The sequence below is a fragment of the Schistocerca nitens genome, chromosome 6 (assembly GCF_023898315.1).
Source record: "Schistocerca nitens isolate TAMUIC-IGC-003100 chromosome 6, iqSchNite1.1, whole genome shotgun sequence".
In the NCBI taxonomy this organism is placed as follows: Eukaryota; Metazoa; Arthropoda; class Insecta; order Orthoptera; family Acrididae; genus Schistocerca; species Schistocerca nitens.
This window is the reverse complement of record NC_064619.1, coordinates 31294586-31366674: the sequence shown is the minus strand read 5'-3', so window position 1 is coordinate 31366674 and position 72089 is coordinate 31294586.

Sequence of the window (72089 nt, the reverse complement as noted above, 5' to 3'; positions counted from 1 at the left end):
GAGCGCGATGCTGCTTAATAATATACCTTGTCCTGAATCTCGACCATTGCGGTGCCGACGCCCGCCGACTGCTCTGCGCTACCACTAGCTTGCAACTATATTCGGCTACTCCTGTCGACAGACTGACTGCTCGCTACTGCGAGTGGGGCGCAACTGCACCAACTACATGCTCTCTGGTCAGAGATTCTACAATGCCTCGCCATCGCCGCCGCACAACGTACGTGTTTCATAACCCTCCACTGGGGGGGCAAAAATTTGGCAGCGATGGTGAGTCATTTGGACTTGCCAATCGCGGCAAAATTTTTCTGTAATTAATTAACTTTTACATTTTACAAACAAAAAAAATTCAGATGTAGTACATGAATTAAATGTTGTGCACATGCACATAGTACAAAACACTTCAGACAAGACAAAATATAAGTACAAAACATATTAGTAAATCAGAAAAATGTATATACAAATTATTTGACAGATAACAAAGTGCACACGCACTGTAAGATTCTGTAGCATTTTTTTTTTGAACAAAATCATGTTGATAAAGGACATGAGTGCACATGCACTGCAGTGGAGAATATATCAGCAAAAGACGAAATGTATATACAATGAGTAACAAATGACATAAATCATAAAAAGTATACAGAATGAACACAAATCATATCGAAAATTGAGAAGAGTGCACAGGCACTGGAGTTCAGTAGAAAACATATTCACATAAGTGCACATGCACTGAAAACTTTTGAACTGTTTTATAACAAATAAACGCAAGGGTAGAAAAATCATCAAATCACAAAAAGTATATACAATATAGATGACAAGAGTGCACACATACTGCACTTCAGAACAAATCGAAAAATGTCTTTAGTATTTTCACAATAAATAAGCAATGGCAGAAAATCATGTCGACAAGTGACACAAGTGTACTCGCACTGGAGTTCAACAAATCGAGAAAAATGTATAGGCCATTAACATAAATGATGTTAGTTAAAATGATTTTCACTGTTAGGATAGGAAAGGAAAGGATTGCATCATGGTTGTAGCACTTTAGTTTGCACACAGCTGCACTGAAAGTCCATATCTTTCCACAGAATCACAACACTGAGTGATACAATCTGCAGTTCCGTTCCCAGAAGTATTTATCAGCGTATCAAGACACTGAAACGTCGTAGTAATATTCCATGCTATCATTTGGCAGTATACCAGGTACACCAAACAGTGGGACCATAATAACGTCTTCATCGCTTACGGTGGTGGACAGCATGTCGTGTCAACACCACGCTCTTAAGAGGCACACCAACGTAGAATTAGTGCAAAAACCAAATATAGTGCTCCATGATAATGAGGATGGACAAGACAAATGGATGTTACAATATTTTCAGGTAGTTAGGTCAGAAGGTGAAGGACATTAACTAACACACAAGTCTTGAGTAGTGATTACATAAGTAGTTTGCGGCATCCATAGCCTAGTTATTGAACATTTCTGTACCAAGCATTTTAGTATTACAGAATAATGTTCATAAAATTAAATTATTGCCATCATGGGTAGTCGTATTACAATAAACAGCGGCAATCTTTGTTCAGTTACACAATTACAATCATAGCATTAATAATCATGGGCATAATAAGTAGTCTCATTACAATAGACAGTGGCAATTTTTAGCCAGTTACACAATTACAATCATAGCATTAATAATCATGGGCATTATAAGTAATCTCATTACAATAGACAGTGGTAATTCTTAGCCAGTTACACAATTACAATCATAGCATTAATAATCATGGGCATAATAAGTAGTCTCATTACAATAGACAGTGGCAATTTTTAGCCAGTTACACAATTACAGTCATAGCATTAATAATCATGGGCATAATAAGTAGTCTCATTACAATAGACAGTGGCAATTACTAGCCAGTTATAAAATTACAATCATAGCATTAATAATCATGGGCATCATAAGTAATCTCATTACAATAGACAGTGGCAATTATTAGCCAGTTATAAAATTACAATCATAGCATTAATAATCATGGGCATAATAAGTAGTCTCATTACAATGAACAGTGGCAGTTATTAGCCAGTTACAAAGCATTATTATTCAGATAATTAAGAAGTCATTATTAAAGTGACATACTATTCAGAGCTGATCAGTATTATTCAGAATTATCATAAACTAGTGACATTATATGAGACTGGTAATACATTTTTTTTGTGCTAGCAATGCATTGCTTTGGGTAATTATAAGGGAAAGCAAGAAGAAATAAGAGAAAAAATTGATTCTAGGTTGTTCCTATAAATGAAAAATGTGTAACGTCATTCGTCATGAGTCAGCTGTAGCAAGGTTGTGACACAAGGTAGTATATGTGATCACATGTGTAAATGATAGACACAAATGGGAAAAAAAATAAAATGCAAGTACTAGAACAGGTATAGTAAGTAACAAGTTTAGTAAATATCATGAAAAGATTCTCCTGGAAAAAATACAAAATGGATTATTGAGCTGAAAGAAGAAACGCAGACTATGCTGAAAAGTAGTGAACTTCGAATTAACAGGTAGTGAAATGTGTATAAAAAATGTGTTCCATAGCTGTCCTTTCCAAAACCTTCAGTCATCCTACTATGCAATATAACACCTGCTGTCAAAGCAAACTGCAACAAATACTTAAATAACTACATAGCATAAATACATAACTTCAACATTATCCTCATCTGTAAAGAAAAAAACTTCATTATCCATATTATAATAACTTCATTATCATCAGCACCTGTAAAGAAAAAACTTCATTATTCATAGTAGCATATTCTTCATCATTACTCTTCATCAGCATTAATTATCATCTGCAAAAATCACTTCATTATTCATCACACAACTATTCCTTATCTCTAGCATATTTCATCACTTAAAACTAAGATGTGTAGTTCTGTCTGACAGCTTGCATCAATCGCTTCGTATTCTGAAAGAAAAAATTAGTTAAGACTACTATTCTGCGATGTGTGTAGTATATTCTTGTTAATGCTTGTTAATTCTCATCCATTTACTCGTCCTCATAAGGTTTTGTATCTTCTGTCATCTATTCCGTAGGTGAAATTCCCATTTCTGTTTAATTTATTTCCTTTACGCATCATTTCTTTCTGAAATTGATGAACAAAGATTAATGTCTTGCATTTAAACCATATACCCATTAGATAATGGCTGGTTAATGGTGACACAATTAAGCATACAGCATAACATGACAGAAAAACGTAATATGTCAAAAGCATAGACAGTGTTCAAAGGCAAAAAGTGTACAGAGAATATCATAATGCAGCAGCAAAAAAAGAAAAATGTAAAACAGTCACGATGTTGAGATATCATAGGGCAAAATGTCAAAGTCAACTGGTGTGTGTTATACCTTAACTCGTTCACAGTGCATACAAACAAAACTTGAAAACAATCGTACACACAAAAAAATGAAAAATGTCCACAGTCTGATGTGTAACGACAAGAAAAGCGACCTGTTAACCTTACCTTGCCGGGCACTTGCCAAGAAAAAATACGATAATCATCATCAGTAATTAGTCATATAATTATAATTGCATAAGTGGTCATAAAAAAGTGTAAGTTCATCTGGAAAATATGCACGGTCTGACGTGTAACGACAAGAAGAGCGACCTGCTAACCTTACCTTGCCGGGCACTTGCCAAGAAAAAATACGATAATCATCAATAATTGTTCACATAAGTATCTGGAAAATGTATTACAGTGTGATAAATCATAAAGTATGTTCATTCAATAAACGGTTTAACATTGGAGATATGGTGATTGCCTTTCGATTTTCTGGTTCTCAAAGTTTCGACGTGTACAACATTGGGGTGAGGAATACTGCGAATCCGATATGGACCTGCGTACAGAAGTTCAAATTTACTGCACTTACCTTTTAATTTGCTGGACAAATAGTGTGTACGTACTAATATCTTCTGTCCAACGTGAAAGTCTCGGCGTCTACAAACCTGTTTTTGCTGTCTTCTCCGGCGCTCTGCGGCACGTTTGATGTTGTTCAGCGCAATGTCAATTATTTCGTGGTGTCGTAATCGACGGGATGTAGGAAATGTTACTAATTCTTTAATTTTGTTTAGTGGTTCAACATTTTTCAGTATTACAGACGGAGATAGCATAGTGGATTCATTTGGAATGGAATTAATTACATCTTGGAATGAGTGTATGTGTGTATCCCAATTAACATGTCTTTTGTGGCAGTATATTCTACACAGTTTACCAATTTCTTTCATTAATCGTTCACAAGGGTTCGAAGAAGCGTGGTACTTGGATATATAAATCGGAGAAATGTTTCTAGCTCGTAACATGCGTGTCCATATAGCAGAACGAAATTGTGATCCATTGTCAGAAATTACTTTCATCACATGCCCTACATGAAATAGAAAATGTTTTACAAATGCTTTCGAAACAGTTTTGGCAGTAGCTTTACGTAACGGAGTGAAAGTAACAAATTTTGAAGTGAGTTCAACAGCGACAAAGATGTAGCAAAAACCTCTATTAATTCTCGGAATTGGACCAAAAATGTCTACTGCGGCCATATGTCTTGATTTAACAGGTACAATGGGATATAATGGAGGAATGTGTGAAGTGGTGTCAGATTTAGCTTTCTGGCAAATTTTGCATGACGCTAAAACTCGTCGTATACGTTTTTCCATATTTGTAAAATAACAGTTCTGTCTCAGTATAAGAAAACATTTTCTGGCTCCGTAATGTGCATAACTTAAATGAGTGTACCAGATTAATTTGTTAATCAGTTCGTCAGGAATGCATGATAACCAATTGTTGCTGTCTGGATGAGAGCGGCGAAACAGAATGTCATTGCGTACAGTGTAGTGGTTCCTAACCGTAACATTATTATTATCTTGCCAAAGGTGTTTAATTTCTTTCCACACATTGTCTTTGCTTTGCTCTCGTGCTATGTCTTGTAATGACGATGAAATAAAATTTTCAAATGCAACTTGTTGAATGTACATGACGCTGAAATTTGCTTTGCAGAAGTTGGTTGCTACGTCTTGCTGATTGTTGCTGAGAGAACGGGATAATGCGTCTGCTATTACATTTTGTGTGCCGGGAATGTGAACAATCGTAAAATTAAATTCCTGCAAATAAAGTTTCCATCTACTTAACCTGTCGTGAGTGAATTTAGCTGAAAGTAAGAATTGAATAGCTCTGTGATCTGTGTAAATGGTCGTGTGTCTTCCATAAAGAAAATGCCTAAATCTCGTAAAAGCCCATACAACACATAATGTTTCTAGTTCAGTAACGGAATAATTTCGTTCAGCAGGTGACAAAATGCGGCTTGCAAATTCGATGTTTTTAATTACTGTTGAGCCATCTTCTTCAATTTCCTGAAAAATGTGTACGCCTAAAGCTGTGTTAGAACTGTCGGTGGCAATAGAAAAATTTCGAGTAAGATCTGGGTGCGATAAAAGTGGAGCATTCAACAAAGCATGTTTCAGGTTCACGAATTCAGAATGTGCTTGCTTATCCCATGACCAAATAGTATTTTTACCTGTTAATTGGCATAATCTAGGTGTGTCTAAAGCAGAGTGATGAATAAATTTGCGAAAAAAGTTAATTAAGCCCAAAAAACTGCGTAATTGTTTCTTCGTTGTAGGAACAGTAATGTCACGTAAAGCTTGAAGTTTTTCTGGATCAGGCGCGATGCCTTCTGCTGAAATTACGTGTCCTAGAAATTTTATAGAAGTTTTGCCAAAATGCGATTTACTGAGATTAATTGTAAGTCCTTGTGCATGAAAGGTTTGCAACAGTAGTTCTAAAATCAGATTGTGTTCAGTCCAGTTAGCTTCCGCGATAAGAATGTCATCTACGTACGTCGTGATTCTGTCTTTAAGTTCTGTCGGAAGTATTGTGTTCAAACCGCGAATAAAAGCTGTAGAAGAAATAGTTAAGCCGAATGGTAATTTGCAAAATTGATAACAGTCACCAAAACAGAGAAAAGCTGTATATTTTCTGCAATTTGGATGAAGTTGAATTTGCCAAAATCCCGATTTCAAATCTAACGTAGAATAAATAGCAGTACCATGAAATTTCTGTAGTAGTTCTTCTAATCTCTGTGGTCGATCTGTTTCATTAATAATAATGTCATTAATGTGACGTGAATCAAGTACAAGGCGAAGTGAGCCATCTTTTTTCTTAACAATATGTAGCGGGTTTATGTACGGACTAACTGCTGGTTCAATAATTCCTTGATCGAGCATATCCTGCAATTCTTTTTTAACTTGTTCTCTATGAATATACGGAATAGGATAATGCTTTGCTTTAAATGTGTCGTGTTGTTTGACTTGAAATTCATACATAAAGCCGGACATAGTACCAGGAATGTTGTCGAAAACTGGAGCTTGCTGCAAAAGAATTTTGTGTAATTGCGTTCGGTCATCGTCTGTATTTGCACTGCTCTGTTTAACTTTATCGTAAATCATCTGCATTACGTCGTACTCAGCTTCGTTTGGAGTATTATAGTTATGTACGTACGTATCCGTGAACAATGCGGGCTTACAGTCTATGTTACGTGTTGCGGAAATGACCTCTGTGCAGTTAATTGTTTGTTCTTCTGCAGATAGTGAATGCTGAAATTCTAAAGCTAATTGCACATTTTCATCTTTTAACATTAAATAATAATTTTGAAAATCAACCACTGCGTCGTGTTGTACGAGAAAATTAGTACCTAAAATTACGTCTGTTGTCAATAAAGGAACAATCCAAAAATTTGAGTGAAAAATATGACCTCCAATACAAAATGATAAATGCGTCTGTAATTTAACGTCTACTCCTTTACTCGATACTGCTCCTTTCACTTTTGTTTTGCCTAATGGTAATGTGGGATACGTATTCTCTTTGTTGCTCTCGTTAAAAGTTTCCTCATTAATGACTGACATAGGTGAGCCAGAATCAATTACTGCTGAAAATTTCGATGAACCTATTTTAATTTCGATGACAGGATGTGAAATGGTTTTCTGAACAACTGGTCTTTCCTGTAAAAGAGTGTCTCGGATGTCGTCGAAATTAATAACATTTTCATGAACAACATTTTGCGTGTCAAAAGTAGTGCTTATGTTATTGGAAGATGCGTCCTGTACTGTATCTAGTCAGATTCTATCTGACGTGTTATTATTATCAGGAGGATGTTGTGGCATTTGTACAATTTGAACAGTTCTATTACTTCTTCCAGACGCATTACGCTCTGGATGAAACCTACTGTCGGGTTCATTCATGAGAATAGGTTCTTGTGGACAATTTTGCTGTTGGTATGACCGACTTTTATTAAACGTACGCTGATAATTGTGCTCATCATTTTTACGTCTGTCGTGATACTCATTTCTATACGGCGCATTACGATACGAGTCTAAATAGTGTGTTGTCTGTACGTAGTTATTTCTTTGCTGCTGTGTGTTACTATTTATTGTAGCTGGGACTACACGTGCACGCGGCGAAACATTAAAGTTTGGTTGACCTTGTGGACTGCATTGTTGGTTACGTATGCTAAGCGGTTGACTTTCATGCTATTGCGGTGAAAAAACATCCATTGTTACAAAAATGTGGTTGTTGTTGCTGCTAATTTTATACATACTGATGATTACGATTTTATCTGTTATTAAAATTACGTTGTTAGTTGTCATTACGGGAGTGCCTACTGAAAATTGTCACATTCGGTAAAAGTTTGTCTTATCGGGTTTTCTTTACCTATTTCTTAATTCTAGGTAGAACAATAGTTAAAGAGCTGTTTTGATAGATATAAAGGATAGTAGGAGAGAAGGCAGCAGTGCAGAAAACTAAAGATGAAACAGCACTACTACAGCTCGGGGCCCTATGCTCGCTACGGCACATATTCATTAAAGCGTAATGAATCCCCTGAGGTCAATTACGCACTGCAAATAAATTTTAGCTTTTGCGTTCCAGGCAATGTCGGTAAAATTCCAAACACAAATTGCTGTATTCTTGCTAATTCCACTTTCTGCATTATAGGCAATGCTGATGAAAATACAATAGCAAATTGTCTTATCGGGTTCAAAGCTAGTTTCTGCATTACAGGTAATAGCGGTGAATGTACAAAAATAAATTGTCGTATACTGTGCAAAACGTGTACCTGTGTTTTGTCATTATTAAATTCCTTAGATTTTCTTACAAATACAAATTGCTCATAATCTACGTTCTCGTCACTGATTTTAAGAATACGTTCAGGTTTGTGTGAGAATCTGTTTCTCTGTGTCATTTCTGAATCTAAGTCCCGTACTCTCTGTTGATTACCCAAATTATACGCGTTACGCGAGTCTGGCAAATGTTCGAAAAGCGGCATCTGCTGTGATGTGTTATTAACTGAAATGTTTTTCATCTCTATTACCTCCTGCTGTAAACTTGACAGTTTTCGACGCAATGTGTTATTAGATGAATCTATCTCATTAATAGTCTGCTGTAGATTTTGAAATTCCGGTGTTTGATTAAATGAAACCGGTGTAGTATCGTCTGATTTATTGTCATTAGTACTTTCGATGACGTCAATACGACTGGCCAATTCATCACATTTTTCAGTCAGTATTTTAACCTGATCATCGGTTTTAGAATCAGAGGCGTTAATCTGTTTTTGCAAATTACGTGTAGTTTCGCTCAGTTTTTTAACATCAGCTTTCACGACATCGGAATCCTGTGTTAGTTCTAATTGTTCGAGTCTGTCGGTCACTGTTTGAAAATCTGTTATGTTTCTGTCTGTTTTCGATTTCAGATCAGAAATTTCGTCACGTAATTCTGTGTTTGACTGTTCGATGGTATTAATTTTGTCGGACACTGTAGCAATATTGTTGTCCACGTATGTTTTTGCTTTCGCAAACATCTTACGTTTGTCTTCCTGTCTCTGAGCAGTGATTGTTTCCATTACTTGACGTTTTACTTTATTTTGATCATCAATAAATTTGCGGAAACGCGTATCACTGTTCTGTATGTGAAGACTAAGACGTTCGTTAATTTGAGTGTTCTGTTGCTCGAATTTCGCATCAATCTTTTCATCCATTGTGCGCGAAAGTTCTACCGTCATTGCTTTAAACTCGTCCCGTAATTGTGTACCTTTTTCAGAGCATTGTTTAGCGACTCCGCTAATTTCGTCTCTGAGTGTTTCTGTTGCAGCTGTTTGCAATTCCCTTAATTCCAGAGCAACAGACCTAATTTCTTTGCTACTTTTCTTTGAACAAGCCTCAATTTCCTCGCGTAACTGTACCTTAGTGTCATGACATTGCGCGGCAACGGCTCTAATTTGTTCACTAAGCTGCCTGGAATTGTTGTCTAATTTTTCACTCTGTTGTCTGACCTGTTCATTAAGTTGTTTGAGATTTACATCATTGTTGTCTAATTTTTCATTAAACTGTTTGGAAGTGTTGTCTTGTTTTTCAAGAACTTGTAGCAATAATGCCATCAATTGATCCGAGGTAACATTACCTACTTTATTCACTGTGCTGTTTAATGGTGGATCTAAAATTGTCTCGCTTTCTGTAACCATTTGGTTATTCTGAGATTCACAAAAGGGTTTGTCAGTCGGATGTACACTGTCAGACATTATTTCGGAATTAAATAAATCCGTCGCACTTTGTGTATCCCGCTCATTTTCACTAGACAAATTTGTCTGTAAATTATTTGAATTTTTCAAACCGGGTGTATTAAACTGGGCAGCGCTCATTACAATAGAGCCCCCCGCGTCATCAATTGTCGTCAAATTAACAGTGGAGACAATTGAGTTCGCTTGTTCATCATTAAGGCAAAAGTCATCATTAGTGGTTGGAACGCATTGATTGTCAGTGAACGCAGGATTGTCATCATTACACTGCGTGTCACTAGTACTATCGGTCACGTTGTTTAAGTCGGTAAATTCGTTCACTACACCTCGCGATACACTATTCACAGTCTTTCGCGGCATTTTCACAATAGTCACAATTAATCACAAAACAAATAAGCACAATGCAAAATCAACACACAAATACAACAGAGCAACGGATTGCCGATGATCTGAGGAAAGAAAGTCACAAATTAGTAAAAGCATTGCGCCAAATTCTAATTATATTTAAGCAAATAAGAGCAGATATCTGACTGTTTTACAAAAGATTCTCACGAAATACGATCCTGGACTGGATGTCGCCAAGTGTAACCTTCCCACAAAAATGAAAGTCTAATGTTACTCAAATGGAAATGTACCTAGAGCTAAGTGTAAGCTCCCCGCAAAAATATTAATGACAATGACAATTAAACAAAATTAGCAATCTGACGCAAGTATAAGTTCGCATAAAATAATGAAACATGATCCCATGACAATGGAACTACAGTGACAATCAAAACTCAGCTTAACCGAAATGTCGGTCTTTGGCCCTGTGCAAAAAATCAGAATTAATTTCTTACCTTAATATAACTGCATGTCAAAATTCTGCTCTTATTCTGCGCCACAGCTTGCAGCAGATGTATCCCAATAACTAAATTTTGAAGTTAATTGAAATTTTTTTATGTAAAGGAAATGGAAGGAAATCGAATGATTCTTTGTTAAAAATTGCTTTTAAATCAAAATTATTATTGGGGCGATTCTTTAAAGTTCATTACATTTAATTTACATTACTAGCTGAGCGCGATGCTGCTTAATAATATACCTTGTCCTGAATCTCGACCATTGCGGTGCCGACGCCCGCCGACTGCTCTGCACTACCACTAGCTTGCAACTATATTCAGCTACTCCTGTCGACAGACTGACTGCTCGCTACTGCGAGTGGGGCGCAACTGCACCAACTACATGCTCTCTGGTCAGAGATTCTACAATGCCTCGCCATCGCCGCCGCACAACATACGTGTTTCAAACTCCATGTGCTCTTCCCATGTCATTGTAGCAATTAACAGATCATCTGCATAAACCGTGATTAGTGAACTAAGTTCACTCCCTAAAATTTTGTCTAAAGCCCGAATGAACACTGAAACGGAAGTATTTAGGCCAAATGGTACCACTGTGTAATGGTAGCATTTGCCATTGAATAAAAATGCCGTGTACTTCCTAGACTCCTCACTTAATGGGATTTGCCAGTATCCTGCAGTTAGGTCTAAACTAGTCATGTACTTTACACCATTAAACTTCTGCAGTAAATTATCTATGTTTTCTGGACGATCCAACTCCCTCTTCACTACTTTATTCAGAGTACGAGCATCTATCACTATTCGTACACTTCCATCCTTCTTACCTACTATCACCAATAGGTTATTATTTGGGCAAGAACTCCGTTCAATGACCCCACATGAAACCATTTTATCTATTTCTTTTTGAACTGCTTCTTTCTTAGACAAGGGTACATTATATGGTGGTTTAAAGAAAGGTTCATGCTCCTCTACCTCCATGCAGTACTCATAATTTATCACTCGTCCCGGTTTGTCCGAAAATACCTCCTGATTTTCTTTCAGAATTTGCCATAGATCCTCCCTTTGGGCATCAGATAGTCCTTCCGTTTTATCCACTACATTTCGAAGGAGTGTCTCCTCATTTCCATCTTCAACTATCTGCCTCACCAGAAACCAATCGAATTTTTGACCTATTCCTGAATCATGATCATCTCTAAATTCTACCCATCTCAGCTGGTTCTCTTCCATTACTCTAGATGCTTCAAATGGTATTTCTAATACCGCACTATCAACTATACAAACTATTATCCCTTTGTCACAATCTATAATTACTTTCTGTTTTATTAACCAGTCAATGCCTAAAATGATCTCGGCACTGAGCTCTGGAACTACTAAAAATGCATTCGATAATAGCTTGTTTTTTTATCTTAAATTCCATCATCACTTGTTCTTTAACAGGTTTACTACATTTCCCTGTCGCCCCTATCACTTGAACACCTGTTACTGGCATCATGACTACTCCTCGTTGCTCTTTGATCATCTCAAAAAATGCGTGCGAAATAGCACTTATTTGAGCACCCGTATCCAACAATACATGTAAATCGTACCCACATACATTAATGGGTAGGATTGTTTGCATCCTATTGTCCTCTTTCATACTTTCTTTATCTTCCCATAATAAATCCTTTTCCACCGCCAAGTTTTGCCATATTATTTTTCCGGTTTTTATACTGACCATTCCATCTGGAGGTTTCTTTCTCCTTTTCATCCTAAATTCTTTCACCACTTTTTCCAATAGTCCTTCGTCTAGGCTCTTTAATGCCATCTCGTTCTCATTCGAATCTGTCATGCCTGAACTCTCGGTTGCGGAATCGGAAACTTCCTCTACTTCTTTTTCTCCCTGGATGCTTTCTGATGATTCTGACGATCATTCCTCCTCCTTAGAAATATGACCTTCTTCGGATTCAAATAATTTTCGCAAATTATAATCCATTTCTCTACTTTCCCTTTGTTGGATAGTGCATTCGCCACTCTTACTTTCATTATTTTCCCCTACTAATGGAATTCCAGTCTCCCTCAACTCATTTGCTTCAGTACTACAGGGATCACAACACTCTTTCTCTTGGTTAGATACACTTTCTCTAATTTCTTTAAAAGAATCTTCATCACAGTCATGTACTCTTGCTGTCACTAGGTACACATCATAATCAGTATGGCTCTCTAACACTGTCATATTCGGGTCCAAATTAATCACTTGAGTGGAAGATCTTTCTAATTGTGCTGGCTGGCTTTTGAGCTGATGTACATATTCTGCATACGAGGTAATTTCTGAATCGGCATGTGTCTCTGCACTATGCCCCTTTTTCTTATCAACCCTTTCCTCTTTAATTACTTCTCGATGCGATTCGTCGACTATTCGTATAAGTCACAACACTCCTCCCTTGGCCCTGCCTCTCTGCACAGTTGCCATCCCTACCGACAAACAACGCCTTCTCTGACTCTTCCTTCATCAATTCGTCACTCTGACCTCGAATTGTACTTATTTCATTCACGTGAGCCTTCACATCCGACCGATATTCTTTTCCTACTTCATTTCCCTTAATAATTCCTCCCTGCTCTCTCTCCTCTGTTTGTATCCCTGCATTATACTTCGCAAAGTTCCGTTTATGTAACTGCTCTTCAGGCGAACGACGCACTATCCTACTATAGTACTGACTACTCCGGTCTTCCCTATATTTGGGCCATTTCTTTCTTTCCGCGCGCGTTAGGCCCTTGACCAGCGCGGTATTTAGTTTTCCTGATTTTGATAATGCATCCCGTTTCCCTGATAGTGTCCTCTCCCTCGCTGAGAGTTACCTCCTCGACCTCTTCCTCTCATCATGATAATTTGCGGTTCATTCCTACCACCTTTTACTATTCCATTCTGATTTCTGAAACCTCGAAACTCTCTAGTTTCACGCCACCTATCTTCATTCTCGATTTTTTCTAAAAATTTATCGAATGTTCGATGAGTGCCTCCTACATAACGCTTTGAATCGTCAGGTAGCTTTTTCCACAGCTCCCACACTATCTCCGATTCTGATCTACGATCTTTAAGATACTCCAAACGCTTGAACCATCCTTCACAGTATTCTTTCATGAGCCCACGCCCATGTTCTGGCATTCTGGCGACAACGAATTCTCTCCACAACCTATCTCTCTGTTGTGTGCTCCAGAATTCCTCAAGGAACTTTTCTTTGAAGTCTGTAAACTTCAAATTGTCGATATCCAAATTCAATCCCAAACGTTTAGCATGACCAGCTAAAGCGTCTATTACTAAATTAATTTTTTCTTTATCCGGCACGTCTGTTGGTAAGACACGTTCACAATTTTTTATAAAATCCATTGGATGCCATCCACCTTGTTTCTTTTCAGGATCGTATTTTTCCTCCCTACTCAGTATTTCCGATTTTTGCATTACCAATGGCATACCACTACAGTTAAGAAACGTCTGATTCTGAACTTGCTGACTTAACAATTTTATCTCATTACGCAGTGTATTTTCCTGCTCCTGCACACATGCATCAAAACTCAACATGGTATTGCGCAGTGTTTCAATATCAGCTGCCGTTTCTTTAACAATCTCTTTCTTTACAACTGGTACTATCACCTGTAATTTACTTTCAATTATCGGTTCTAATTTTTCACTAACCAAAGGTTCCACTGATTTCTCTATTCTCTGAATTTCGGTATCAAATCTTTTCTCTATTTCTGTGACTTTTCTCTGAACATTTGTTATTTCAGCCCTAATGCTATTTACAGATTTGTTTACCTCTGTGATACGTTGGCTTTGCGTATTCAAAATATCTAAATTGGCTTTTATTTTACCAGATAGGTTTTCATCCAATTGGGATATATGACTAGCCATTTCTGCTTGCAAAGTAGCATTCCCTTTTCGAATTTGCGCCATCATCCTATTTAACAAACTGGTTAATTCCATATCCTCTCCCTTGTGACTTGCATCCACAGATACATTGGGTTCACTTTTCAGTACCTTTGGTTTCACTTCCCGTTCCTCCTGTCTTGTGGGTGTGGATTCATCTATAAGATTTTCCAACCCTACAACAGTATCTATGGTCCCTAATTCTGGGTCTGACCATGTAATGTTTTCATCTTGCTTGTTACTATTCGACTCCATCTTATGCTGCGGTATTTCGTGCCTAATAGAAATGTTTATTAAACCAAGTATTACTTGTTTAACTCCTACTATTGGACTTCCTTTTGCTGCTTTGCAGGTTGTCGTCTTGAACTTACCAATTGTGGTATATTTGTCTACAACAGAATTTAAAATTTAAAATTTTCTTGAAACTACAAGTTTACATAAAACACTTTTATTGCAGCCATTATTCTACAAACTTGGTAAGTCAAGTCACGGTCGCCACATGCGACCGAACCGCCGAATCTTTCCATCAGTAAATGGGGTATGTTCTCAACTGACTCGGTTGTTTTAACCCCCTCCACTGACGGAATGACCCGCTTCCTAATTCCGTATGTATAAAGCCAATACGGACTTGTAGCTGTCACGCCTTTGCGCTTACTGCTACGTATTTTAACCGTAAATAGCTCAGTCCTGATGGGAAGAGGTAGTAGTGAATTCACGTTGTTAATCTTTGAATACAGCACAGCTGCCACAAGCTCAGCTCACTTTTACTCCACTCCTACCCTCGCCATTGCACCACATTAACTAGGTGCTACATGGACCTTGCTAAATTCACTTGCGTATACATTTTTGACCGTTACTCGCCAGTATTTACCTAATGATTAGTACACTCCTAACCGGACTATTTCCCAAAGAGCTGTGATGATTGAATGGGTTCGATCCACGACCTACAGTGCCCTACAGTTCACACGGTAACACTGCCTACCTGACCCACTTAACTTGGTAGTGAGCTTATGTATCCAATCACCACTGCTAGCAGCAGTGGATAATCCTATCAGCACGACGAGAGCAGCAGACTTACCGTCGAATCCTCCTGAAAATACTTATAACTACGGTCGCCAGCTCTGAAGGAGCAAAAGAATAAATCAATTTTTTGGCTCGTTTCAAAGTGAAACGGCTTGAGTTGAATTTAAACTTAATTCTGAATATTACTATTTCTGATCATTCTAGGTGATTCTACAAAGCAAATACTGTCTCAATTTCTGTGAGTTGGCTTGGTAATTACTACCAAGACAATTTATGCAACTTGGGTTAACAAAATTCTATCCTTCACTTATTTAATGATTTTGGATATTACTCTTTGGACAATTGATATAGAATTAGTTAAGTGACTTTACTTGAAAGGTTACTCAGAAAAATTTAAGTAACTATAAATAGGGGACTCATTCTGGTGTGACCATTGCTCTTTTCAACATTCTTATACGCTAAAGTATTCTACAACCAAAAGAATTGTAAATGAAAGAGGCGATGGTGGCCTCAGTCTGATTTCACTATACTATGTTTGAGGTTACTACACTTTACAATGAACAACATGCGTCGTAATTTTACTCATTACTATATTCTGTCCTCTGCACTTGCATAAAAGAAAACTGGTATTCTCCTTTTACATGTATACAAAGTTCGACTTAACAATTGCAAGCAGTCTTGCCTTGGGTAGACGTGTCGGTGCTGGTGGTGAGATGCATGTGGCTAACGCAGCTCTTCACGCCTCATGCCCTTAATGGCGGCTGGAACTACGAGCTGTAGCACTCGTATAAGCTACTGCACGTCCGCCATAAAATCTGGGCGCAGGAACTCTTACAATCAGCCCCAGTGGCATAGAGACGGCTTCGACAACCATCCGTCGCGTTCTACTCCACAAACGGCGACGATATTCGCCTCTTCGCTGTTGCACAATCACTTTTGCGTGAGCACAGTTACGCACGTCCGATCACGTCAACACTCCCCAGGCCAATCCATTGTTCAGTCCCTGTGTCTCCAGCTACCCCTAGCTACGCTCGTATCACCAAGAGTGGGGGCGTTCCCCTACCACCTTTTTACCGAAATCATTTAGTATTTAAAAATATTTATATTTATTACCCTGGAGTTCATACCAGTCATAATGATTTACTACTAGCGTTTTACAACATTAAATTATACAGTAATAACTTATAATTACTAAGAAAAAGAATACATTTGACTGCGAGAGCTTAGTGCATTGTCTGACAGGTAGCGCTAATTCCCAGTTTCGCTAATAGATGGCATCAGGGTGCACTCCCTGGCAGTCTCACACCAGCGCGCCCGTTTCCGACGCGCGGGCTCCAAATTACTGTCAGCCCACCATCATTTCAGTTCCGTTACAAGCTTTTGCCACAGCATGTTCGTATTCTGCGTCCTTGATATCTGCAGTTAAAGAGACTACAGGAATTGGGCATCCCAGCGTGGATGTCTTCACCGGTACAGAATTCGGACCACCAGTACCAAATAGTGAGCCTATGGAAGACAAGACACCAAGACCACCAACATCATTTGTCATTGTCGTAGAACAAACAATGACTCCTGTCTGTGATAATGTGCTGAAACTGGCTGCAGTAGAATAAAGAAGTAGGCCTGTTGAAGAAGCAGCATCCCCTTTAAGCTCCACAACATTCAGCATGCTCATCCACAGCGCATTGTTGCCATTCCAAAATTTGATGCTAAAGGGGAGAGAGGCCGTGCTGTGACTCTTCGTCTGCTTACTAGAATGAACTTCACGCAGCCGTTGAAAGTACTAAAAGCAACTGCACAGCATGAAAAGGAAAATGAACATGAAGAATTCAAGTAAAAATAAAACAAATGTCGAAAGTGGAGCATATGGGATTGTTGCTGAGTGTCTTTATATATTTATGACCATGCTGGGCAGTAGATTGGGTAGCATGTGTTTCGCTTCATAAACGGGCACACACCACTTATGCAGGAACTGACAGTGAAAACGATGAAAGATAACTCGTCTGTGAATTTTGTGCTCCACGTCACCAGCGTTCTGCCATCTAAAAACTCATATACTTATTGTATTTTGTAAAGCCATTGAAGTTAAATTTCCAAGAAAACCTGAATCAGTAGTAGCCTATACACTGTATTAGAGTTACGAATGTGGTTCCGTTGTGTCCCAGGACCACCTGCCAGCTCTTTTTAATTTTATATAGTGTCCACCTGTGTGGCTTTGGATCAGGTTTCTTTGTTTCACTGTTTAAAGAATGCATTCAATGTCACGCAGAATATTTTAGCTTTTTCTTTGCCATTTTAACTGATCATTTTAAAGTTAGCGCTACCGTTTTGCCCTGGTTTGCTCTACGTTCGTCAAATGTCTGTTTTTGCTATTAATTCTGATACATTGTATGTACATTGGACTTGACAATTCCACGTGGCTGTTCGCGTGCAGTTTTATACAGGAAGTTAATATCATTACGAAATACCTAAAAACCGTCTTATAACGGTGGCTCGCCAATTTGTCAACTGTTCCCACAGAACACCTGGGCTTGTCAGTGAAGAAGACTGATCGTGCACAGAATGAGATTCAAAGAATCGACAGCTGAAAAACGGTCACACACTAAGTTGTGAGTACGTAGCAGGTGGAAATTATAAGCAACAGTTTGCCAACAGTCATCCTGTCAAAGTCCATAAATAAGGCAAGTGTATTGCATATCGTGGAGGAAGGCAATGGTAAACCACCTCGGCGGTGCGGGTCTCCCGCATCGTCCCCTACGCTCCCCGGAGTATGGGACCATATAAACACCTTCGCATGTCGTAAATACAGCCTATTCATGCGAAAAAATTCACTGAATGAACACCGCGGACGAAACTTCATTTCTGCGTGATGTGGCCACTGGTAGATTACCGTTCTTCAGTGACAGCGCCCACAAAACCGGATACCAGCACTTATTACCGGACGCCTTCTCTACCAGGAAAGTCTGCATTGGTTCTATTTGTGGGAAGCTACCCATCTAGTATGCATCACATATCACAGCAAATGTGTCCTTGAGTGCCGAAAATTATCCTCCAGAGGCTAGGAGTGCCATGATAGTGTTCATACAGGGTGTTTCAAAAATGACCGGTATATTTGAAACGGCAATAAAAACTAAACGAGCAGCGATAGAAATACACCGTTTGTTGCAATATGCTTGGGACAACAGTACATTTTCAGGCAGACAAACTTTCGAAATTACAGTAGTTACAATTTTCAACAACAGATGGCGCTGCGGTCTGGGAAACTCTATAGTACGACATTTTCCACATATCCACCATGCGTAGCAATAATATGGCGTAGTCTCTGAATGAAATTACCCGAAACCTTTGACAACGTGTCTGGCGGAATGGCTTCACATGCCGATGAGATGTACTGCTTCAGCTGTTGAATTGTTTCTGGATTCTGGCGGTACACCTGGTCTTTCAAGTGTCCCCACAGAAAGAAGTCACAGGGCTTCATGTCTGGCGAATAGGGAGCCCAATCCACGCCGCCTCCTGTATGTTTCGGATAGCCCAAAGCAATCATACGATCAACGAAATATTCATTCAGGACATTAAAGACGTCGGCCGTGCGATGTGGCCGGGCACCATCTTGCATAAACCACGAGGTGTTCGCAGTGTCGTCTAAGGCAGTTTGTACCGCCACAAAGTCACGAAGAATGTCCAGATAGCGTGATGCAGTAATCGTTTCGGATCTGAAAAATGGGCCAATGATTCCTTTGGAAGACATTGCGGCCCAGACCAGTACTTTTTGAGGATGCAGGGACGATGGGACTGCAACATGGGGCTTTTCGGTTCCCCATATGCGCCAGTTCTGTTTATTGACGAAGCCGTCCAGGTAAAAATAAGCTTCGTCAGTAAACCAAATGCTGCCCACATGCATATCGCCGTCATCAATCCTGTGCACTATATCGTTAGCGAATGTCTCTCGTGCAGCAATGGTAGCGGCGCTGAGGGGTTGCCGCGTTTGAATTTTGTATGGATAGAGGTGTAAACTCTGGCGCATGAGACGATACGTGGACGTTGGCGTCATTTGGACCGCAGCTGCAACACGGCGAACGGAAACCCGAGGCCGCTGTTGGATCACCTGCTGCACTAGCTGCGCGTTGCCCTCTGTGGTTGCCGTACGCGGTCGCCCTACCTTTCCAGCACGTTCATCCGTCACATTCCACGGCCGTTGAAATTTTTCAAACAGATCCTTTATTGTATCGCTTTTCGGTCCTTTGGTTACATTAAACCTCCGTTGAAAACTTCGTCTTGTTGGAACAACACTGTGTTCTAGGCGGTGGAATTCCAACACCAGAAAAATCCTCTGTTCTAAGGAATAAACCATGTTGTCCACAGCACACTTGCACGTTGTGAACAGCACACGCTTACAGCAGAAAGACGACATACAGAATGGCGCACCCACAGACTGCGTTGTCTTCTATATCTTTCACATCACTTGCAGCGCCATCTGTTGTTGACAATTGTAACTACTGTAATTTCGAAAGTTTGTCCGCCTGAAAATGTACTGTTGTCCCAAGCATATTGCAACAAACGGTGTATTTCTATCGCTGCTCGTTTAGGTTTTATTGCCGTTTCAAATATACCGGTCATTTTTGAAACACCCTGTACCAACGGCTTAGCTGCACAGCTACCTAGAGATTAGTGACGTCTGGTTTTTGTCCACTTCTTGACTCGGTGTTGCCGTTGGAGACGGCCATTCGATGACATGTAGTGCCGGCAGAGGTGGTCGATTACTGAATGAGAACGACTCTTCATATAGAATTGATGGTGAATCCACTCCCCGAGGGCTTGCAGTGGAGACGGTAGATGCTATATGGCTGGGAGACTCGCTGTAGGAATATTCAGGAAATGTAGTCCACCCACGAAGAAACCAGCTTACCAAACTCTCTTTCGAACACTACTTGAGCATTACTTGTCAGCCTAGGACCTTTCGCCCATATGACTGGGTGTTGTGTGATGTCCTTAGGCTAGTTAGGTTTAAGTAGTTCTAAGTTCTAGGCGACTGATGACCATAGCTGTTAAGTCCCATAGTGCTCAGAGCCATTTGAACCTTTCGCCAATACGGTTTATACACAAAGCAAGATGATCAGCAGAAGGGTAGAGCATCTAATCACAGATTCTTTTAGGAAGTATGAAAGCTTTACCAAGATGCTCATCCAACTCCAGAGACAGGCACTGTAAGAGAGGCGTTATACACCACACTGTAGTTAAATGTTAAAATTCCACGGATATGCGTTCCTAGAAATGTATTCCTACATGTTACTTTCTCCAACATAGATATGGAAGTTTAAGTGTTATAAGGGTGATCGATCACGATATTTTAGACATAAAATTTTCGTTGACACTTCCCAGCGACACTACACGCCGATTTACTGAGTTAGCCAGCCCTGGGAGAATGAGTTTTCACCGACCTCTCAGGGTCTACTAACCGAGTGTGCTGCATCTACATACTACCAATCCAAATAAATTGATAACATTTCAACAAGAATACCTTAATAATGAGTGTCTATTAGAGTGAAAAGGGTATCAGAAGCTTATCAGAAAATCGGCGTATTCCCTTTCACTCGAAGCAGACATTGAGATGACAGGCAAAACACAGTGCATGCGCGTGCCACAGAGAGACTGCGCGCTATCTCCTCCCATGGGAATAACCAGTCTTACAAGACACGTAGCACCGTCGGGAGGCATCAGCTAATATTTTGTCCCTGACAAAGGCTATTCCCTGTAATGTGATGTCTCTCTATATACATCTTGTATACTACGATAATATCACGAAGGTAATACGAGAGGGGTTCATACACATACAAAGCTTTCAAAGCAGTAGTTTCTGAAGTCTACACTTCACTGCCGCAACAGGGAAGAAGGGAAGTCACACTGATGCATAAATTACCCTCCGTCACACGCCACTAATGGGCTTACGGGTATAAACGTAGATCCAAATACCCTCGCGAGATGCTGATATAGCTGCTGCTATACGGCTGTAGGAACTGCAGATGCGGCGCGAGGGGGGGAGGGGGCTCGGCGACGACGGGAGCTGGAGTGAATACTTTGACCAAGATCTGACCGGATATCGCGAATGAATCGAAAGAAATATGTTGAGGGTAGACAGACGAGTCTCGAGAAATTAGTAGCGGTTCTCTGAATTGAAACACAGGAGACAAACAACGAGAAAATACGGACAGCGCTAAATATAAACAATGAGTGATCCGGAGAATGGCAACGAGAGCCGTATCGAAAATGGAGATTAGCAAACCACAATGCATTACGACAACGAGACGATAACGAAGCGAATAATTCACTGAGCCGTATGTCACTGGGCGGTGTAGCATATAGCTGTAACTGCTGTCGATATGGTAAACTACTGGACATTAAAATTGCTACACCAAGAAGAAATGCAGAGTATAAACGGTGTATACATTGGACGGATATATTATACTAGAACTGACATGTGATTACCTTTTCACGCAATTTGGGTGCATAGATCCTGAGAAACCAGTACCCAGAACAACCACTTCTGGTCGTAATAACGGCCTTGATACGCCTGGGCATTGAGTCAAACAGAGGTTCGATGGCGTGCACAGGTACAGCTGCCCATGCAGCTTCAACCGATACCACAGTTCATCAAGAGTAGTGACTGACGTATTGTAACGAGCCAGTTGCTCGGCCACCATTGACCAGACGTTTTCAATTGGTGAGAGATCTGGAGAATATGCTGGCTGTATCCAGAAAGGCCCGTACAGGACCTGCAACATGCAGTCGTGCATTATCCTGCTGAATTGTATGGTTTCACAGGGATCGAATGAAGGGTAGAACCACGCTTCGTAACACATCTCAAATGTAACGTCCACTGTTCAAAGTGCCGTCAATGCGAACAAGAGGTGACCGAGACGTGTAACCAATGGCACCCCATACCATCACGCTGGGTGATACCCTAGTATAGCGATGACGAATACACGCTTCCCGCTTCCAATGTGCGTTCACCGCCATGTCGCAAACACTGATGCGACCATCATGATGCTGTAAACAGAATCTGGGTTCATCCGAAAAAATGACGTTTGCCATTCGTGCACCCAGGTTCGTCGTTGAGTACACCATCGCAGGCGCTCCTGTCTGTGATGCAGCGTCCAGGGTAACCGCAGCCATGGTTTCCAAGCTGATAGTCCATGCTGCTGCAAACGTCGTCGACCTTTCGCGCAGATGATTCTCGTCTTGCAAACGTCCCCATCTGTTGACTCAGGGATCGAGACGTGGTTGCACGATCCGTTACAGCCATGCGGATAAGATGCCTGTCATCTCGACTGCTAGTGATACGACACCGTTGGGATACAGCACGGCACCCCGTATGACCCTCGTGAACCCACCGATTCCATATTCTGCTAACAGTCATTGGATCTCGACCAACGCGAACAGCAATTTCGCGATACGATAGTCGCGATAGGCTACAATCCGACCTTTATCAAAGTCGGAAACGTGATGGTACGCATTTCTCCTACTTACACGAGGCATCACTCCAACGTTTCACCAGGCAACGCCGGTTAACTGCTGTTTATGTATGAGAAATAGGTTGGAAACTTTCCTCATGTCAGCACGTCGTAGGTGTCGCCACAGGCGCCAACCTTGTGTGAATGCTCTGAAAAGCTAGTCATTTGCATATCACAGCATCTTCTTACTGTCGGTTAAATTTCGCGTCTGTAGCACGTTATCTTCGTGGTGTAGCAATTTTAATGGCCAGTAGAGTGTATGCTGCTATGCCGGCCATCCTACTTTTGGTCATTTTAACATCTCCACCAATTGGCCGAGATGTCTTTCCATGCCCTCTTGAGGGCTGCCAAGGTCGGCGGGTACGATAGCAGAGCCGCTACCGACTGTCATTAGCTGGCAAGTACCGTTAAGTGTTCTTGCCATAAGTGTGCTTGCCATGTTATGAGTGACGTAGCCATTACAGTCCTCGAACCTGTCTGCTGCTCATTCAACACATCAATGTGATACTGAGTTCGTGTACTGCAGTGTTTGTGATCACGTAAGGTTCATTTTGTGTCAGTGTCTTGTAAGCATTTCTTGTTAATTGCTGGCATATGATTGAGACCAATGTAAAAGCACAAAACTCTGGGTAATGCGTACTGGGATCTAACAAATGTATGGACACCCTGTAGCACTAAGTTTGAAATCTCGACGTCTAGTGCAGCTGCCAAGTAGTGCCTTCGCAGACAGCACCGACAGAAGTGTCGTACGCTGCTGCCCAAGGAGAGGAAGGGCCGGCTCGCCGCGTCTATAGTATTCTCAACGAAGCTACGATTGCCCTCGCCCGTGCAGCCCCACCACCCCAAGTCACAGACGGCTCTAAATGGCAGCCAGCCCAGGAACCTCCGCCTACATTGGCTCGTAGATGTTGGCGAGGCCAGGTGTTCTAACTGTGGATCGAGGACTGCCACAAGTCCTTTGTAACTGTAATCTCTGCCCATGCTTCGGAGACAACCATGCAGCGCTACGGTGGAACGTTACATGTCATAGGATTTGGGGATCTTGACTTAAGGGGCTCCGGAACGCCCTATACTTGCAATGTTAAAATAACGCTTATAAATTACATTTTTCCTCACAAAGTATTTGAGATAGGAAGTTGAACTTTTTACAGATTATTTATTGGAATATGGGCTACAACTTAACACAGGGATTTTACAAAATTTTAGTTCAGTTATTAAAGATGAATTTTTTTCAATTGTAATGAAAATTCACAACATTTTTTTGCAATTTTTTATTTATATATTCAAAAATATACAGTTTTTTGGAAAAAAGCTGTGTTAAATTATGCAGAAGGTACTGTGTAACATTTACTGAAAGTTTGAAACAAATATGTTTGGAAGATCCTTAGAAAACATGTAATTAGTATGAGAAAATAAAAGTTTTGGGAATCGAGCGACAAAGATTGGATTAACTTTTTAGTGCATTCCAGGTCGATAGGACGGATTATCTTCATCCTCTGCAAACTCCTCCTCCAGCTTCCTCTTGTTCCTCCTCCTGTTTACTCTTGCTTGTATTTCTAGACTCTTTACAGCCCTGTCTGCAGCCCGAAGGCGTTCCTTGTCTAAAGCAAGCATCGCTCGTACCATGTTAGAACCCATCTTCATTCCCATATTTCTAAATACCTTGCACTTTACAATGTTGCCATCATTGAAAGTCGCAACAGCATCATACACACCAAAGTGAAGTGTTTCTATTCCATCAAATACAGTCTTGGGGATTCTCGACCATATAACACTGTTTACACTTACATTGGGGTTTTGAGTTTTTCCGTGAATACACTTTCTCAACAGTTCAGGTGTTGCTAAGTCTCTGAAAATAGGTTTTATCACCTTCATTATTGCATGAGGCAGACTATGCTTATGAGTGTACACTTCACCAGTTAGCAATCCTTTGTTATATTTACACCAACTGTCTTCTTCTTTGGGACACAAGCTATGTTGGGGATTTTCATCGTCTTTATTGTTTACAGTAATAACACATACCTTTGGCTTTCCAACATTTCTCCTTTTCTTAAAAGCCTTCAGAGGATTTCTAATAACTTTACTTTTACTCATTATTATACTTCAACAAAACAGAGACTCAAGAAACAGAATTAATTACGAATATTTTCGAGATAACGACAGCGTAAGTAAACATGAAACAATCGACAATCACACCAGTGATATATATTGAACCCTCACAGGTTAGCCACAAAACATACTTTATCTCACATCACTAAAATGTACCTGATGAACACGGACGTTAATAATAACACCATTTGACAGCAGTTTAACAGCGCCACAGTGGGTCACGCCCATGTAGAACACATTTCAAAAAAAATTTACAAATAGTTGTAGTCTTCGGAATTGAATAAATTATATATCTATTAAAAGGTAATAGTCTGCAGATTCAGAAAACGGAAAAAGGTAAAAATTGAACTGTTCATGATTTTGAGCCTTTCCGGAGCCCCTTAATCTGTCAAAGCCGTAACGATGACAGAAACCTACACAAAAAAACGTCAGCCTTAAGATAAGACTACTGTGGATAAGCATTTGTTAGTGGGCATCCTATGAATAACCACCAACATCTCTTTTGCACAAGGCTCACACAGGCAAGCGAAGCTTATATCTCTAGAATTCTATTACATACATATCCTCTAAACAATTTGGATGGAATGTCTGCGAGTAATAACACCCTTTCAACAAAAGAGATCTTCAGCTCAAAAATGGATTCGTATGAGTAACAATACACTTAATGGCTCTCAGTATGTATCTTTTGGTTATTAAGGAACAACTAGGAACCTTAGAAAAAGGGCTGCCGTTTCTAATCACCGGTGTTCTAGGGTAGCGCATTGACTTGTACTCAAAATCCTCTGTTCCAGGTTCACCAATGCTTAAAATTCGAATAAAAATCGTAGGAAATAGCAACTTAAATCTCCCGGCGTAAGAAGTCAGTCACATTCTGCCAACGGTCCTGTGGAACAGGGCGGAGTAACAGACAGAGGTTCAGGGCACTCTCTTGCCGTTGGGGAGATAAACTGCCCCTAAAAGGAGGCAGAACCAGCAATGATCAACGGCATGAGGATGCAGAAGGCTATGGAAGCCATAGATTTAAAAATACATAATGCATATCCACAGGAGACGTGGTCCGTAACTGAACAAATGGTATAACCTCTCCGGGAGAGGACTGCCAACAGAGAAGTGACCATGAGGAAAAGAGTGGATAACCAGATGAAGGGTAATATTCTACAAATTGGGGTTTGGAATGTCAGAAGCTTGATCGTTGTAGGGGAGGGGGGGTAGGGGGGGCTAGAAAACTTGGGTTTTAAATCTACGTAGTGGGGGGGGGGGGGTCTACTGAAGTGAAATGAAAAGAAGCCAAGGATATTTGGACAGCTGATAATAAGGTAAAGTCAACAACAGCAGAGCATTATACAGGGTGTAAATTTTATGTTGACTAACCAGAATAACTCTACAAATAAGCTTCACAGGGAAAAATGTGTAGAATCCAAAGCTGATTAATTTCGGGGGGGACATTTGCTGGTGCTAAAATTAGCCCACCACCCCAGCCCCATAGGGGTGGTGCGAGAGGCTACTTTAAAATTTTAAATGAGAACCACCATTTTTTTCCAGAATCAGACGCTATATTTTGTATTAAACATTTGGTTTAATTCTTGGTAGGTGGCGCTGTAATTGAAGAAAATCCATGATCTCGTTGTTGCATAGAAAATGGTTATGGATAAATACAAAATACTTATTTACTTCGTAAATTGTGATTCGCTAAAAACTAAAACTCTTCCTCTCTCCCCGTATGGGGATGATTTGTTTGATAATTAAAAGTTGTGTGGCCTCATGACCACGAAACAAAGAAAACTTATCGGAATCTGCGAGAAAAATTAATATTTCGCTCAACATTTGTAAAACTCTAATTCCTCTCTCTCAAACCCCACCTACGGTGTGACGTCTATCAACTACGGAACGTAAGACCGCATTTTGCTCATATGATCCTGACCTCTACATACAAAGTGTTTGACTGTCATCCTGGTCAACAACTTCTGCAGATCCCTCAGCCAATAAAAAAAATGGTCAGTGACTGGCGAAAGACTTGTAAGCTACGACTTGCCAAGACTGATATACTCCAGTATAGAGGTGACCCACATGTATTGCCAGCTGGTCTCGATGCCCAGCTGGGTTAATGCCGTTGCTGTTGCCAGCAGGTTTGCGCACTTAATTTCACATCGTGTACAACGCCGAACCGCCTGCACTTTTAATCTTCTATTCATCTAAAATAATGTCTACACATGATGAGTAAAATTTCTTATTTTGTATCCTGCTCGGTGTTGTAGTGTTTAAGGTCAGCGGTGTAGTTAGAAAACTATTCGTTAGACTTAAGCAACAGTCACGGACGCTCTTGATGAAAGTCCGTCGATAAAGACCAGCACGTGTCGTGGGTACCTGGACCCTAGTACAAGCCGTGCGGAGCCTAAGTGCTAAAGCGGGAACACTACACTAGGCGCCCCTAACTTCGCCATGTCCTGTCCTGCACTGTGCACTCTGGCACATCTTCTGAAGCCAGCTGGGCAACGCAACACCAAAGTTCTCCACCCTTCTCCATCCTGCCCCGCCACCCTCACCTCCAACTGCTGTGGACCTCACTGAGCCGCTTTCCCACGCACTGGGTGTCAGGCGTGATCGTGCGGGGTGGCAAACTTCCGTGTCCGCCACCCCCTACCGCCTCCACCGCCACCACCGTACCCCCTGCCGGCGCCGCCATACACCTGCCGCGGACCTGCACATTCTCTGCCTACAGCAGCTGCTGCGTACTGTCGGCGAAACTTTAATTGGGAAGTCAACTCTGTGCTTTCTGTTCCTCCCCTTCTGTTGTTACATAATTCGATTGCCTTTTTTACGTCTTTCGGAAATGCATCTCTTGCAATATAGCAGAGCATTTTCGCAATTAAGAAATGTAAGTTCTTGGAAATGAAAAAATTTCTCTTAATGAATCAGTGCTGACAACAAGACATTAAACCCCAGTCTTCCATCCTTCCTTGATTTAGCAGGGATTCAAGATACACCGCTCGAATGAAACGCACGTGACGTCTTGCAAACAGAAGATGCAGCTGTACAGGTATATTCCGTCTTTCAGGAATTCCGAAATGCGATCGACATTATAGCACATCGCCAACAACTAAGCAAGGTACCATCATACAGAATATCTTCGCTGGTTTATGACTGATCCGATGATTATTTCAATCACACAGTGTAGCACGTCAGACTAGAAACTAAAGTCCTATTGCGAAGCGCAATAGGACATCTAAGGTTCTCAGTATACCAAAGAGACTTAACCAACAAGATCTAGATCACTACAGGATAGTTTGATGTCGATGCTGATGTCTGCAGGAAAGTATCGCCAGTGGACTGAGGAAATGGAATAACACTTAGTGCTATTTAATGCCAGGTTTATTTCAGAGTGAAGAAATATAAGATAATGCCTACAACAAAAAGAAAGAATCCTATAGGATCTGACGATGAGATAGACTGAAAACTTCTTGAGAACGTAGCAGCTTATGAGTAGTTACGCATAGTGCGAAGTAACGATATGAAGTGGGATTATCCTGTAAAATCAGTATTAGAGAAAGCAAATAAATAAATAAATTAGTAGCATTCAGGAACATTGTTAAGAATCTGAATGTTAATCACACACAAGACTCTAGTGCGACCTATGCAGAAAATTGATGGGCCGTTAGAAAAATTATCTGTGCTAGGCGTGAACATAGATGTAGAACTAATTCGGAGAAGTGCTGTCGGGAAACTATACTGGTTGACAATTACTAATGGACAGAGAAATTGAAGGACAGAAATAATAACAGACAGAGACAAACAACTCGAAACACAGCACGTACATAACATAGGAGGAGTAGTACATTTATAACGGAAGAAGGTACAGATAAAATTGTATGGGAAAAAGTACAACAGACATAAATAACGTTTATATATGACGCATGTCAGACTCCCAACACAAAAGTCACTGTCGGACTCTCAGTAAGGAATATGCCCTCTTCGGGCACTTATGCACATATTGTACCTGATATTTATGCTGTCTACCAAACTTTGACATGTCCTTGTGGGATGTTGTATCATTCCGCCTTCAGACGGTTTTCAGTTCTTGCACAGTTCACGGACGGGCGCGTTGATTGAGAACCACATCTACCAAGTACATCCCAGACTTGCCCTGTAGGCTTTAGGTCCAGGGAGTACGCAGACCATTCCATACGTTCAGTATCTTCACATTCCAGTGTGTACACCACCTCAACGGTCCCGAGTGAGCAGTTACTGTCATCCATAAACCGAATGTCGGAACCTACCGCCCCCACTATGTCCAGTATATCTTCTCTACCGGGGACTGTGTGTTTGTGTTGTTCTGATCATTTCGTCATCATCATCATCTTCATTCCTGACAATGGCTAGACGGGATTGTGTAAAAGTTGGACTGCGTCAAAATTGGGAATTTGTACAGGGTCATTCAAATGGCTCTGAGCACTATGGGACTTAACATCTGAGGTCATCAGTTCTCTAGACTTAGAACTACTTGAACCTAACTAACCTAAGGACATCACACACATCCATGCCCGAGGCTGGATTCGAACCTGCGACCGTAGCGGTCGCGCGGTTCCAGACTGAAGCGCCTAGAACTGTTCGGCCACACCGGCCGGCACTTTGTACGGGCGCTGATGACCACGCACTTGAGCGCCCCACAAACCAACCGTCATCATTATCATCAGTATATTCTCCCTGCAGTACCGCTGTGCAGTAAAGGTACCTTGCAGAAAGGTATACAGCGGTGTTCAGCCATTGAGCATAAAGCCAGCCCATACCACACCGCCTAGTATATACCGATAACGTTCATGAACGTTCAGTGGTGTGTAATGCGTTTCCCTCTCTCCCTCCATACTAACTGGTGGAGGGAATCACTTGCCGCACTGAAGCGAGATTCGTCGAGGAACATCACTATGGACCACTGTTGCTGTCCCCAACCGGCATGCTCCCTACGCGGACAATGACGTTACTGAAGCGGTATGCATTTAACAGGCTTGCGAGCACACATGACAGCCAGAACTAATCACCGCGAAATGATTTTGACAGAGGAAAGCCTCTCTGTGTTTGCTACAAGGTCGGCAGCAGTCTTTTGGGGAGTGAGCTGTCTATTCCATTACGCCACTAGGGCTACGTATCAACTCTACTGCTGTGTGGTGGTCCGTCTACAACCACCAGCATGCTTTCTCAATAGAGTTACTTCAGCGCACGTTTTTAATTGCCAGGTGACACTTTTGAACACATCAGTTACTGTGGCCACCGTAGTGACACTGTGGCCAGCTTTAAGCCATTCAGATGATCGTCCATGACGGTAAGAGCTCAAATGATATGTTGCAGACATGTTGCCGTACCATGTGGAACGTCACACTGGTCGTTTCCACAGCCTCCTTCGTCATTTACACTTCAGGTTTGTAATGTCTGCAGAGTAATAGGGTAGTAAAACTGGTGTCTTCCATGTAAATAACTATGTCAACACATTTCGTTTGGTGAAAAATTATGTAAAGTCCTTGCACTGAACTGGCCAGTAATTTTCAAGAATTGGAGCACATCGAAGTCGTGGCCTCTCTGCGAACGATACATATCGAACCTTCGACACTTGAACGAGGAAATATGGGTACTGTTTTCCGCTCTAAGGGTGGATCGTGGCGTGAGAGTAGTGCATTGTATGATAGTAAATATTTCAGTTTTTATATTTTCACAACATATGACTATCTGGTAAATCTCCCTCCTGTGCGAATATCTCAATTTTCCTAAATAATGTGTCAACAGTGTATCAGGGGAACGGAAAAAAAGAAATGTGCATGCACCAGACAAGGCATTGTGCACGACGAAAATATACCCTATGACTAATGTAAGTGATATTAATTTCTTTATTAAAGTGAGTGAAAATAGTTGTTCTATTCTCTTTTTCATAATGACTTTTGGTTTTCAGGACGTTCCTCTATTATCGTCTCTCTTGTCTGCATCTCGAGAATAGAGCGTTCGGTCTGTATATCGCTCGTAGTGAGACCACGTTTTCCGTGTGCTTCTTTCTCGGAACTTTCGTTTATGCTGCATATGTAATTATAATCTGCCGACTTGCTGAGAGAGAATTATAAATGAGACGAAGCTGAAACAGACATGAACCCATGTGACACTTTCAATGTTTATACTCGGGAATTTTGTGTTGACAAATGTCAGTTAATATCTGACAGTGTGATTGTATAGATGTGTTATTAGCTGCTCGTTACTTGGGAAGTCAGACGCAAAGTCTTTGGTGACGACGCTTCTTTGTTTCGTTGATCGCTGATCTGAGGCACTTAACAGCGATGCAAGATTGCTAATGATACTGCGACGTCTGCTCCGAAGAGTCACTCTATCAAAACATACTGATAAAAACGAAAAGAAACCAATTTCCGCTGCTCCACCGTAAAACGTGAAAAGACGCAACTCACCACTGATAGCAGCTAACACACTCTTAATTATACTAATCGTTTATTTTTCGTACTTCTTAGTCTCAAACAGGATTGACGCTCGGCCCGTAGATACAGTACCAATTATGAGTCATCTAACCATTCAGTTGAGTTTACTACACCGGCGACAATAGTTCATCCTACTTGCCTCGGCAGCATAACACAGATCAGTGTCACTTTTCGAACGCAAACTAAATTCATTTGTCTGGTTCCTGATACTCCGGGATGATTTATGGTGTAACTGAATTATTCAACTTTCCACAGGCTGTCTCTGACACATTCCGAGGCTCTAGTATTTTCAAAGTATATTGTCTTGTACGACGAAACTTACACAAATTCATCCCTCTTTCAAATCTTCTTTCCTTTCCTTCTTCCACCTCCTGTGAATTCATCCACCTCTCTAAATTATTAGTTATTACAACCTATAAAGTCGGCAGTAAAAATGTCGTTTTATCTCCCAGTATCTCTGTTCTCGCCTTATATCTTCAACAAACCACATAGATCTAAATTCCTCCTTTTCTTCTCACCGATTAACAGTTCTCTTCTGAATAAAACTGGGGAGGTTTTCCATTATATAATGTCGTCCTAGATCTTCGCTGAACTCCCTACACAGCCAATCAACTGTATCTCTCTCAGCCTCATTACGAGTAATATTGACCACTGCTACTAAATCTCCTTCCAGGCCAAGGTCTGGTATTACAATAAAATTACATATACACGGATATTTATTACACAAAAATATCACAACACTACGTAATTTAAAGGCATGAGGACAGCCAGCTAAAAGAAAAAGAGAAAGAACGCACAAAGCCCAAGTCAAATTGCCCCGCCACAGAATTCGTTATTCTTGTTCTCTCGTGCTAATACAAATACTCACTCGTCGCTTTTTCGTTCAGTAAAACGATGAAATCTAAGATGGTTGTGAAACCCACAATACTAGAAATCAGAAGAATTTCCGTGTAGACTATGTATGTGTTACAATAGCTCAGTATGGAGTATTATATTCCAACGCAAAAGTCTGAAACATGTTTCTAGCTGACATAGGCATGAAACAGGAAATGTATATCAATTTAAAAAGTGAACTAATTGTAATTTATTCGGAAATTACTCTGTGGCTTATCAGACTAAAAGAACTGGTTGATTTAAATTCCATTTAACACAACTGTTCATATTACAATGAATTTAACTTTTCCTGAATGTGGACAGTTCATATGAATCTCCGAAATCAGTAGAAATACATAAACGTTCAGCCAAAGCATTGCAGAACAGCAGTAGACGACTATCGTATGAAGAAAATGGCTCTGAGCACTATGGGACTCAACTGCTGAGGTCATAAGTCCCCTAGAACTTAGAACTACTTAAACCTAACTAACCTAAGGACAACACACACATCCATGCCCGAGGCAGGATTCGAACCTGCAACCGTAGCGGTCGCGCGGTTCCAGGCTGTAGCGCCTTTAACCGCTTGGCCACCCCGGCCGGCTCGTATGAAGAAATCCAGTGATCTCTGCTGCAGTAAAAGAGAAAAGAAGGCGACGAAGAGGACACTGTTGTAATCCTAAGCCCGCCCATGTCACGGCTGTAGGTCACTATTAACAAGACTACTGTAGACTGTTGTATTAACAGGCCGCGGCCGTGGTCCACCATCAGAATATAGTAGAGAAGTTTAATACAGCTTATGGTGTCACGTGGTCTCTATGGCCTCACTTGTGCGTAGCTTGTTATCTAATGCATTGCAAATATGCATCATGGGAGATGTCACGAAGAATACATATTTACTTGAGATAACGATAAGTTAAACGAAGCGGTATTGCTGAGAAATTTAATAATGCGTATACGTGGACTAACTGCAAATTGGATATGCCGATATTCCTCTTCATAAATGAAACGTTCACTCTGATGAACGTTCGAATCAGTAGCAAAAACAATACACTGTGATGAATCAGAATCACGAGGATTCTCATTTTAGAAACCATCAATGACTGAAAAATAGTCAACTGAAGGAACTGATTTACGAGGCCTGTTCAGAAAGTAAGCTCCGATTGATTGCCAAATTGAAACCACAGTGAACATCAGAAATATTTTACTAGTAACAATTAGCTACACCTTTCAGCTACTTCTCTACGTAGTCGCCGTTCTGACTTAGACTTTTGTCATAGCGTTGTACCAACTTTTCAATAGCCGTATCATAGAAGGCAGCCGCCAGTGCTTTCCGCCAATTCTCCACGCTGGCCTACACCTCGTTATCTGTGTCAAAATGTTGTTTTCAAAGACAGCGGTTCATGTGACCAGAGATGAAACTCAGGGGGAGACAATTGCGGACTGTATTGTGGGTAATCTCACATTTCCATTTGAAAACGATGCAGGAGCATCTTCATTGCCCCTGCAGAATGTGGCTGAGAATTGTCTTGAAGAAGAAACAGCACGACAGTTATGTAATGTTAGCTGCATAGCTTCAGGCGAAAGTTCTCACCAGGCCCTCGTACTTGGCGGCAGACACTATTTTCTAGACATCTTTACGCACTCACTGCGAGCTCAGAAATGAGAAGAGCGACGTGATGCTAACTGGGGCTATACTAGAGACACTACCCAACACATCTGTGCAAAGCTTTATCGGATTTTCATAGTCGTTTCCATTTCGCGACCGATCGGAGCTTACTTTCTGAACGCCCCTCGTATATGAGTGTTGTCCAGAAAGTAAGTCCCGATCGATCGCTAACTACAAACCACGGTGAACGAAGTTTAGCACAGTCGTGTCGTGCAGTGCCTCTAGTATGCCCGTCGATCGCTTTGCGTCGTTCTTTTTAGTTCTGAACACACAGGGAGCACATAAAGATACCTACATCAGTAGTGTCTCCAGCCAAGTACGAGGGCCTGGTGAGAAATTTCGCCTGAGCTATGCAGCCAACATTACATAACTGTAGTGCGTTTTCTTCTTCATCACAATCTCCAGCTGCATTCTGCAGGGGCAATACATTGTTTTCAATTGGAAATGTTTGGTTACCCACAGTACAGCCCGTAATTATCTCCCTCTGAGTTTCATGTCTACTCACATGTCGCGCTGGCTATGAAAACAACATTTTGGTACAGACAATGAGCTGTAGGCCAACGTAGAGTACTGGCCGAAAGCACTGGCGGCTGCCTTCTAAGACGAGCGTACTGGAAAGTTGGTACAACGCTACAACCAATGTAAAAGTAGGAACGGCGACCATATAGAGAAGTATCTGGAAAGTGTAGCTGACTCTTGCAAATAAAATGTTTCCGATTCTCACTGTGGTTTCCATTTAGCGACCGATCGGAACTAACTTTCTGGACAACCCTCGTATATCCAGACCTGTTCATCGCAAATATCATATTGTGCTGTAGTCGTATAATAAACAGAGACAAAGAGTGAGGCAAAGGTGAAGGGAAAGAGTAGGGTTGCACGATTCAGCAGTGAAGGCGAAATTGCGTTACAATCTAATATGTATTTCCGACAAGAGTAATTCCCCATCGGACCTCCGTCAAATTTAATGGCTCCAATGGAAAGCCCATCAAAAACTGAACAAAGATGAAGCACAAGAAAAGGAAGAAGGTGTACTGAACTGTGAAAAAAAAGCAAAATAGGAACAGTGAACGGTCCAAATACAGGAAGTGGAACATAGAGAAGTTTCCAGCAGTTAGGCGGTGTGGTAGAATGGTCATTGGTGATAGACTGCACAGGAGACAAGCAGTGTTCACAACCTCCTTCGTGTCAATTTTTTTGCTTTTTTACCTGTTCGCTGCATTCTAATTTGAAACAGCGATGTGTGAGGAAAGGACCTATAATAAAAGTTTATTCTGCGCAGCTACTCTATTAACAACAGAAAGGAAATGACTTTGGACAGGAAAGCTCAAACATGTGACGACAAGTTGATAAGTCAACCGAATCCTCCACCGGAAAATACGTCAGGTGTGTAATACATGGCATCAGTGACAGAACACGTGGCATATGGTAAGAATCGCTTATTGACGTACCTGATTTGTACGCCTGTTAAGTGAGTGACATAAGCCCCCTAGCCTGATTTAGGTGTTCCTATGACTGTAAATGAAATCACTCCCAAGGAAATTATGAAAACATATTACACTACTGGCCATTAAAATTGCTGCTCCACGAATATGACGTGCTACAGACGCGAAATTTAACCGACAGGAAGAAGATGCTGTGATATCCTAATGATTAGCTTTACTGAACATCCACACAAGGTTGGCGCGGGTGGCGACACCTACCACGTACCGACATGAGAAAAGTTTCCAACCAATTTCTCATACCCAAACAGCAGTTGACCGGCGTTGCCTGGTGAAATGTTCTTGTGATGTTTCGTGTAAGGAGGAGATATGCGTACCATCACGTTTCCAACTTTGATAAAGGTCGGATTGTAGCCTATCGCGATTGCGGTTTATCGTATCGCGACATAGCTGCTCGCGTTGGTCTAGATCCAATGACTGTTAGCAGAATATGGAATCGGTGGGTTCAGGAGGGTAATACGGGACACCATGCTGGATCACAAAGTCCTCATATCACTAGCAGTAGAGATGAGAGGCATCTTATCCGCATGGCTGTAACGGATCGTGCAGCCACGTCTCAATCCTCGAGTCAACAGATGGTGACGTTTGCAAGACAACAACCATCTGCACGAACTGTTCGACGACGTTTGCAGTAGCATGGACTATCAGCTCGCAGACCATGGGTGCGGTTACCCATGACGCTGCATCGCAGACAGGAGCGCCTGTAATGATGTACTCAACGACGAACCTGGGTGCACGAATGTCAAAAAGTCATTTTTTTCGGATGAATCCTGGTTCTGTTTGCAGCATCATGATGGTCGCATCTCTGTTTGGCGACATCGCGGTGAACGCACATTGGAAGCGTGTATTCGTCATCGGCATACGGGCGTATCACCCGGCGTGATGGTATGGGTTGCCATTGGTTACACGTCTCGGTCACCTCTTGTTCCCATTGTCGCCACTTTGAACGGTGAACGTTACATTTCTGATGTGTTACGACACGCGGCTCTACCCTTCATTCGATCCCTGTGAAACCCTACATTTCAGCAGGATAGTGCAAGACCACACGTTGCAGGTCCTGTGCAGGCCGTTCTGGATACAGAAGATGTTCGACTGCTGCCCTGGCCAGCACATTCTCCAGATCTGTCACCAATTGAAAACGTCTGGTCAATGGTGGCCGAGCAGCTGGCTCGTCACAATACGCCAGTCACTCCTCTTGATGAACTGTGGTATGTTGATGCTGTATTGGCAGCTGTACCTGTACACGCCATCCAAGCTCTATTTGACTCAAATCCCCGTGGTATCAAGGCCTTTATTACGGCCAGAGGTGGTTGTCCTGGGTACTGATCCCTCAGGATCTATGCGCCCAAATTGCGTGAAAATGTAATCACATGTCAGTTCCAGTGTAATATATTTGTCCAATGAATGCCCGTTTGTCATCTGCATTTCTTCATGGTGTAGTAATTTTAATCCCCAGTAGTGTATGATCTACCGACTTACTGAGAGAGAATTGTAAATGAGATGAATCTGAAACTGGCATAAACCCATGTGCCACTTTCAATGTTTACACTCGGAAATTTTGCTTTGACAAATGTCAGCTGACATCGGACAATGTGATTGCATAGATGTATTTTTAGCTGTTCCCTACCTGGGATGTCAGATGCAATATCTTTGGTGACGACGCTTCGTTGTTTCGTTGATCGCCGATCTGAAGCACTTAACAGCGGTGCAAGATTCCTAATAATAATGCGACGTCTGCTCCGAAGAGTCACACTATCAAAACACACTGATAAAAACGAAAAGAAACCAGTTTCCACTGCTCCACCGTAAATTGTGATAAAACGCAAGTGACCGCTAATCGTAGAAAACACCACTTAGTGTTAGCGTTGGTCAGCTGACTAACACACTCTTTATTATATTGAGCGTTCAAGGATTTGAATCTCGGCGCGTAGATACAGTACCAATAGTGAGTCATCTAACCGTTCAATACAGTTTACTACACCAGCGACAGTAGTCCATTCTACTTGCCTCGGCGGCATAACACAGATCAGTCACTTTTCAAATGCAAACTAAACTCATATGTCTGGTTCCTGAAACTCCGGGACGATGTATGGCCTAACTGAATTATTCAAGTTTACCACAGGCTGTCGCTGACGCGTTCCGAGGCTCTAGAATTTTCAGAGTATATTGTATCACCTTGTATGACGAAATTTACCCAATGTGATCAATCTTTCAAATCTCTTTTCCTTCTTTCGCCGCTTGTGATCCTCTCCTCTTGCGAATTCACCTACCTCTCCAAATTATTAGTTATTATAAGCTACAAATAAAATATCGGCAATAGAAACGTCGCTTTATCTCTCAGTACCTCTGTTCTAGCCTTATATCTTCAACAAACCACATTGAAAAAAACTCCTCCTTCTCTTCTCACCGATAAACAGTTCTCTTCTCAATAAAACTTGGGAGGTTTTCCATTACATAATGTCGTCCTAGATCTTCGCTGAACTCCCTACACCGCAAATCAGCTGTATCTCTTTCAGGGTCATTACGAGTAATATTGACCACTGATACTAATTCTCCTTTCGGGCCGAGATCTGGCATTACAATGATATTAGATTTACACGGATATAAATTACACAAAACTATCACGACACAAATACTACGTAATTTAAAGGCATGACGCCAGCCACATAAAAAAAGAGAAAAAACGCACAAAACCTGGGTCAAACTGCCCCACCCCAGAATTCGTGGCTAATACAAATACTCTCTCGTCGCTTTTTCGTTCAGTAAATCGATGAAATGTAAGATGGTTCTGAAACCCACAATACTAGAAATCAAAAGTATATCCTTGTACACTATGTGTCTATTACTATAGTTCAGAATGGAGTATTATGTTCCAACTCAAACGTCTGAAACAGGTTGCTGGCTGTCATTAGGCATGAAACAGGAAATGTTTATTAATTTAAAAAGTGAACTAATTGTAATTTATTCAGAACTTACTCTGTACCTTATCAGACTAAAGGAATGGGTTGATTTAAATTCCATTTAACACAGCTGTTCATGTTATAACGAATTTAACTTTTCCTGAATGTGGACAGTTCATATGAATCTCCGAAATCAGTAGAATTATATAAACGTTCAGCCAAGGCAGTGCAGAACAACAGTAGCTGACTATCGTATGAAGAAATCCAGTGATCTCTTCCACAGTAAAGAGAAAGGAAGACGACGAAGAGGACATTGTCGTGATCCTAAGCCCGTCCATATCACGGCTGTAGGTCACTATTAACAAGACTACTGTAGACTCTTGTATTAACACCTCGCGGCCGTGATCCACCATCAGAACATCGTAGAGAAGTTCAATACATCTTATGGCGTCACGTGGTCTCTATGGCCTCACTGGTTCCTTATCGTGTTATCTGATGCATTTCAAATATGCAACATGGGAGATGTCACGCAGAATACATGTTTACTTGAGTTAACGCCAATTTATACGAATTGGTATTGCTGAAAAAATTTAATAGTGTGTATACGTGGACTAACTACGAATTGGATATGCCGATATTTCTCTTCAAAAATGAAACGTTCACTCTGTTACATATTCGAATCAATAGCAAAAACAATACACTGTGATGAATCGGAATCACGTGGGTTCTCATTTTAGAAACCAACAATACTTGAAAACCAGTCAAGTGAAGGAAATGATTTATGTACATAGACCTGTTCATCTCGAATATCATATTGTGCTATAATCGGATAGGAAACATAGAGTAAGGGTGAGGTAAAGGTGAAGGTGAAGGGAAAGAGTAGCGTTGCATCATTCACTAGTGAAGGTGAATTTGCTTTACAATCTAATATCTATTTCTGATAAGCGTAACCCCACATCGCACCTCCGTCAGATTTAATGGAAAGAGGGCCAGTGGACAGTCCATAAAAAACTGAACAAAGATCAAGCACGAGATCACGAAGAAGGTGTACAGAACTGTGAAAAAAAAAGCAAAATAGGTACAGTGAACGGTCAAAGTACAGGAAGTGCAACGTGAGCAGATTCGAGCAGTGACGGCGTTGTGCTAGAATGGTCACTGGTGGTAGACTGCAAGATAGACGAGCAGTGTTGAAAACCTCGCACGTGTTAACTTTCTTCTTTTTTTAAACTGTTCGCTGTATTCAAATTTGTGTTTGTGTCGTGGTGTAACGTCCGTTTGAAACAGCGAGGTGTGATGAAAGGACAGATAATAAAGGTTGATTCTGCGCAAGTACTCTTTTAACAACAGAAAGGAAATGAGTTTCCTTTAATTTACGTCTATGGTCACAAAATTTTTTTTGTTTAACAGATTCGCTTTCGGTCATTAATGACCATCATCAGATCTGTTTCATAAAAACAAAGTCCTAATGTACTGGAGCCATTTGACGATGCCACTATGGCAGCAGTACATTAGGACTTTGTTTTTACGAAACAGATCTGATGATGGTCATTAAAGACCGAAACCGGTAATCTGTTAAACGAAAAAGATTGTGACCATAGACGTAAATTACAGGAAACTCATTACATATAAGGGTCACTGTGTTTTTTCGCGACGATGTCGCAGCTTGTGAAAGGAAATGACTTTCGAATGAAAACCTCAAAAATGTTACGACAAGGTGACAAGTCAACCGAAACCTCCACCTGAAAATAAGTCAGGTGTGTCACACATGGCATTAGTGACAGGACAGGTGCCATATGGTAGGAACCTCTTATCGATTCATCTGATTTGTACGCCTGGTAAGTGAGTGACATATGCCTCCTAGTCTGATTTAGGTGCTCGTATGACTGTGAATGTGAATGTTATCGCTCCGAAGGAAATGATGAAAACGTAATAGTTTGTTTCAAAAGCTGCAACAAATGGACGCAACAGTTTCACAATCACACACTTTCCCTACGCTCAGTCAAAACACATGTTTTTATCGTTTTTTAAGTGGTGTTCCGTTTTGGAGGTTTTAACTCTTCAGTTCGTTTTCAGTAACATAGTTCACACCCGTTTATTTGTTGTTTTAATTTCTGTGAGGCGTTTATGACCTATATCGTCTGCTCTCAATATTCATCACATTTTCTTGCCACATGACTCATATTCTATTTTCTTACCACATGACTCATATTCTACAACCAGTGCATAGTATGACAACTGCCAAGACTACAGAAAGAGAACAGAAGTGTCAGTGACCGGACGGATAGTTCATAATGTTGCGGGAACATGTTAAAAACGAAGAATCAATGGCACCAGGGAACGTCAACCCTGCTCGTCCGTCTTGCAGTCTACTGCCGTTGCCACTAAGCCACGACGCGGTGGCTCTTTGACGCCAATCGAATTTGCAGTTGTTAATCTTGGACCGTTCACTCTTTCTATTTTGCTTTGTTTTCATACTTGAATACACCTTCCTCCTGCTTTCATATTTGATCTGTGTTCAATTTTTTACGAACTATCTACTTGGTCATCTTATCAGTAGATCGGAGGGAGAGGCGGTGGGGAGTTTCGCTTGCAAGCTGCGACTATGCCGGCACTTCATATCTTGTTTGAATATCGATTTCTCTCTCTCTGTCTGTCTCTCTCTCTCTCTCTCTCTCTCTCGCTCTACCTCTGTCTCTCTCCTGTCCTGTGTATCGAGTCAGGCGCGCTGCCGCGGGATATGACGGTGATGTCCGATAATGTTCCACGTGGAAGTGACGTTTACGCCTAGCTGGAGTGGCACGTGGTACAAGAAGACGTAGACACTAGCACAAGACGACATAATCTTTCTTGCGAGCGGACGGCACTGTGGACGCCAAACCTTGGTAAAGGCCGTGCAAGATCGTTTTGACGACGCAGTGTTTGAAAGCCGTTTTTCCATGGAACTTTTGGTGTGGTCACACGTAGAGTTTCTTAGCTGTTGTTCTGATCTGCGTTTCTTATCGATGCGTATGGTAATAGAATAGAATACTACGTAGTATCTCGTCTGTTAGTTGCATTTGTGTGTAGTATACTTCATTGACTCTCTGGTTGGCTAAGAATGACTGGTTGTATAAAATTTAATCTGTTACACAGTGTCAATTTAAAATGATTCGTTGTTATACTTATTTTAAGGAGAACAGGATTCCTTCATGTCAGTTTAGTCATGACAATCATTGTGTATTTAATCCGAGAGTATGTATTGAATAAATCTTATATGGGTTGCTAATGCCTCCAGTTTTGAGTACGATGAATTTCATTATTATTTACTGAGTTTCATTTCTGTAGCTGTTAACTGTGGTTGTTCGAAATTTGCAAAGGAGTTCCTTGCGTCAGGTATAAACTTTTCTGTTGGCGGTAATTATAATTTGTGGTTTACTTTTGATATTGTAGAAGCCTTGCTGTGTCTGGAATCTATTCAGTTTCCGGTACGGACCGAAGGAAATTACTAGGAGCGACCGACCTCGGGAAGGAGCTAGTGCAATACGAACGGGCTGTTCTGGGACAGTCAACAGTAGACAGTTGGGTGACCTGATACGCGTTTGACCAGCTGCTTGGCGTGAGCTCTGCGCAAGTCGTCGGAATTTGTGTGCCCATTAATATCATTAAGGCCTGATTAAAATTGTTGGTAGTTGACACCTCTAGCGTTGGAGCTGGTTTCTTCCAGTCAGAGGACCAAACGTCACTCCCGAACCTTTCGTCGGTGCCAAACCGCCACAACAATTACTCCATTTCCTATATCTTGTCCGGCTTTCTTTCTTGATGTGTTTAGAGCCCTAGTCCTTGGTCTGGCCCTTTAATCTCGTATTTCATCGCACGTTACAGAGAAACAAAAAGCAACCAACACACACACCCAAACACACCCACACACCCACCCACCCACCCACACACACACACACACACACACACACACACACACCGACGCAAACATAATAAACACGTTTCATGCACAGTACTAACGAAACACTACCGGATCCTTCCGCACAAGACGCATTCCGTCATCATTTATACACGGTTACATTAGATGAGCTTCATATGACTTTGGGTGAAGCCTAAGTCTTGAAGACTGGCAGTTAGTTAGTGAGACTGGCACATCAGAGTCATAATTAAAATAGCGCAGTGGTTAGCCTATCAACGTGCTGCGTTGCCCGAAGGTTCTCATTTCGTCAAATGTAAAGAAATTTTTTATTTCTCTAAATCTAATCATAGGAGTATGATTAGCATTTTTATTCATGTAATTGGTTTGAAAGTAACTTTCTTATTTATAATAATTAATCGTGTCATTTTCTTTACCATATTAACTTTTTTATTTACTCTTATGTTTCTTCTCTGTGTTTTTTTCGTTGCGAAGCTGCTTGTTTCGCTTATAATTTGGTGTCAAGTTCCAACGAAGACTGTTGATCGGTTGGTAACGTGGCATCACATGTAGTCAGTGACAGGTCAGCTTCAGGTAACCAATAATAAAATGACAGGAATCATAGCACGCACAGAAAGATGTAAGTGTTCATTCCTTCCGAGCGCCATTGCGGAGTAGAACGGTAGAGAAATAGTACGTGGGCGTACAATCGATATAGCAGCAGGTCTAGGAAATTTCAAGAGCCATGACGTCATTGCTTACCCGATATTTCAGGTCGCAGAGGTCTATAATTGAGATATGGGTAAGTCGTATTACCTGTCGTCGACGCTCTTGGTTCTCAGGACCAGGAATCATCGCAAAGTAAATTAAGCTGTATATGTGTCAGTGTGGGTGAAAGGGGTATGCTTTTACCGCTGAAACGGACATTTTGCTGCGGGAGATGGCTATGCAACGTTCTATATAAATTTTCTGTATTGAGTCTCCTCGTGGAGGTTATCCCCAAAGGCCGTGAACAAAGAAATAGCGATTTTAATCGTTCTGCGGATCGTAGACATCATTTTCTGGGATACGTATCACATCAAGAGGTTGAGGTCATGTTACGAAGCCCCTCGTTTGCCGCAGTTCAGTGAGTGGTCGCCAAAAATCAGCTGTCGACCGAGCGTCTCCCTTTTCCTTCATACCTCTCGATGGCCGCTTTCAATATTGCTCCCCGTTGCATATTAACGGCATTTATGTAGTAAGCTCCGTGTTTGTGTTCAGCCTACTTCCAAGCTGCAGCCGGCAGCGCATGTGACAACACAGGAGCGGCTAGTGACATAAATCAGAGACCAATTAATTTTAATCGGACTATAGTTGTGCTGTCTGTGGTTGGCCTTTTTTAGAATCAAACGAAACGCAACTTAGCGTAGAAATATAGAGCATGTTTAGCAGTTCCGCTAGACTGTCAATTCCATTGTTTTGTCTCATTCAGCAAGAGGAGAATTATATGTGCCTCCTGTACCACAAATACGAAAACTTCTGAGAATTGTAGTTGATACTCAATAATATACAGCTAATGTAATTTAATTGTGAAGTGTGAAGTCATCAACATGAGTACCAAAAGGAACCTGCAAAATTTCGATTGAACGATAAATCACTGAAATCAAAATTAAGTTAAATCAAAGATGACATAACGAAATTGTCGGTAAAGCTAATCAATTTATTACTGGCAGAACACCGAAAAATGCGACAGGTCTACAAAACAGTCTACCCACACTACACTTGTGCGACCTCTTCTGGAGTACAGCTGTACTGTGTGGGATCCTATGAAATAGGATCGATGGAGGACATAGAAAAAGTTCAGAGAAGGGCAGCTCGTTTTCTACTGTCGCGGAGTAGAGGAGAGAGCGTCACCAATATGATAGTGTTTTGGGAAGGCAATCATTAAAAAAAGGAGATTTTCGTTGCGGCTGGATCTTCTCATGAAGTTTTAATCACCATCTTTCCTATCAGAGTGTGAAAATTTTTCATTGGCGCTCTCCCACGTATAGAGGAATGATCATCGTAATAAAACGAGAGAAATCAGAGAAAGCACAGAAAAATTCAAATGTTCATTTTTTCCGAGTGCAGTTCCGGAGTGAAACTGTAGAGAAATAGGTTGAAGGTTCTTCGATGTGCCCTCTGTCAAGCATGTAATTGTTATTTGTAGAATAATAATGCAGATGTAGGTGCAGAATGCCAATATTCCAAATGCCTGATCAGTAGCTGCTCAGGCTGCTGCCTCCCTTTGCTAAACTGGACTTGTCTCGGCGTAGTAGTGAGACGACCATTGTGGGAGATAGCTTAGACCAACCTCGTAGCTAAGTTTCGGATACATTTAATCGAGATAGGCCTATTAACGAGCAAATAAACAAAAATTATTCGCGAACACAAGTGTGAATCAGTCCATTTCCGACATTTAAATGAGTTTTTAACTGAGGGTTATGAAAGGGAAGCAGTGGTTGGGAAGGGAGTGAGACAGGGTTGTAGCTTCTCCCCGATGCTATTCAATCTGTATATTGAGCAAGCAGTAAAGGAAACAAAAGAATAGTTCGGAGTAGGTATTAAAATCCATGGAGAAGAAATAAAAACTTTGAGGTTCGCCGATGACATTGTAATTCTGTCAGAGACAGCAAAGGACTTGGAAGAGCAGTTGAACGGAATGGACAGTGTCTTGAAAGGAGGATATAAGATGAACATCAACAAAAGCAAAACGAGGATAATGGAATGTAGTCGAATTAAGTCGGGTGATGCTGAGGGGATTAGATTAGGAAATGGGACACTTAAAGTAGTAAAGGAGTTTTGCTATTTGGGAAGCAAAATAACTGATGATGATCGAAGTAGAGAGGATATAAAATGTAGACTGGCAATGGAAAGGAAAGCGTTTCTGAAGAAGAGAAATTTGTTAACATCGAGTATTGATTTAAGTGTCAGGAAGTCGTTTCTGAAAGTAGTTGTATGGAGTGTAGCCATGTATGGAAGTGAAACATGGACGATAAATAGTTTAGACAAGAAGAGAATAGAAGCTTTAGAAATGTGGTGCTTCAGAAGAATGCTGAAGATTAGATGGGTAGATCACATAACTAATGAGGAGGTATTGAATAGAATTGGGGAGAAGAGGAGTTTGTGGCACAACTTGACTAGAAGAAGGGATAGGTTGATAGGATATGTTCTGAGGCATCAAGGGATCACCAATTTAGTACTGAAGGGCAGCGTGGAGGGTAAAAATCGTAGTGGGAGACCAAGAGATGAATACACTAAGCAGATTCAGAAGGATGTAGGCTGCAGTAGGTATTGAGAGATGAAAAAGCTTGCACAGGATAGAGTAGCATGGAGAGCTGCATCAAACCAGTTTCAGGACTGAAGACCACAACAACAACAGCAACTGTTGTGAAGGTTTGGTAAATAAAGGCACATGAAACAGATAAACTTGAGTATGTAAAAGAAGAAGAAAAACCAGGACGTAGGCATAGTCTACTTTTTTTAACGCGACCTCAAGAGTCCTTTACCGTTATTTGCACTAATTTTTGTTTATTATGAAAGTATGGTGAATAGAAATACATGATACAGAGATAATTCAATACGTAACAGAAGAATAAATGGAATGGGTCTTGGTTAATCTTTTTACCGTGACCGCCTACTCTTTGTTTGATAGCATGTGAATGGGGAGTCAGATATCGCATTAATGGATTCTGGAAAGATTGTGACAATTATGACTGGAAGCTTGTACAAACGGTAGAAGACTCTCCGAAAACTGACCGAGTTGTGCTCTACGAATGAAGTTTGTCTACCGGCGAATTCGTCTTGTCTTTGATTGAAGGGAAGTTTGAATTCAGAAATTCGTATTTGGGGATTTCCTTACAGAGTTCGGATTCTAATGGGTGTTGTTTTAACAACTGCAGCATTCCTAGGTTGTGATTTTATATAGAAGATAGGTTTTGTGTTGATAATAGGCAACCAGTGCTGTACAATCGCAATAAAGTCATGAGATGTTCAATTGACTCTTTTATTAGAACATGTTACGCGCTTCGGGATCACACCCATCTTCAGGCATTACAAACTTCAACTAATTCCTAAACAACAAGCCGTACAGCCTTGACAATTCAAGAAAAGTGTCCCATAACATATGACTATGACTACAGTAGACGATTACAGGGCTTTAAATAAATAATAATAAAAAGAATTCTGCAATCAGCAACACTGCCGGATTTGGACACATGTTTCTCATGTTTTTCTGAGCTTGGTATTTTGTATCTCAACGAAATGGATTATCAACTACCGCTGGCCGAAGAACCCAAGGTAGGGACAGAATTCTATACTGCCTTGATGCTACGTGAGCTCAGTAACGTACCACTCGGGTTGCCGACAGGAACCACCGTATTATCGCAGTCAGTAAACATTGTTTTCGGATCTGTAAAATGAAATTTTCTCTCACTAGTTGTATGATATCGTCATTCTCAGGAAAATCTTTGAGATGAATTGCATTTTTATAAAAACCTTTGAGAAGACGTTGAGGCGGTCTTGCAGCATTTGAAAATAGCAGGGTTAACTGAGTGAGCATCTAACGTGAATTTATTTCATTACGAATAGTTATTTCTGGGGATACTATCACCGCACAAGAGGAGAAAGTGGACACATTTTGGATGAATGTTGTCACGAAGCTTCGGCCCCCCAAAATCTGCTGCAATTGTAAATTTCTTCTCAAATTCATATCCAATTTTTCACAAATGGCCGCACCACTAAGCCAGTTATGAAAGAAATGTTACAAATCTCGTTTGTATCACGCTTTACAACAACCGTTAGCCAGTGCTCCGATATTGGCGGTGCCTGAATTTTCTAAATCTTTCGTGAGACCAGTTCCTTCATTACTGGGGCAAGGCCGTATTATTGCTAATGGATGGTCGGCAGCCGGCCGCGGCGGTCTCGCGGTTCTAGGCGCGCAGTCCGGAACCGTGCGACTGCTACGCTCGCAGGTTCGAATCCTGCCTCGGGCATGGATGTGTGTGATGTCCTTAGGTTAGTTAGGTTTAAGTAGTTCTAAGTTCTAGGGGACTGATGACCACAGCAGTTGAGTCCCATAGTGCTCAGAGCCATTTGAATCATTTTTTTTTTATGGTCGGCAAAGGCCGAAAGTGTACTCGTCCCACGCTCGATCGCCTCTTTAAATGAAACAGCGTATGAGTTGGAAGCCTTAGCTGTCCTATTTGGCATGGAAAAATTTGAGTTTCACATAGAGCGCAAACAATTTTTAGTTGCGTTCTAGGTTCATCCAACAGGAGAGGATAGTTATCTGGGACCTATCACTTCCTTGAAATAGTTCCGAGACACCCACGAGTGACACAGAACAATGCCGACGATGTTGATGCAAGCACACGCGCCTAAGTCTTCCATTTCCAACTGGAGGTCTGTCAAGGGTTTGGAAGATAGGAAACCTAAACTCGTTAGGGAGAACTGGAAATGCACGAAGGTCAAGAACCACATCTCATAACAATGGGAGGAACGCATATGGCTGTTATGGCTGCGGATAAGATTCCGCAGAAAATCTTACCCCAATGTACAGGGTATTGGGTGATGATGGTGGGATGGTTGGTTGGGGGAGGGGAGGGGGGGACGTCCTGAGATTCGTGGCACCGTACCTGTCCTCGTTAATAATCTGCAAACACAGAGGGTCTACAGTGTGTATCTCCCTCATGTCTAGTGAATTAGGTGGTAACTCGTGTGATGTGATAGCTCTCAAAGGATATAATTTAATGGTGCCAGAGATATACGAGACGCTGGTTGAAAAATATAAATTTGACGATCGGAAAATCTGTCCAGGTTATTTTCGGTTTCTAGTCCAACTTTCTTAGCGGTTAGGAGACGGAATTCTGGTCCTATCGTTGAATTTTGCTTCTGTTCCTTGCTCTGTTATGCTGTTCCAGTTATCGGGCCACCTTTTAATCGTTTAGATGAGGAAGGATGATCCGTTACCAGGACGGCAAAAGTATCGATCTCAGCGGTATCTTTCGGCCAGCTCTGGGATCGACAAGTAGGCTCTTTGACAAAAGCCTGAGTAAAGTAAACACTGTGAGTTGGATGGCAGCGATGGAAGAGCCGACAAGGAAGCAAGACGGCGGAGCGAGAAGGCGGACACTTGTCGTATGCCCGTCTTACAGCACTGGCTTTCCACTCTCTCTCTCTCTCTCTTTCCCCCTTTCTCTCTTTCTATCTCTTGGCTGTGTATGAAGGATGGAACGCTGCCAAGGGATGCGGCGCTGACGTCCAACATGGTTCCATGTCGAGGAGACGATTACGCCTAGCTGGAATGGCGGCTGGTACAAGAAGACACAGCCGCTAGCACTCGACGACGTGAACATTCTTGCAAGTGAAACGCTGTGCAGACTCCAGTCTCGGCAAAGGCCGTGCTATATGTTTTCTATTTTGCTGTGTTACTTGGACGGGGTCGTTTGGTAGAAATTTGGGTGCGGTCGCAACGTTCAGTTTCTTACACGTCGTTATGATCAGCTATCATTGTCAATGCATACGGTAGGAGTTTGTGCCACAGAATAGAATATTACATGATATCTACTACATTATCTACCGTGTTTGTGTTTAGCCCTGGATGGTTAAGAATAAGATGTCTGCACACTTTTCATTATTGCCAAGTGACATAAGCGATTTTTTAATGGGATATTCTATGAATTACACTGTAATATTTAATCTATTAAATAGTTTATGGATTGTAGCCACTTATAACTATTAATTATTGTGTTATTATAATCTTTTTTTCATGTTGTTTTTAGATCATTTCTAACTAATTGAAGTAATAATTGATTGATGTCCAGTATACGTACACATCCTGAGAAACAGTAAGTGTGTAACTGAACAGTATCTTATTGAGATTATGTGTAAAAATGGATCAAATGGCTCTGAGCACTATGGGACTTAACTTCTGAGGTCATCAGTCCCCTAGAACTTAGAAATACTTAAACCTAACTAACCTAAGGGCGTCACACACATCTATGCCCGAGGCAGGATTCGAACCTGCGACCGTAGTGGCCGTGCGGTTCCAGACTATAGCGCCTAGAAGCGCTCGGCCAGAGGCGCTGATTACTCCCTTGTGTGGCTAATGCTGCCTCTCCTAGTGTTCAAAAGCGGCCACTACAGTCACGTTTAAGGAGAGGGGCCTCCCAAGAGCGTGGAGCAGGCAGTTGTCGGGAGTTACAGGGAGCAGCAGAGGTTGGAGCAACACACACGTGGTGCGGATCGGTACGACGTCTTTTCCGGCTGGTCGTTCAATCTGCTTCGCCAGGAGTGGGCAGGAGGCAAAGGTCGGGTTCGCTTATGGCCATCGCTACTAGCTGTTCAGCTCTGTGCATGAATTTCCCGCTCTGCAAAATATTTGAACAGATATTGGCGTTTATGTTCATTGAGTCGTTATACAAGACTGTTATTTGGCTCTCTGATTTTGGGAATAGGAAATCTCCGGCCGCTCAGTGTAATTTTGAAGTAACTTGTGTCCATAAACTGCGTGTTGGCTTCTGTCTCGGGTTCTTATGCCGACGTTCGTCTGGTGAGTATGAGACCGACGACGTAGTAAAATTCGCCGTCACGGATGTTCTGGGTGCAGAGAAGCACTAACACACACGCTCGTTCAGAGAGGCTATAGAAATACAGAAACACGTTAATGGCTTCAACAAGAAAAAAGGAAATGACCGCGGAGAAGCCCTCGGACGTTGGCACGTCACGTACATATAATCTACGGCTGCGATCACAGCTGCAGTTCACCACCAGCTATTCAGAGTGAAGCTTTGACAATGCCAGCCACTCGCGCTGACGCAACGTCACTAAAATTATCACACGAACGTCAGCCGAAGAAACCGAGACAGAAGCCAATAGCAGTTCGTCAACAAGTGGCCACGAAAGCCTTAACAGTTTTGTGTATCTTGAGTTGTAAATAAACGGGAATCAGTCTTGATCGCATAGTTTTTTTTAATGTGGTCGCCGGTTTCGATCTTATTATAAAATCATCTTCAGACCTACAATAAACAAGAATCCTTATAAACATATACAGGACGATTACGTACAATGACAAAACAATAAATAACACTAATATACCATAGATGTCTGCCGGAGGCGGTGGCGCAAGGCAACCCTCTTGCTTGTGGCTGGTGGTGTACTGCAACGTGACGGACGCCAGCTGCTAATTAAACACTTTAAGCCCCGCCCACTGCTTCCGGCATAACGTTACGGATTGCCAAACACGCAAGTTGCATTTCTACCGCTGTAGAAAGTAAGGTGGTAGTTAGTATTAAGTCATTATCACCATCTATAGGACTTATAAAACAAGTTAAAATCTTGTAACTTATAAAAAATAGTGAAGAAAGGTTATTACTGCGACCTAAATAGTGTGGCCGCCTATCATTTACTGTTATCGACCAAAGCAAAGATGATAACAAGGACGCCACCCAAGTAACCATGGCTACCTACTCGTCTCAATAGGGCCAAAGAGGCTATCTGTGAGAAAAGCGTCCGGCTCGCTCTACGGTTGCCAGGGAGACCCAGCGAAGGTCGATCAGTACGTGATATGGGTAAGTGGTATGGGCATGAGTTACTGTTGCCATTAAAATTTTAATCAAAAGACATTGAAAGGTGGCTCCACTGAGTCACAGCGCCAGAGATTGCGCCAAAGATTATTATTCCGCCGCCTCCACTGGGCGCAGTAGTAGTTCAGAGGATATCGAGAGCAGTCGTTGTTCTGTTGGGCGAGAGAGTAGACGATCTGAGTGTTGACCGAAATGTTGTACTGTTCGGGTGGTGTAATGTATAGATGGAAGAAGATGCGATTGTGAGAATATATTTGAGAAAGGAGATGGGCCTTCGATTTATGATGCTGGTTTAATGGAATATTTTCTTCAATATATAATGAGGTAAAAAGGTATTACAGTTATCTTTAGTAACAATCCCTGTTGCTCACAGGTACAGTAGACAAAGCATCCGGCTCGTGTTCATTTATTAGATTTGTAATTCTGGTTTCTATGCGCAATTATAGTATTTCTGTTTTTTCAATTAGTTCATTGGAATTTTGTCGTATTGAGAGAGAACCGAGTCAGAAACTTGTATGTTGAGTCACACTACCACACACAGAACAGTTACACTTGTGCTTTGTTGTTTCGTAGTTTTTATAGTTGCACGGGACTTCATTCAGCCAATTGTGTTAATGGAAATTCCTTGTCATTCTTAATTTTTATTTTATGCAGTCAGATTGCGTGATAATAATAGTCAGGGACAACCGGTTACGAGACTTCGTAACCGGTCACACTGCTAGTAAAATTATTGCATTTGTTCATTAATATTAGTATTTTCTTTTTAATTAAGGCCCCATGCAACATCTCGTCCAAATAAATGTTATATCTAGAATGCGGTATCAGTAGTGGAATGTCACAGAAATTCATAAGTAAGAGCTATATTACCGTTGCGATCTTTGTTCTGCATAGAATGCAACGTGATGACTATCATGAGCTTAAAATTAGTGACATTATGTCAATAAAGAACGGATAAAACCACTCTCTGAACGGTCACGTCATGGGCGACGAAATAATGTCTGCGGTAACCATAAAGTTATATTGAAAATATAGTGTTAATACATATACCAATAACCGCTGCATAGCAGGGTAGGGGAAAAACATCCCTTGTCAAATAGTAAAACTACAGATAAGAGACATATACCGTACACGTATGGCAAGAGAATTGATTGGTGCTCACACGCACTTAATCCTGCGTAATATTTGGTGAAACAACAGTCACTTGTTGATATAGTACACAAAATATGAAGTATTATAATGTGATACTAAGCAAATTGAAGAGTATAGGCACATTCGTATGACGAAATGTCCCTTGCAACCGTAGAGCGACCAGGATGCTTTCCCCACAGATAGCATCTTTGGCCCTAGTAAGACGACTACGTAGCCATGGTACTAGTGTGGCGTTCTTGTCATCATCTTTGCTTTGGTCGGTAACAGTACATGGTAGAGGGCCACACTATTTAGTTCGCAGTACTAACCTTGCTTCGCTGTATTTTATGAGCTATAAGATTTTAACTTGTTTTATATGTTCTATAGATGGTAACATGACTTAACAGTAACTACCACGTTACTTTCTTAAGCTGCACAAATAAAATTTACCTGACTGGCTATCCGTGACGTCATACCGGAGTCGGTGGGCGGGTCTACAAGTATTAAGTTAGTGGCCGGCGTCCTCCACCTTGCAGTACACCACCAGCCACAAGCAAGAGGGTTGCCATGCGCCACTGCCTCTGGCAGATATCTACGGTATATTAATGTTATTTACTGTTTTGTCATTATACGATTTGGTCCTGTATATGTTTATAAGGATTCTTGTTTATTGTAGGTCTGAAGATGATATTATAATAAGACCGAAACCAGTCACCATATTAAAGAAATTTTAGCGACCAAGACTGCTTCCCGTTTATTTATAATAATTACACTGTTCGACATGGGTTCTATTTCTGATATTAAAGTATGTGCTTCTAGACCATTTTACCGTGGGAAATTCAAATATGTAAAGAAAATATCGTTGTCAGGGATACTTTTTATGTAATACGTATATATATGTATATTCACAATTCATGGCAAACACAGAGACGTTATAGAGAAATACGGTTATGTTGCTGCATCCAGTAGTGATAGAACGTGATAATTTCTTGTGCAACAGCAGGTGGGAAGAATCAGACATCATTAGGTTACCGTTGCCACACCTATGTCATTAAGACCACCTGAAACATCTCATTAACTCGAACGGCGACAGCCGGTCGCTGCCTCGGCAGTAAAGCTTCACGCCTCCTAGGGGCAGTTGCATCGAGTTTACAACAGTGGTGTTAGCCGCAATTTGTGTCAGTCTTAACAAGTGGGTGTTTTGGCTGACAAGTGACTGTCTGTCATATTTCTGAGCACGGTTGAATTTTTTAGTTCCTGTGTGTAAACTGATTGAGCCTGGTGCTGAAGGTAAAACGACTGCTTGCTTTTACACATCAGCGTTCCTCTAGTTCCCTACTATTAATTTAATACAGGTGTATTACCAAAGTGGTATTTTTAAATTTGCAGAAATGCCACGTCATCGTGGATGTTGATATAAGCCGGAAAACTTCTGCTACATCTGTGGGAAGTTAACTTTTGCCAGAAATAGGAAGAAAATTTCTTCAGTCATAAAGAAAGCATACAAACATTACTTTGGAGTAGAGGTAGGAGACCAAGATAAAGAATGGGCACCACATTTCTGTTGTGCTACATGTTACTGCAAACTAATTCAGTGGTGGAAAGGTAAAGAGAATGTGGCGTTGTTTGCTGTTCCCATGGTGTGGAGGGAGCCTAAGGACCATGATACTGATTGTTATTTCTGTCTAACAAAAATTCAGGGTTTTACAAGCAAAAAGTCGAAGAGGCACATTGTTTACCCAGATCTGCCTTCAGCGAGAATGCCAGTTCAGCATTCAGACAACCTTCCAGTACCTTCAAGAGCTCGAGGTCAAATTCTGAGTGACAGTGAAATAAGTAGTACTGAAGAAATCACAGATGATGATTCTTTATATCACTGTACAAGTGAGTCATCGCCACATTTGTTAACACAGGCAGATTTAAATGATTTAGTACGTGATCTAGGACTAAGTAAACAAAAGGCGCAGCTGCTTGGTTCAAGATTACAAGAGTATAATCTACTGCACCAAAGTACTAAAATCAGTGTGTTCAGGCACAGAGAACATGCCTTTATTTCTTATTTTTCAACTGACGAAGCACTAACATTTTGCAATGATGTTGCTGCCCTGATGAAAGTGCTGAACTTCACTTATATTTCACTGGAGTGGAGACTTTTCATAGATGCATCGAAAATAAGTCTGAAGGGTGTTTTGCTCCATAACGGAAATAAAATACCCTCTGTTCCAGTATCTTACGCTAGTTTGACAAAAGAGAATTACGAATTTGTACAAAGGATGCTAAATTCATTAAAATACAATGAACACAAATGGAAAATATGTGCAGATTTCAAGGTAATTGCTATGGAACTGGGAATGCAACAAGGCTACACAAAGTATGCCTGTTTTCTTTGTGAGTGGGATAGTCGAGACCAAAATTCTCACTACGTGAAAAAGAAATGGCCTAGGCGAAGAGGGAAAGTTGGCGAAAAGAATGTACAACGTGAAAGTCTGGTAGCTCCTGAATATATACTACTTCCACCGCTTCACATCAAACTTGGCCTGATGAAACAATTCGTGAAGGCCATGGATCCAACAGGCTGTGGGTTTGTATATCTAGCTACCAAATTACCCCGTCTTTCAGCTGCAAAAATAAAGGAAGGTATATTTGTGGACCCACAAATCAGAGAGCTGCAGAAAGATGCAAATTTTGAAGCATGTTTAACTGATAAAAAACCGCATGGGACTGTTTCAAGATGATGTCGGAAAACTTCCTCGGAAGAAGAAGAGCTACTAACTACAAAGCAATGGTGAAGGATATGATCAAAGCATATCAGGATTTGGGGTGCAATATGTCTTTGAAAGGTACATATGATGGACTCTCATCTGGACTACTTCACAGAGAGTTGTAGTGACGTATCGGATGAACATGCGGAAAGATTCCATAAAGACATTTCTACCATAGAAAGGCACTATGAAGGGAAGTGGGTACCTTCTATGTTAGCAGATTATTGCTGGAATATCATTCGAGAGAAGAAAGATTCACAATACAAGAGAAAAAAGTGATGTGCATTACAAGGCAGTGGCTCATTGTTTGTCAATTTTCTGTAATTTCTCATGTCAAATAAATGCTTCAAAGTGTATACACAAAGGTTACTCTGTTATATGTTGGATCCCACCCTCCATTAATGTGATGAACTTATAACATCATAAAGATGTGCATTTGTTTGTCGAATTTCACCTCACGTTTGCTACACTATATCAGAAACTGAAAAGAGAAATAAAATTGCGATTACCCATAAACTATCCCTGACAGAAAAAAACCAAAAACAATTTTCAATTCAGCACTCAAATTACAACTAGGATCACAATACTTTTTATCAGAAATAGAAAAAAAGGTTTTTTTTGTAGAACAGTGTTATAGATAGTTGTTTTCTAAAATAATAACTGTGTTCTTTAAAATGTTAACTTGTGTTGATCTGCTGGCCAGCGTTACTTCTCAAACAATTTGACATGGTTAATGTTGTTACGGTTATGTAATATACCCAGTTGTCACGCGTAGCTGTATCAGGAGCCAACATCTTATCCAGTTTTCGAAAAATATTTGTGTTTGTTTTATGACTCGGTGCAAGAGAACCACCCGTTCTAAGTTTTTATGTTGTTTTCGCGATGTTTTAGAAGCTGATGTGCTCTGTGATTTTACAGTCATCCACATCTTTTAAGCACCTTGTGAGCTCCGGCTAATTGTAAGAGCGTAGCAAGTTGTTTATCATGTTTCTTCCCGGAAGAAATTACAGCTCCCTGTCTGTAGTTATCCGTTAGCGAAGCTTATTTCCTAGGGCGTATCAACTTATTGGAAACTATCAGTGCGTACAATCATATTTAAACCACAACTTTACTTCTAGTATAATCCATTCAGAAACTTATCTTTCATGTTGGTTAACATGTGGTGAAGTTGTTGGGAGTTGAGTATCTTATGTTATCTGAACCTGCACTATAAACGAAATTTTGCAGTCGGCCAAGAAACAATTGATTAAATGGCTTCGACAGCAAATTTTCTCTTTAATGTTTAATACATATTGTGTCCTTTTTCTAAGTTTTATTGTAAATTTTTTGTCAAACCTTAAGCTTAATAATCCCTATCCATTTTCTTTTAATATTTATCTTTTGTGGGGCCCGCCTAATGTTTCGCACCTAAACTTGCTTGAAGAAATTTACCTAGAAGTGTTTTAACTATGTTAATTTGCGGGTTTACTTAAAATTCTTCAGTGTGAATAAATTAAAAGGCCAATATCGTTAAGGCCTTATTTCTTGAATTCCTTCGAGGTTATTATTATTTTAATTTAACGGAAGTCTCACTCACCCATTGGAATGTCATATTAACTTCAATTTTTATACCTCTTATTCAAAGTTAACCATTTGCTATCAAAGAAAATGTATAAAAATAAATTTTATCGTCCGACGATACATGATGTTAGTTAAAGGAGCGTAGTCTATCCATGTCATTTCCCTGATCCTCGTAAATCAATATTTCACCAACCATTATAGATCGGAATGTTGTCATCTGTAGGTTCTAGAAAGGACGATCAAGTAAAATGAATGTCAGATGTGTTTCGTAACAGCAGAGCAAAACAGAAAACACACAAAAGTTAATCGGAAATGTTTGCTTAGTGCTACCGTTAACGAAACATGTAGCACGCAGTCAAACGGAATTTTAAATGCTGAAAGAATACGTTTCCACAGTCACGAGAGATAAAGAGCACCCTTAAAAATGCGCAGAGCAGAGCGTAGGAGCACACAGTGAATTTGGCAGTATGGCCTTACATTTGATGACCCTTTCATCGTTTATCGATGCTTCAATACGAGACACACAAACACTGACTCGTATCTGTTATGACTATTACAGAGAATTTGAAGGTTCTCATGTGTCACACGTCACAGAGAATGATGTATCAAATTCGTAAGTAGATATTCGATTTATGCTGTTTTTAATGTGAATGAAACGAGAAATAACTTAGTGTCGTATCATAAACTCAAACATCTTCACAGAAGACATGATGACCACAGCCGAACACGTAGGTCTAAAAATTAACAGTATCTCTTCTGCAGTACAAGCAACTGTTGGTCACTTCAAGTAAAGAGAAAAAGTGGAAATCGTATCCAAAGTAACGTATGAGCCACACTGGCGTCTTACAAACTGACAGTTTACATCACTGAAGATGGAGAAGTGAAATGACTTGAGTTCACAGATAACCTGTAATGTTTTCTTTATAATGAAGTGAGCACGCTAAAATGTTTCTTTCCTGTTATCTGTGTTAGATATGCAGTGGAACGTGAATCAGTTCGATAAAGTGAGCGTATAAATGAAAGTGTGACGTGCGACTGTTAAGGGTGAAGCAGTGCTGGTAGAAGATTGAACGTTTGTGTATGTATGTATTGTAGAACAGATAACTCGTGTTACAGTAATGTTTGAAGTTATGGTGCACAGTTTGAGCTGTCTTTAGACACGCAGATGAGCCAAAACATAATCACTATTGTCCTCAGTAAGGCCGAGTGCCACGTAGTGAAGTTGTGGACATGTGACGTGGTAAGGAAAGTATAAAATCTGATTCCGTTATGATGTTCAAATGGCACTGAGCACTAAGGGGATTAACATCTATGGTCATCAGTCGCCTAGAACTTAGAACTACTTAAACCGAACTGACCTAAGGACATCACATAACACTTAGTCATCACGAGGCAGAGAAAATCCCTGACCCTGCCGGGAATCGAACCCGGGAACGCGGGCGCGGGAACCGTTATGATGTTACAGACTCTCATAGATGATGGAGAAGGGTAAATGTATCAATCTGAGATAAGGAGCAATAGTCCAGACAGAGTCGAAAATCGTTATGATGCCTCTTACAGTGGAGCACATTTAGCGGTACTGTTGTTGCAGAGATTGTAGGGTAGGTAATCCAGGCGAGCACTTACGCGTAGAGATTGGGAAAATAAATGTACTAATGCAGTGCAGATGGCTTACTATCTGGTGACATGAGCAATACCGATGTACAAGATCTGTACAGTAGTAAATTACAGTCTGTGTATACAAGTTGAAGTATTAACATCTATCAGCACTAACCAGATGGAGTCGTACACGATGATACAACTTGGAGACGTGATTTTCGTGTATGGAGAAGCAAATGGAAGCAGTAGAGAAGCGGAAAGTTTGTAGAGAACTAACTATATGCGTCGAAGATATCCTGTTCCCACTATGTTTGCAAGCCTCTTCAAACGATTAAGTGAAACAGGCGACTGGGTACCACAGCAGAACGACCAAGAAGGACAACGAATTAAGCGGACTCTTGACTTAGAAGATACAGTGCTTGTTCGAATGAATGAGGCATCTGCAGTCAGCACTCGATCAGCTGAACGTGAAGTGAATGTTTCACAGAGTACTGTGGGTGAGTATTAACGGAAATGCAGCTTCTCCTGAGGCATTCACAGAGAGGTCATGCTTTGACTCCTGCTGACTTCAGACCACGTATCGTGTTCGGCCAACGCTTCTTGAAGCGCATTGCAGTCGATCCTCATTTTTCACACACGAAAAATATTTCACGATGCTTAACAGTCACGTTTGGGCGGATGACAGCCCCCACGCTACAATAGTGAAGAGCAATCGACATAGATTATCAGCACACGTCGGGGCAGGGATGGTAATTGTTTCCGTACTAGGCCCATTTATTCTTCCGCGCCACTTAAAAGATTGTAGGGTAGGTAATCCAGGCGAGCAGTTACGCGTAGAGATTGGGAAAATAAATGTACTAATGCAGTGCAGATGGCTTACTATCTGGTGACATGAGCAATACCGATGTACAAGGTCTGTACAGTAGTAAATTACAGCCTGTGTATACAAGTTGAAGTATTAGCATCTATTAGCACAGTGTACACAGTGTCAGGAATATTCGTCCCAGATTCCTCGAACATATCCACTTGTCATTTGACAACCGGTGTGGTTCCACGTGATGGAGCCACACCTCACTTTGGAATGAGTGTCCTTGAACACTTGAGTCAGACATTGTCTTAAGGGTGAGGTCCTTTCTCGTTAGTGTTCACCTGGTAATGTCCCGCTTGATTTCTTCCTACCAAGGAATGTGAAAAGTCTTACATACAAGACATTTTATTTAACTGAAGAGGATCTCCTGGCTATAATTCTCACAGCCTGCGGCACTGTTGAACGACACCTGGGATATCGAGACGAGTACAAGGGTTTGTGCGTAGATACCAAGCCTGCATTCGGAGGATGGGACTATTTGAGCGCTCTGGAGGCTAACACGGAACTTGAGCCGATTTTACCTTGCAACTTTGGACTCGGTCGTTTCCCGACTAGGATCCGCTACCTCACATGGACACGTTTACCCTCCTCCTTCATCCCTGAAAGTGTACTCAATCATCTGAACTACCATCTATAAGTGGACCAGTGAGCATCATTCATGAGAGAATCTGGGATGATATTATAAATCGTTGATTATCACAGCACTACGCGTGGAAAAGAGCTTCTCGGAAACGATTAAATTGGTCGGCTGTATGCCAGCAACCATCGACAACATCTATGGAAAATGCCGAAAGGATGGAGAAACCACGAGGCTCCAATGAGTTGGACGTCGGCCTCTCAGCACGTTAAGGTGTAGGTCGGAGGCTGCCCCAATCAGTAAAACAGGATAAGCGGCGATCTGAGGCAGCTGTAGCGAGAAAGTATAGTGCTAGTGCAGGTGCCAGTTTTTGGGAGTAAATCGTTCAGAACAGTTCGTTGAACGCGGTATGCACAGCACGCGACCCCAGTGTGTTCTCATTATGAACCAATAACATCGACACTTCGTGGTGTGCACGGAATCATCGAGATTGGGTGGAATCATGATATATGGTTGAATGAACCACGTTTCACGTTAAATCTAAGAATTTCTAACACGTTGCAGCCCTGTCAGCAACTATGATAAATTAATATGTCAAAAATCCGCCTCAGTTGCTAAATGTTACTGGTCTTTAGCCAGCTTTCAGCTAGAATAATCTAGCCTGCTTCAGAAGCATAAAATAAACTAATACATGCCAGAATAAGGCACGGTCATTCATAGAAAGCTCAAGTACTGTGGTACCACGTCGAGCTACGTTACTTAGCTGAGGAGCAGCCCCGGCCCCACTTCGTGGAAAGCGGCAGGTTAGCCGCGGACGCTACGTTGGAACTTTTTATGTATGACCATGCCTTATTCTGGCATGTATTAGTTTATTTTATGCTTCTGAAGCAGGCTATATTACTCTAGCTGAAAGCTGGCTAAAGACCAGTAACATTTCGCAACTGAGGTGGATTTTTGACATATTTATTTCTTGTTACATCAGGTCAATGGTGTTGTTCATATACGCACTCATCTAGGCGAATATCTATTCCATACATGCATCACAACACACACACAACTTAACGGGGGCAGAACTATGGTTTGAAGGTCATTCAACTCGGAATCCATGGGACCTGCGGTAGTAATCGAAGGCACCATGACAGCTTTGTATTACCAGAATATAAGTGAAAACTACGAGCATCTCTTCAGACTTCATGTCTTTCCCGATGGTGGTGGTATCTTCCAGAAGGATAACTTTCACTGTTATAAGGCCAGAATAGTGGTACAATTGCTTAATGAGAGTTATACTGAACTCACACTGATATTTTGGCGCCACCAAATTCACTTATCTGAAATCCCCGGAACACATCAGAGACGCAAACAGTGGTCAGCTCCATGATCACGTACCACTGGACCGTAAGGTACATGCTCGATTTATGCATAGACATGTGATACTAGTTACTCCGGATATCTACCAAGGTCTTGTTGACTCCATGCAAAACGGAATCACTGCTTCAGTGTGTACCAAGGATGAACCATCACGGTATTAAGCAGGTGGCTTTGGCCATTCAGTGTCTATGTGTCATTCATGTTTTCAAATAAAGTACAGAAGGTACCTACTGTACCTGGAAACACATGGTGTTTTTTAGCCGGTCGTTCATTTTAGTGAGTGAGTTTAGAATCACAGGACAGAATGGGTACAAGAGGCAGCCATAATCAGTTAGAGCCATTTTCTACAGTTCTTGTTGTTATAAGGTATGAATTTGGGTTTTATTTATTTATTTAACCTGATCAGATTAGGTGCATCACGCCCTCTCTTACATCGGACCAGCGTTCCACACATTCAGCATTTCACACATCAGAGTTACATAATGACAATAGTTTAAATAATAAAATTAGATTACTCTAGTGACAATATGAAGAAAGAGTAATGGCTAAGACCTAATAAGGTAAATGCTGGCAGTATTTGTACAACAGGTGCTATACATACAAATTATGATAAAAGCAATAATATTAACAGTAAAAAAGAAAATCAAATAATAATCATAAACATGAGGAGAACTGGCAATAGTAATGAAGATTTGTGCAGATGTACATTAATACCTTGGTGTGTAATGTAGATGTTTACTAGTATAGCGAGTTTTGGGGAAGGGAGATTGAAGGAGGGGGAAAGAGGGAAGTAATGAGGTTAAGTGCATTCATGTACAGAGGAAGGCATTACTGTTGCTGAAGTAGATACGTCATTAACTGTTTTTTGAAGCCGGACATGTTTTTAAGTTCTCTAACATAACGAGGGAGGTTATTTCAGAGTCTGGTTCCCGCTACTGTAAAGGACTTGGTGAAAGTGACTGAGCGATGCAGTGGAACAGAGAGGATTTTATTATGATGAGAACGTGTGTTTCTGTCATGTTGTTCCGACATAAGCGGAAAGGGCGAGGCGAGTTATGAGTGACAGTGTACATTTATAATGCAGCAGATGAGACACAGTGTATGGAAATCTCTGCGTTTGTCTGCACGCGGCCAGGACAATTTTGCATATGCTGGTGAAATGTGATCAAAAAGTCGAACGTCAGAGATATATTGGACGCAGGCATTCATGACCAGTTCCCGACGTTGCGAATTTTCCTGAGAGAGGCCTCGTAGGATAATATCGCTGTAGTCAATGATTGGGAGTAGAAGCTTTTGTACGAATTTTTTTTTCAGATCGAAAGGGAAGAGTTTATTATATTTTTGTAGCATATGAAGGGATGCTGATGCTTTTTTCGACACTGCAGTTACGTGCTCTGTCCAATTTAGATTTTCGTCTATTATTACTCCCAAACTCTTTGCTGAGGGAGAGATGTTAATATTGGTTCCATTTAGGATAAGAGATGACACGGAATCCCGATGTTTTCGGCTGATGAGTTTAGAGTGACCAACATGTACCGCTTGGGTTTTAGATGGGTTTAGTTTGAGTCCTATGCCCTGTGCCCAATTTGATAATGCAACGCAGCATTCGTAGAGATATGGCTCTCTACAGATTTAACTGCTTCATAATGTATGAAAGCTATTTGGAATATGTTGTTAATGTTTCAGCTAGAGATTTTATTGCTACAGATTTTATTGCTACAGATTTTATAATTTATTAAATTTATTTATGCATTTATTTTACCTGGCAAGATTAGGGCCTTCAGGCCCTCTCTTACACCTAACCAGGCATACTCAGATTGAACGAGTTACAGTTTCTACAGACCATTAAGGACATATAACGTCTTATACAGTATTAATGTTAAAGAAAAAAGAAATAGAGATTATAACAGTAGTACAATGATAATTGTAACAATCAAAGAAATAATTATAACAATCAATAATAATAATAATATTATTATAATAATAATAGTAATGACTATGTGTATGAAAGTAAACGTATTTTTCTTTTATGAATGTCAGTCCTATTGCTAGTTGGGAATTTTCTCGTTATGTTCTTGCAGCTTGTGAGCTATTCTCATCGAGCAGAGACATAAGACGATAGAATGGGGTGAAAGAGATATAGAAGAGGTAGATAGGTTAGAGGAAGAGAAATAGAATGGTAAAATTCGAAGCTATGATGGAGAGGAGAAAGAAAGAGATGAGAGGGGCACAACAATGGTGGCTATACCGTCCCTAATATGTAAGTTTTGAGTTCCCTCTTGAATGTTGAGTGGTTCTGGATAAGACGCAGATCACAGGGGAGCGCGTTCCATAGTCGTATGGCTGAGATGGAGAATGACACGGAGAAAGATTTTGTGTTATGTAAAAGCACAGCCAAGATGCTAGACGTACCCGATCTGGTATTGCGGTTGTGGAATCATGATAGGTGTTTAATGTGAGAAGATAAGTATTGGGGGCACCAGTGGCTAAGAAATCGATTAAGTAAGCACATCGTGTGGAGATCACGTGCCTTATGTGGGCGTATCCAACCTAGCTGGGAGTATGAAGGACTGATATGATCATGCAACCGTATATTGCAAACGTATCTAACGCAAGCATTCATCACTAGCTCGAGGCATCTCGAATTTTCACTATTTTTGCCGTGTTGAACTACATCACAGTAGTAAAGATTAGGCAAGACTAGTGTTTGGACTAATTTTTGTTTAACTAACTAACTCCGTCTACAGGCCGCAAGCGACCCATCGGGACCATCCGACCGCCGTATCATCCTCAGGTGAGGATGCGGATAGGAGGGGCATGGGGTCAGCACACCGCTCTCCCGGTCGTTATGACGGTTTTCTTTGACCGGAGCCGCTACTATTCGGTCGAGTAGCTCCTCAATTGGCATCACGAGGCTGAGTGCACCCCGAAAAATGGCAACAGCACGTGGCGGCGGGATGGGGACCCATCCAAGCGCCGGCCACGCCCGACAGCGCTTAACTTCGGTGATCTCACGGGAACCGGTGTATCCACTGGGGCAAGGCCGTTGCCCATAATTTTTGTTTAACAAGGGTTGGAAATATTTTTCTGAATTTTAGAATTGCATGGAGGGAGGAGAGCGATTTCCGGCAAGCTGTGACTGTTTGTTCTTCCCAGTTTAGGTGTTCATCCAAGATTATTACTTATTTTTAGAGCAATATGCTGTGCCACACCGTAGTTTGGGTGATACTACAGCTCCAGGTAATCAGGAGGTGACCAAATGAGAAGAGCTGAACCAAACTATTTTAGCCCAGTCTGTGGATAGCCCTGTCCCTATGTCGTTGTCCATCGGACACGAAGGTTTCCTCCGACGCTGCTCATAGTCCATATTGAGCACACGACTTCCATGTCAGTCACGTTGTGCCTACAGTTTGAGCCCTGTGCCGTGCGGACCGGCAGTTTGGACGAGTTATATCATGCATCGACTGTGGCGCTCTGTCTCTGCCACGTACTGCCCTCTTACTGAATCCAGCTGGTGACGGTCCTTATGCATACCACTGCCCAGACGTACTTGCAGTCAACGGCTCACTGGACTCTGCGGCTCATTACGTCATCCCGTGGTAGAAGGGCCCCCTAATCCATCCACGGGTGTCTGACTTGTGCAACGATGCTCGTTTCCATCCATCTCCCCCTCACTAACCGATATCACAGCGAAGGGAAGCGACGTTACTTCTTAGACGCAACTGACATTCTAAAAATGACCAGCAAACTTTCTAACTGAAGAAACAAATGGACTATTGTCGTGGTCATGGGCTGAGAAGCCCTACTACTGCACTTGAGACAGATAGCTGAAATGAAGTGACTAAATTCCAGCCAATGGTTGTCCTAAGATGCCGATGCTGCTAATAATTCTCATCGTACAGCATGAGCCCTGCAGAGGATATCCGTCGCAACTGTCTCTCTGAAGCACAGGGAGAGGGTCGTGCTTTCGCCGATATGAAGACTGCAGCCGTGATCGGATGCTCGAATTCAGATAGCAGCTCATAGCAATCCGTTCCATGCCAATACTCACGTCAAACTCCAAGATGTTCAGTTTTCTCCATTCGCGCATGAACTCTCAGGTACACACTCGCCTCCAACCCCGAACGAACTTCCTGTTATCTTGCTGAATCGTACAGCCTGCTTTATCCAACCCAGCAAACACGACCATCAGTTGCTATACTAGAGCACTCAGCCTGCCAATAGAGAAAGTTATCTGTTTAAATTTAGTTCTATGAGTGAAGGTGAAAGTTGAAGTGACCTGAAAGTTAATCCGAATCGGATGGTAGCTTAACGCTAACTGTAGATGAGGAAATTCAATGCAAGAAAGAATAGATTATTGAGCTGCGAAAATGTTAAGAACACCGTAGGAGTTGTTCGTATCTCGCCACAGCTGCCAGATATTCTTCCACGCGGGATTAGTTATCTTGGTCTGGCGCAATGTCCTTTAACCAGAAGAAACGTAATTTACGAAAACTACGAGTTGTATGTATGGAAGAATGACGTGAGACTGACTGAATTATGTGGATGAACCAAATTACGAGTCACCAAGATATCGTGAAAAGGCTTCAGCAACAGTAGCCTCTTTTACAGTAATGTGAATAATAGTGAAATGAAATTCCAGTAAATATAATGCTCGTCTCCACAAGCGAATGTGAGAAAGTTTATCGATCATACGACGATGTAACGCAAGTGGTGGTCTGTATATACTTTTGTGTGATTACCAAATAAAAAATATCGAATTTCTGCAAAGCACCAAAATACAGCTAATGCTTCAAGTTCTGTGATTTCGTTCGGAAGCGGAAAGAACGCTGCTAGTAAATGTAATTCTCTTGGTAACAACATTTTTCTCTATCTCGCGAAACACGTGAACGACAGGGGCTGTCGTGGAGCTGCCAGTCGTGGTGAAAAAATTACGCAAAAAATTTCGGGTGAGAAAGTAAAGGTGCAGTAAAGGTGTATTTCATAAAGGTTGTTCCAGTGTATCAAATTCATTTTGTGCTTGTTCGTCCAAAATTAAAGCTGAGTTTTACCACTTAACTGACATAACTTTGGAGTGCGCATAGCTAGGCAGTGGATGATACGGCGAAAAAAGAACTGACGAGGCTAAGAAAACTTCTGACCTGGAGCTTAGTAGTATGAACGGCAATGTGAAGAACGGCCTGAAGTTGGTCTGGATCGGGTACAATACCAGAAGCTGAAAGGATATTATTGAAAAATTTAATAAAAACTTTTCCAAAGTTATATTTGCTTGAACTGACCGTGATTTCATGATTAGAAAATGTTTCGAATAATGGGTTCAAACGTTGTTATGTTGGCACCAGGTTTCCTCAGCAGAGAGTATGCCATCACATTTGCAGTGATTCTGGCCTTTATATGTAATGGAGAAACGAAATTCGAGCGCCTCGTGAAAGCTGAAGTTGAAATATTAAGACCGAAAGGCAGTCTGCAAAACTGATAACATATCCCGAAGCATAGAAAGGCTGTCTATTTTCAACAGTTCGGGTGTGGTGCAATCGCCCACAATCCTGATTTTAAATCGAAATACGTGAAAAATACGAAGAGTCCATGACATTTTTGGAGCAACTCATCTAAAGTTTGTCTGTCAATTTCTGTTACTACGATGCCATTAATTAGTCTCGAATCTTAAACAAGTCTGAGAGAATCATCCTTTTTTGGAACGTGTAACGAAGGGGTAGCACCTCTGTCAGTTATGTGTTGTTGGAGGACAGTTTCCGTTTCCCGTTTTACTTTGTCTCTATAAATTAATAGAATGTTGTAATGTCTAGAAATAAAAGTAATATGGGTTTCTCTTGAAATTCTACAAGAATTCCGCGCATAGGTCCGGGAACGTTGTCAAAAACATGAGAATAAGTCTGTAGGACTACCTGTAATTGTTTCGTATTCCTGTCTGCAGCAGCTTCCACTTGTCTATATTCGCTTGTATCATTTGAGAAACATCAACAATTGATTCTTGATTTTCATTAATAATAGAAATATCTACATCAGAGAATAATGATGTGGACCAATTCTGGTTATTGTTTGGTGTGAAAATCTGTAGCCTGTAAATCCCGTGTTCGTCGATTAAAAAATTCTTCTCGCGAAGTAACCTGCGTATCATTGTTTTGCAGCGAAGTACACGAATTCTCGAAATCCAGTACGTCTTTTTGACTGTTTAAGAAATCCATGCTTAGCGTAATCTCTATTATCAGCAGTGGAACGATCCAGAAATTTGTAAGGAATGTGTGACCTTCTACAGTAAATTGTACATATATTTGTGATCTTACATGCACACATTTCCCTGAAGCTGCTCTCTAACTTTTGTTCTATGTACTGGTGAAGAAGGGAAAGTTTCATACGAATTACCTTTGTTGAATTCTGTATCACTGCTCGCTGAAACTGGAGAGCTTGAACCTAAAATACGATTACAGTATGTTTGCCTATTTGATTGCTAGTCGCTGGATTGTCTCTGATATCTTCTAAACAAATGACTTTCCAGTAATGCGGTGCGGCTGGCAGTACACCCTGTTGCGTCTGTGTGTGAATCTTCTCTAGTCTTCCTCTCTAGTTACCGTTGTCCGCCATTGTCGCGTCGCCGTGATGTCGGTTGCGAAACTTCACTATTTGTACAGATCGCCTCGCTTCTGCATAATTAATTAGAATCAACTTGTCCTCTGTGGAAACGACTGTCTGATTCTTTCAAAATAAATTTTTCTCTTTTCTGTAATTTTCATTTCTCCTGCTTCCATATCTGTCATTTTCTCGGAAGTCGTGGTTTTGTTTTCACGGTAATTGTGATTATATGTTTGCTGCCTATGGCTATGCAAATTTTTATTCCTTTGTAATTATTTGTTGCTGTGTATGATTGTTTTATGTTGACTCTTGAATTATGAAAGTGCTGATTATTTTGATAAAAATTCGTATTTTGTTGCTTGTCCATTTAAATTGTAATTCCGTGATATTGTCTTTGGTACTGTTGGTTATTCCCGTCTCTGTTGTCATTGGATGATCTGAAATGACCCATATGCCTATTTACCACTTTAATTGTGGTTGATCTGATAAAAGGTTTTGTTTTTGTACATATAGTCGGATTCTGGAATCTCAGGCAATTGTGAAACCTCACGGAAAGCATTTAAGTTTTCTTTGTGATGTCCTGTCAGTAAAGAAACAAGTAAACGTCTAGGAAGTTTAATAAATTGGACTAAAGGGCATTGGCTGAACGGTTCTATTAAATGATGGTTCTGTTGTAACACTGTAACCTCCCCACAGAAAAAAAATCATAATAAAAATGAAAATGAACCGTCAACCAAGTGTAACCTCCACACGGAAATATTAATGAAATGATTTTTTAAAAATATTGTAACCTCCGAACAAAATTGGTTCCCATTTCTAGTCTCCGTGCACAAATGCATTCACATTTAATGTAACCACAAAATTCAATTCCTAAACCCTGAAATAATAAAAAAATTCAGTAATCTGGTAAATTTTATGACGACAGCAACGCTGCGCCACGGCCCTGTACTCTGAATAAAAAAGCAAAAATTCTTACCTCAATAAAAACTGCGAATATATCTGTTCTTACCTAAAAAAATTTCGGCACAGCTCCGTGCAGTGCTGCCCTATGCTTTGTGACTCGTGAAAGGAATTAATTATTCATTGGATAAAATCTTTAAATTCAAATGAATGCTTTTTTTAAAAAAAGTTACTTTATATTATAAAAATTATTATTGGGGCATTTTTTGAAAGAAATTGGATGACAGTTAACATACATTACTAGATATGCGCAAGGCTGCTTCTTTACCTTCTACAGTAATACCCACGCTCCAGAGTCTCGACGAGAGCGGACTGCCGACACGCGCAGACACGCGCAGACACGCGCCGACTACTGCCCACTCACGCAGACTACTGTCGACTACGGCCGACTAATGCCGACTAGCGACAACTAACTACATACTGCTCTCTGGTCAGAGACTCTCCTAAGTCTTGCCTGTTGCAGGCAGCGCATACATCGCATACCTCTTACATAACCATCCACTAATGGGGGCGGGGGGGGGGCAAAAATTTGGCAGCGATGGTGAGTCAATTGGACTTGCCATGAGCAACAAATTTTTTCTTAATTAACTGAGTTTACAATCACAGAAAATATATATATATATATATACAAGTGCAGAACATGAAATACAATATAGTGCACATGCACTGAGTACAGAACATATCAAGCAATGACAAAATGTATACACAATGTGTACAAAACATATTAACAAATGCCAAATGTGCGCACGCACTGTAGTACAGAACATATCAGGAAATCACAAAATGTATAGGCAATGAGTACAAATCATATTAACAAATGACATAAAGTGCACACGCACTGTAGTTCAGAATATATCAGCAAATCACAAAATGTACACGTAATGAATACAAATCATATTAACCAATGACATAAGTGCAAATGCACTGTAGTGCAGAATATCAGGAAATCACAAAAAGTATACGCAATGAGTACAAATCATATTAACAAATGACATAAAGTGCACACGCACAGTTTTTCTTTTTTTTTTTTTACTATATTACAAGAACTGGGATAGGAGAGGGAAGGACTGCATCATGGTTGTAGCACATTAGGTTGCACGCAGCTGCACTGAAAGTCCATATCTTTCTACAGAAGCACAACACCAAGTGAGACAATCTGAAGTTCTTTTCCCAGAAGTATTAATCAGTGTAGCGAAGACACTGAAATGTCGTAGTAATATTCCATCTTATCATTTTGGTACTACATTAGGTACACCAAGCAATGGGACCATAATAACATCTGCATCGCTCAAGGTGGTGGACAGCATATCGTGTCAACACCACGTTCTTGTAAGGTACACCAACGTAGAATTAGTGCAAAAACCAAATATAGTGCTCCATGAGCAAGAGAATAGACAGGACAAACGGATATTGCAGTAATTTCTGGTAATTAGGTCAGAAGGTGAAGGACATTAAGTCTTATGCCAGTCATCATTGATAATTATTAGTCTATCAACTGAGTTGATTAATTAGTGGCACTCATCGCCCAGTTACTGAACATTTCTGTACCATGTATGAAGTATTATAGAAAAATGTTCATAAGTTATCTGTTTACAGAGAACATTGGCACTCATTGACCAGTTACAAACCATCAGAAGTTATAAATCAAAACAGGAACTAATGAGTGTAGCATCAAGCTACTAGTATTCATACATATAGCATAAAAGTGACATAATACATATTTAAAATATAAGAAACAGTGGCATTCGTTGGCCAGCAAGTCTTGAGTATTACAAAACATTTTTCCTCAATCAAGTGACATATGACATATTAAAAATTAATTATTGGCACTCAGTGGCCAGTTACAATCCATCAGAAGTCATCATTCAAAACAGGAGTCAAAGAGAGTAGCATCAAGCTACTGGTATTCATATATGTAAGTGACATAATATAAATTTAAAATATAAAAAACTGTGGCATTCATTGGTCACCAAGTATTTAATATTACAAAACATTTTTCATCATTCAAGTGACATATTCGAAATGTGGTGCTACAGAAGAATGCTGAAGATTAGATGGGTAGATCACATAACTAATGAGGAGGTACTGGTGGTGGTGGTTGTTGGGATGTTTAACGGGGACTAAACAGCTAAGGTCATCAGTCCCCCAGAGGAGGTACTGAATAGGATTGGGGAGAGGAGGAGTTTGTGGCACAACTTGACAAGAAGAAGGGATCGGTTGGTAGGACATGTTCTGAGGCATCAAGGGATCACCAATTTAGTATTGGAGGGCAGCGTGGAGGGTAAAAATCGTAGGGGGAGACCAAGAGATGAATACACTAAGCAGATTCAGAAGGATGTAGGTTGCAGTAGGTACTGGGAGATGAAGAAGCTTGCACAGGATAGAGTAGCATGGAGAGTTGCATCAAACCAGTCTCAGGACTGAAGACCACAACAACTACAACAAGTGACATATGACATATTTGAAAATGTAACACTCTGTAATTATTACTCAAAGTCTGTGATTAGAAAACATCATTCAGTATTACTCAATACTCTTTTAAACTAGCAGCAATATTTGGGACTGGTAATACTTTTTTTTGTGTTAGCAATGCATTGCGTTGGGATCGATAATTAATTGCTGGGGCATAACAATATTTGCATTTGACTTATTGCTGCAAATGAAGATGGGTAACGTCATTCGTCATGAGTCAGCTGTAGCAATGTTATGAAACAAATGGAGTATATGTGATCACATTCATGAATGACACACACAAATGGGTAAAAAAATGCAAGTTTGATGACCAACTGCTTATAGCACATTAATTTCATGAATAATTTCTCCCGCAAGAAATACAAAACGGATTATGAAGCTGAAAAAAGAAATGCATATTATGCTGAAAAGTAGTGAACTTCGAATTAACAGGTAATGAAATGTGTATTAAATATATATGTTCTCTAGCTGTCCTTTCCAAAACCTTCAGTCATCATACCATGCAACATAAGACATAATGTCAAAACGAACTGCAACAAATACCTAAATAACTACATTGCATTTCTTAACTAATAGTAAAACTATAAACTTCATCGTTATTTTCATCTGCAAAGAAAAACTTCATTATCATTACTAACATCACCTGCAAAGAAAAACCTCATTACCCATATCACCATAATTCCATTATTATCATCACCTGTAAAGAAAAACTTCATTATCCATATTAGAATATTCTGCATCACTATTCATCATCATTCATTATCATCTGCAAAAAAGTCACTTCATTATTCATTACACAACTATTCATAGTATAGAGTTCCTTATTTCTAGCATATTTCATCACTAAAAGTAAGATGTGTAGTTCTGTGTGACAGTCTGCATCATTCGCCTCGTATTGTGAAAGAATAAATTAGTTAACACTGCTATTATACTATGTGTATAGTATATTCTTGTTAATGATTGTTAATTCTGATCCATTTACTGTTCGTGACGAGGTATTGCATCTTCTTTCGTTCATTCCGAAAGTGAAATTCCCATAATTTATTTCTTTTACACGTTATTTCCTTCTGAAAATGATGAAAAATGATTAATGTCTTGCATTTATATACCCATTAAATAAAAGCTGGTTTGTAGTGATATAATTAAGCATACAGCATAGCATGACACAAAACTTAATATGTCAAAAAAAACATAGACAGTGTTCAGGTGCAAAAATGTACACAGAGTATCACAATGTAGCAGCAAAAAATTGTAAAATAGTCACGATGTTGAGATATCATAAGGCAAAATGTCAAAGTCAATTGGTGTTTGTTATATCTTAAATATTTCATAGGGCATA